The 72,089-nt window shown below is 40.8% G+C and overlaps 2 protein-coding genes across 2 annotated transcripts; one reads left to right on the top strand and one right to left on the bottom strand.

Moving 5' to 3' along the window:
- Positions 1-14,142: 14,142 nt before the first annotated feature.
- On the bottom strand, positions 14,143-14,874 carry LOC138903381 (uncharacterized). The gene is made up of 2 exons (XM_070191353.1): positions 14,866-14,874; positions 14,143-14,781 (listed from the first exon to the last, which is right to left on the bottom strand). The coding sequence occupies exons 1-2, from the start codon at positions 14,872-14,874 to the stop codon at positions 14,143-14,145; spliced, it is 648 nt and encodes a 215-aa protein (XP_070047454.1).
- A 36,580-nt stretch (positions 14,875-51,454) lies between these two features.
- Positions 51,455-55,429, top strand: LOC138903380 (uncharacterized). Its single transcript, XM_070191352.1, has 5 exons — positions 51,455-51,549; positions 51,658-51,837; positions 53,212-53,515; positions 53,798-54,029; positions 55,422-55,429. Exons 1-5 carry the CDS (start codon positions 51,455-51,457, stop codon positions 55,427-55,429), a joined length of 819 nt encoding a protein of 272 aa, XP_070047453.1.
- The last annotated feature ends 16,660 nt before the right edge of the window (positions 55,430-72,089 follow it).

Here is a 72,089-nt window from a genome sequence, read left to right as displayed (position 1 = left end):
TTTGGATCCCCGAAGGCTCGGGTGAGTTTCGGATAGGCCACGGGATGTTTTGGTAAGTGATTCTAAACCATTTTCTTATAATTACCCATTGCATTTTATGAATTATCAACCTAAAATCTAGAGTTTTCATGGTAGAATTAGGGGTTAGGGTAGAAACTAGGGATTTCAGAAAAATTGGGGATTTAGACCTCAATTTGAGGTCGGATTCCAAAACCAATTATATATCGGGGCTCGGAGAAATGGGTAAATGGATTTTGATTTGAACCTCAGGTTTTGACCAAGCGGGACCGGGGTCGGTTTTTAACTTTTTAGAGGAAAATTTGGGAAATTTAATTTATGCAATGTAATTAGTTCCTATAGCAATATTTGATATTATTGAGTCGTTTTTGAATAGATACAAGTGATTTGGAGGTTAATTCTAGAGGAAACGCTGTGATTGAGTATTAAGTGACTTCAGAGCGAGGTAAGTATTGTGTCTAACCCTGACTTGAGGGAATTAGGAACCTCAGATTATTTGCTATGTGAAACTCATGTGAGCGGTGTATATGTGAGGTGATGAGTACTCATGCTCCGCCAATTTACCTATTTTCTCCCTTTTTCTTATATTGTATCTTTCCTATTCCTAATTGTTACGTGTTTAGACTAGTGTTGTTAAATTTATTGTTCTTATCATGCTTACGGATTCTCTGGTGATAATTGAATATTTATTTCAAAGTTGAGATTGATATTGTGGAACTAAATGTTGAAGTAAGGCTTGTACTTATTATTCTATCTCCCTGTTGTTGTTTATGCATTGCATTATGGTAAGGGAGAGTGTTAATGCACGAAGGGTAATGTCGTGCCATATTGTGAGTGTTAATGCACGAAGGGTTAAGGGTGATGTCGTGGCATATTGTGAGTGTTAATGCACGAAGGGTGATGCCTTGCCATGAGATGAGAGTTAATGCACGAAGGGTGATGCCTTGCCATAAGATGAGAGTTAATGCACGAAGGGTGATGCCATGCCGTTTCTATTGTTTTATGGTGAGATTGAGAGTAAAAGCACGAAGGGTGATGCCGTGAATGTTTCCTTTACTGCATTCGTTGTTTCTGTTGATTCATAGTATATTGGTTGTTTCAGTTATCATTCTGCTGTAGTTCTATATCTCGTATTTCCCCCAGAATGTTTCCCCCTCCCGATATGTCCTATTTAACTCTTCATCACTGTTATTTGTATATATACTGTTAAATTATACAGGTTGATTTGTAGGTGTCTTGCCTTAGCCTCGTCACTACTTCGTCGAGGTTAGGCTCGACACTTACTAGTACATGGGGTCGATTGTACTGATACTGCACTCTGTACTTTTTGTGCATATTTTGATACCGGCTCGGGTTGATCATGATTTTAGCTATTGGACCCACTCTCTGGAGACTCAAGGTAGATCTGTCCGCGTTCATAGATCTTGAAGTCCCCGTCTATCCTTTCTATTTTACTATTTCTTTTATCCAAACAATTGTATTTCCTTTCAGACTATTTCTTATAGTGAATTCTAGAATGCTCGTGAATTGTGACTCCAGATCCGGGTGGTAGTAATTAATGCAGTTTCATTATATTATTCCGCACTCACTATAATTTATATTAGCTAATTAATGTTATTTACTGAATGGAATAAGAATTGGTTTAAATCATTCTCTAATGTTGGATTGCCTAGTAAGTGAAATGCTAGGCGCCATCATGGTCCCGACATTGGGAATTCCGTATCGTGACAAGTTGGTATCAGAGCACAAGATTGCCTAGGTCTCACGATTCACGATCAAGCTTAGTAGAGTCTGGAGGATCGGTACGGAGACATCTGTGCTTATCTTCCAGAGGCTATGACGTTTTGGAACAAATTTCACTTCTATTCTTCTCTGTCATGCGATGTTGTTTTTTCAATACTAATTGAACTCTTCTACTATTGTTCTCTCACAGATAGCGAGAACACATATCGCTTCCTCAGTTGAGCAGCAGCCAGAGCCTCCAATGGAAGCTCCTACGAGGGGCAGAGGCCGAGGTAGGGGCAGGGCTCAGCCCAGAGCCCGAGCAGCAGCCCCAGCAGTGGAGCCTCAGATGGATCTTGACGAGAAGGTTCCAGCCTAGACTGTTCCTGCCGGACCAGCTCAGGTTCCGGAGGGGTTAATTGCCACCCTAGTACTTCAGGATGCTTTGGTCTGTTTGGTGGGCCTTATGGCGAGTGTGGCCCAGACTGGTGCATTTCCCATGGCACCAGTAGTCTCTCAGGCTGGAGGAGGAGCCCAGACTCCCACTACTCCTGCTCTGGAGCAGATAGCTCCCTAGTATCAGGCTCCAGTAGCTCAGCCAGTAGGAGTAGTTCAGTCGGTTGTTGCGATACAGGTCGGAGATGGGCCAGCTATGTATTCTGAGACTTTGTGGAGGTTGGACAGGTTTACCAAGCTCTTCCCAATTCACTTCAGTGGTGCTCCTTCAGAGGATCCCCATGAGTATGTTTACAACTGTCACGAGGTTCTACGGAACATGGGTATAGTGGAGACCAATGGGGTTGATTTTGCTGCATTTATGATGATTGGTTCCACCAAAGAATGGTGGAGAGATTATTTGTTGACCAGACCAGCTGGGTCACCTGCTCTTACTTGGGACCAATTCTCTCAGCTCTTCATAGAGAAGTTTCTACTTATCACATTGAGAGAGGAGCATCGCCGTCAGTTGGAGCGTCTCCAGTAGGGCAGTATGACTGTTACTCAGTATGAGACCCGTTTTGTGGATTTGGCCCGTCATGCTATTCTTATGCTTCCCACCGAGAGAGAGAGGGTGAGGAGTTTTATTGATGGACTTGCTCAGCCTCTAAGATTGCATATGGCTAAGGAGACTGGGAGTGAGATTTCTTTTCAGGCAGCTGCTAATGTCGCCATACGAGTCGAGATGGTTCTTACTTAGGGAGGTCAGGGGTCTGACAAGAGACCTCATTATTTCGGTGAGTTCAGCGGTGCCTCATCTAGAGGAAGAAGTACTTTTGGTAGAGCCCATCCTCCTAGGCCGTTTCATTCAGCACACCAGGCATCCCACGGTGCCTCAGGTGGTCATGGCCCTTAGATGCATTATTCCGACCAGCTAGACTACAGTGCACCACCAGCTCCTATTAGTGCATCTCCACTCCAAAGTTATCAAGGTGGTTACTCAGGTCGACAGGGTCAGTTTCAGGGTTAGCAGTCATAGCAGCCGAGATTATGTTATACTTGTGGTGATCCGAGGCACATTGCTAGATTTTTCCCTCGGGCAACGGGCAGCTCACAGCATTAGAGTTCTCGTGCCATGGTTCTGGCACCAGTTGCTGCACCACCTACTCAGCCAGCCAGAGGTAGAGGCCAGACTTTTAGAGGTGGAGGTCAGGCTGTTAAAGGTGGAGACCAGCCGGTTAAAGGGCGTCCCAGGGACGTAGTTCAGGGTGGTGGGGCCCAACCCCGGTGTTATGCTTTTCCAGCCAGGCCTGAGGCTGAGTCATCTGACGCTTCTATCATAGGTATTGTTTCAGTTTGCAGTAGAGATGCTTCAGTTCTATTTGATCCGGGATCTACTTACTCCTACGTGTCATCCTATTTTGCTTCATATTTGGTTGTTCCTCGTGATTCTTTGAGTGCTCATGTGTATGTGTCCACACCTGTGGGAGATGCTATTATTGTAGATCGTGTTTATCATTCGCGTGTGGTCACCATTGGGAGTCTTGAGACTCGTGTAGATCTTCTACTTCTCTATATGGTTGATTTTGATGTCATACTAGGTATGGATTGGCTGTCACCTTATCATGCTATATTAGACTCTCACGCCAAAACGGTGACCTTAGCCTTGCAGGGTTTGCCTCGATTAGAGTGGAAAGGGACTCTTGGCCATTCTAACAGCAGGGTTATCTCTTATGTGAAGGCTCGGCATATGGTCGAGAAGGGGTGTCTAGCTAATTTGGCTTATGTCCGCGATTCTAGTGCGGAGGTTCCTTCCATGGATTCAGTGCCAGTTGTTCGTGAGTTTTTAGAGGTGTTTCCTGCAGACCTGCCGGGGATGCCACCCGACAGGGATATTGATTTCTGCATTGATTTGGCTCCGGGCTCTCAGCCCATTTCCATTTTGCCATACCGCATGGCCCCGCCAGAGTTAAAATAATTAAAGGAACAGTTGCAAGATTTGCTTGATAAGGGCTTCATTAGACCTAGTGTCTCTCCCTGGGGTGCACCAGTGTTGTTTGTGAAGAAGAAAGATGGATAGATAAGGATGCGTATAGATTATCGGCAGTTGAACAAAGTCACCATCAAGAACAAGTATCCATTGTCGAGGATTGATGATTTATTTGATCAGCTTCAAGGTACCAAGGTGTTTTCAAAGGTTGATTTGAGATCTGGCTACCATCAGTTGAGGATTAGGGAATCCGATGTCCCTGAGACAACTTTTCGGACTCGGTATGGGCATTATGAGTTTCTAGTTATGTCATTTGGGCTGACAAATGCCCCAACAACATTCATGTATTTGATGAATCGGGTGTTCAATCCCTACTTGGATTCCTTTGTGATTGTGTTTATTGATGGCATCTTGGTCTACTCCCATAGCCGAGAGGAGCATGAGCAGCACCTTCGGATCGTTCTTCAGACTCTGAGAGACAGCCAATTATATGCTAAGTTCTAAAAATGTGAGTTTTGGTTGAGTTCAGTTGCCTTCTTGTGTCACGTTGTATCGGCAGAGGGTATTCAGGTAGATCCTAAGAAGATTGAGGCAGTCCAGAACTGGCCTAGACCCATATCAGCTACAGAGATCCGTAGTTTCTTAGGTTTGGCGGACTACTACCGTCAGTTTGTGGAGGGGTTTTCATCTATAGTAGCCCCGTTGACCAGATTGACCCAGAAGGGTGCTCCGTTCAGGTGATCAGATGAGTGTGAGGCGAGCTTCTAGAAGCTCAAGTTAGCTTTGACTACGACACCGATATTGGTATTACCCACGGGTTCAGGATCTTATACAGTATATTCTGACGCATCTCGTATTGGTCTAGGTGCGGTATTGATGCAGAATGGAAAGGTTATTGCATATGCTTCGTGGCAGCTGAAGGTTCACGAGAAGAATTACCCTGTTCATGATCTAGAATTGGCGTCCATTGTTCACGCGCTGAAGATTTGGAGGCACTATCTTTACGGCATGCCATGTGAGGTATTCATGGATCATCGAAGCTTGCAGTATTTGTTCAAGTAGAAGGAACTCAATTTGAGGTAGAGGAGGTGGTTGGAGCTATTGAAAGACTATGATATCACCATATTGTATCATCCCGGGAAGGCCAATGTGGTGGCCGATGCCTTGAGTAGAAAGTCAGCTAGTATAGGTAGCCTTGATTATATTCCAGTTGGTGAGAGACCGCTTGCATTGGATGTTCAGGCCCTTGCCAATCAATTCGTGAGGTTGGATGTTTCTGAGCCCAGCCGTGTTCTAGCTTGTACAGTTGCTCGGTCTTCTTTGTTTGAGCACATCAGAGATCGGCAGGATAACGATCATCATTTACTTATCCTTAGAGACACAGTGCGGCACAGTGGTGCCAAGAAGGTTACTATTGGAGATGACAGAGTTTTTAGGATGCAGGATCCTATTTATGTGCCTAATGTGGATGGACTTCGTGAGTAGATTCTTGAGAAGGCCCACAGTTCCCGGTATTCTATTCATCTGGGCGCTGCCAAGATGTATCAGGACTTGCGTCAGCATTATTGGTAGAGGAGGATGAAGAAAGACATAGTTGCATATGTAGCTCGATGCCTAAATTGCCAGAAGGTAAAGTGTGAGCATCAAAGACCTGGTGGTTTACTTCAGAGATTAGAGATTCCTGAGTAGAAGTGGGAGTGTATCACTATGGATTTTGTTGTTGGACTCCCACAGACTCAGAGGAAGTTTAATGTAGTTTGGGTCATTGTGGATAGGCTGACCAAGTCAGCGCACTTCATTCCTGTGGCAGTTACCTATTCTTCGGAGTTGTTGGCAAAAATTTACATTCGTGAGATCGTCCGTCTTCACAATGTGCCTGTGTCTATCATTTTTGATTGAGGTACGCAGTTCACCTCACACTTCTGGAAGGCAGTACAGCGTGAGTTAGGTACGCGGATTGAGTTGAGCACAATATTCCATCCTCAGACGGACGGGTAGTCCGAGCGTACTATTCAGATATTAGAGAATATGCTCCATGCATATGTTATAGACTTCGGAGGATCATGGGATCAGTTCTTGCCCCTTGCAGAGTTCACCTACAATAACAGCTACCAGTCGAGCATTCAGATGGCTCCCTATGAGGCATTATATGGTAGGCAGTGCCGGTCTCCAATTGGGTGGTTCGAGCCGGGGGAGGCTCGGTTGTTGGGCACAGACTTAGTAAATGATGCTTTGGATAAAGTCAAGACTATTCAGGATAGACTCCACACAGCTCAGTCCAGGCAGAAGAGTTATGCCGAACGTAGGGTTCGTGATGTTTCATTCATGGTCGGGGAGAGAGTATTGCTTCGGGTATCACCCATGAAGGGTGTGATGAGGTTCGAAAAGAAGGGCAAGTTGAGCCCTAGGTATATCGGACCTTTTGAGATTCTAGAGAGTGTAGGAGAGGTGGCTTACATGCTTGCGTTGCCACCTAGTTTAGCAGTTGTTTATCCGGTATTCCATGTGTCCATGCTTCGAAAGTATAAGGGCAATCTGTCCCATATGACTATTCTAGCCCGACAAGTTCGCCAGTTGAAATCAAAGAGTTACCCTTCAATTCGAGTGTAGTGGAGGGGTCAGCCTGTTGAGGCAGCTACTTGGGAGTCCGAGTCCGATATGCGGAGTAGATATCCCCACCTTTTCACCAGCTCAGGTACTTTTCTATGTTCGTTCGAGGACGAACGTTTGTTTTAGAGGTGGAGAACGTGATGACTCAAAAGGTCATCTTATATTTTATAACTCGAATATGCGCTCTTAAGACTTAAAAATCTCATTTTTACCCTCCTCAATTTGCGTGCATAGTTTGGGCGTGTTTCTGAATAACGTTTATGTTGAAAATTGATGAAAATAAAATTTTTAGTTGATCTTAGTTGACTTCGGTCAATATTTTTGGTAAACAGGAGCGGATCCGTGTTTTGACGGTCCCGGTGGGTCCGTATCAAATTATGGGACCTGGGCGTATGTCTGAAATCGAATTCGGAGGTCCTTAGCTCGAGTTATGAATTTTTGATGAAACTTAAAAGTCTGAAAATTATTTATTTTTAAGAATTAATTGATGTTTGGCATTGTTAGTACCGGGTCCGTATTTTGGTTCCGGAGTCCGATACAGGTTCATTATAATATTTAAGACTTGTCTGTGAAATTTGGTGAGAAACGAAGTTTATTTTACGTGATTCGGGCGTCCAGTTGAGAAAATAGGAATTTTAAAGTCTTCTTGAGAATTTCATTTGATTTGGTGCTAAATTCATAGTTCTAGGTGTTATTTTGGCGATTTGATCGCGCGAGCAAGTTCGTATGATGTTTTTAGACTTATGTGCATGTTTGGCTTGGAGCCCGAGAGCTCAGGTGAGTTTCGGATAGGCCACGGGATGTTTTGGACTTGGGAAAATCTGGTATTTTGCTGCAGTAGATGTTCTGGCATGTCCTTCTTCGTGTTCGGGAAGGTACTCCCGCGAACGCGAAGAGTAAACTGATGAGGCCGAAATTTTCTTCTTCGCGAACGCGAAGGCTTGGTCGCAAACGCGAAGTGATGGTGGTGTTACCCTTAACGAACACGACAAGCTCATCGCGAACGCGTAGTGTTAGGCACTGAGGGGAGGGGGGAGTTAGTCTTTCCTTCATCATGAACGCTAGTGATGTCTTGCGAATGCGAAGGCCAGGGGGTAGCCTACGCAAACGCAAACAATGTCTCGCAAACGTGTAGGCTTGGCAGCCTATACCCTTCGCGAACGCGATGAACACACTCGCCCAGCACTTAATAGAATCCAAAAATGGGAATTGGCCATTTATTTCATTTTCTCAAAAACCAAACGGACTAGAGGCGATTTTCAAGAGTTTTTTTCTTCCCCAAAGTGTTGGTAAGTGATACTAAACCATTTTATTTCAATTACCCATTATATTTTATGAATTATCAACCTAAAATCTAGAGTTTTCATGGTAGAATTAGGAGTTAGGGTAGAAACTAGGGATTTAGACCTCAATTTGAGGACGGATTCCAAAACCAATTATATATCTGGGCTCGGGGGTGAATGGCTAAATAAATTTTGGTTCGAACCTCGGGTTTTGATCAAGCGGGCCCGGGGTTGATTTTTAACTTTTTGGAGGAAAATTTGAGAAATTTAATTTATGCAATGTAATTAATTCCTTTTGTAATATTTGATATTATTGAGTCATTTTTGAATAGATACGAGTGGTTTGGAGGTGAATTCTAGAGGAAAAGCTGTGATTGAGTATTAAGTGGCCTTCGGAGCGAGGTAAGTGTTGTGTCTAACCTTGACTTGAGGGAATTAGGAACCTCAGATTATTTGCTATGTGAAACTCATGTGAGCGACGTATATGTAAACTGACGAGTACTTATGCTCCGCCAATTTACCTGTTTTCCCTGTTTTCTCCCGTTTTTCTTATATTGTATCTTTCCTATGCCTAATTGTTACGTGTTTAGACTAGTGTTGTTAAATTGATCGTTCTTATCATGATTACAGATTCTATGATAATAATTGAATATTTATTTCAAAGTTGAGATTGATATTATGGAACCAAATATTGAAGTAAGGCTTGTACTTGTTATTCTATCTCCATGTTGTTATTTATGCATTGCATTATGGTAAGGGAGAGTGTTAATGTACGAAGGGTGATGTCGTGCGATATTGTGAGTGTTAATGCACGAAGGGCGATGTCGTGCCATATTGTGAGTGTTAATGCACGAAGGGTGATGTCGTGCCATGACATGAGAGTTAATGCACGAAGGGTGATGCCGTGCCGTTTCTATTATTTTATGGTGAGATTGAGAGTACAAGCACGAAGGGTGATGTCGTGCATTTTTCCTTTACTGCATTCGTTGTTTCTGTTGATTCATAATATATTGGTTGTTTTAGTTGTAATTCTGCTGTAGTTCTTTATCTCGCATTTCCCCCAGCATGTTTTCCCCTCCCGATATGTCATGCTTAGCTCTTCAACACTGTTATTTGTATATATACTGTTAAATTGTACAAGTTAATTTGTAGGTGCCTTGCCTTAGCCTCGTCACTACTTCGTCGAGGTTAGGCTCGACACTTACCAATACATGGGGTCGGTTGTACTGATACTACACTCTGCACTTTCAGTGCAAATTTTCTACCGGCTCGGGTTGATTGGGATTTAGCTGTTGGACCCGCTATCCAGAGACTCAAGGTAGATCTGTCCGCATTCACAGACCTTAAAGTCCCCGTCTATCCTTTCTGTTTTACTGTTTCTTTTCATCCAAACAGTTGTATTTCTTTCAGACTATTTCTTGTAGTGAATTCTAGAATGCTCGTGAATTGTGATTCCTGATCCAGGTGGTAGTAATTAATGTAGTTTCATTATATTATTCCGCACTCGCTATAATTCATCTTAGCTAATTATTGTTATTTACTGAATGGAATAAGAATTGGTTTAAATGATTCTCTAACGTTGGCTTGCCTAGCAAGTAAAATGTTAGGCGCCATCACGGTCCCGACGGTAGGAATTCCGGGTCGTGACACCACTCCCGGTCAAACTTTTCAAAAATCATTCCATTTTCTAACTTTCGCCAATTGACGCTAAAATGACCTACAGACCTCTAATTCAACAACCGAACACACTCCTAAGACCAAAATAACCCTACAGAGCTATAGGAATCGTCAAAAATTCATCCCGGAGTCGTCTTCATATAGTTCGAACTATGATCGATTCCTACGACTTAAACTTCTATTTTAAGGACTATATGTCCCATTTTACTCCGAAACCAAAGACAAATCCTCCTGGCAAGTCACAAAATCTAAAAATAAAATAGAAGTTGCAATAAATAGGGGTTCAGGGCTAATACTCTTAAAACGGCCGGTCGGGTCGTTACAGGTTCCTAGCGGTTGTTCATTATTGTAGTCACATGATTATTATCATTTTATCTTGTAATTTATACTTCATATGGAAATTGGTAAAGAGGATCACAGGTTTGACCGAGTACTAGATTTTTACTTTATCTATTTAATGGGATTTATGATTTCAAAAATATTAAAATGAGTAATTAAGTTGAAAATTTACCGTTGGCTTGCCTGACGGCGACGTTAGGCGCCATCACAGTATTTTGGGTCGTGACACACACACATATAATATATATATATATATATATATATATATATATATATATATATATATATATATATATATATTAGTTTCTATGTCACATGCCTCTGCACGTGTGACCGCCAAAGCTATTGCAAAAATTAGATGGGGAAAAAATACTATAAGAAACATTTTTTGTAAGAGGCTGCAGCTAAAGCAGATACCTATTTTCAAGACAAGATATTTCATTCATTTTCCTATAAAACTACTACATTGTTGATTGTACTGACATTTTTTTACGTGTATATCAATTATGTTTATATAAACTGTCAGAATAGTTTCTCAAATTAATTATAGTTAAGTGAATTGTAGTTATGTCGTAAACTACATTAATACACGTGAGTATACATTGATAATAATCTCATTGCTTGAGTAATTTGTCGATTGTAGGTGTTGGGATTCTAAAGACAACTCAAGGTCACGTCCATTTCGTACGCATCACTTTTCTCAGAAATATCCTCTCATGCAAAAGAGTTAGTCCTTTTTTATTTTCTAATTTAGCTTTTATGTAGTTTGCACAAATAGTGCATCCTCACAACTTACGTTGCTGATAAGTGCGGGTAAATTGTAAAGTCAATATTTTGTAATTATTTTTGGCAGGGCTTCTCCCCATTCTTTGTATGGTTATCCGTTCTTGAATGTGTTATTACGTCATTTAAAACAAAGTGGCATCAATAAAATTCAACAGATCTTCTACTTTTCCTTGACATTAAAACTATTCATTCTTGACGCTTTAATAGTTTATGTAAAATATCAATAATTATGAAACACAAAGAGTAGAATGTGAATAACAACTCATAAAATATAATGTGAGGACAAATAACCGAGAGATTAGATTTTGATCTTATATTAGTAATATTTTATTAACATAGCCATCCATATCCTAAACGAAAATTTTCTCCCAAAAAAATCAGTATCAACACAAGAGTACGTACGAAGAACCAATACTTTGTGTACTAAAATAACACAATGTAACATCTAGAACAGATAATTAAAGTTCCATAATTTTTATCTCGGAGTACCCTAAATCACACGCTCTAAGTTGACCTTTCAACATCAATTAAGAAGCCGGGACAAGAAAAATTGTTATTCTCACGTCAAATATTTCAAGAAGATAATGTCCTTACAATTTGGAATTTCACAATATGGCCAGGATATAAAAGTACCAGCAAATATGCATTAAAGATATTACTTTATTTTCTTAGGATTTAAAGTATCTATTGTGCATTTTCTTACTAAGTTATATTTACACATGTCGGTTCATGTGTTGATACATACTAATGTCGAGTATAATTATACTAATAGAACCGAATCAAATTATCTATTATACTAATGTCGGTTCAAATTATCTAGTATCTATATACATACTAATAGAACAGACATTAGTCATCTATTATCTATTAAATTATCTATAGTATGTAAGAAAATGTCGATTCTATTACTAAGTTATCTATTTTTGTAGGTGTCCACTTTATGTAGGTTCATAGATATTTTTTATATATTATTATAAAAGTATGAATATAATGTCGGTTTACAAAAATAACCTTATAGTATTAAGCATAATAATAATAACAACAACAACAATTCAGTAAAATCTCACTAGTGGGGTCTGGAGAGGGTAGTGTATACGTAGACCTTACCCCTACCCCGAAGTAGTAGTGAGGTTATTTCCGAAAGACCCTCGGCTCAAGAAGACAAAAGGAGACAATGTCAGTACCACCACAGAGATCATAGGAAAAATAACAACATGAAAACCAGAAGGTAGATGCAAAGTAAAAGCGATAGCCAATAAATAGACCCGGTACTATGAGAAACGAAAGAGTAGCAAGACACAACATTGTTACTAGCTAACTTAGACAAAATTTCTACGAGACTAGTCTTACAAAAGTACGTAGTAAGGCAAGACTGAACAATCTCCTAACCTACAACCCTAATACTCGACCTCCACAACTTCCTATCATGGGCCATGTCCTCGAAAATCTGAAGCCTAGCCATGTCCTGCCTGATCACCTATCCCCAATACTTCTTAGGCCGTCTTCTACCTCTTCTCGTGCCCTCCACAGCCAGCTGCTCACACCTCCTTACCGGAGCATCTGGGCTTCTTCTCTGGACATGCCTGGACCATCTGAGCCTAGCTTCCCGCATCTTGTCATCAATTGGGGCCACGCCCACCTTCTCCCGAATATCATCATTCCTAATCTTATCCATCCTAGTGTGCCCGTACATCCACATTAACATCCTCATTTCTGCTACTTTCATCTTCTAGATATGTGAGCTCTTAACAGGCCAACACTCAGCCCCATACATCATGGCCAATCTAACCACTGCTTTATAGAACTTACCTTTGAGTATCTGTGGCACTCTCTTGTCACAAAGGATTCCAGATGCTAACCTCAACTTCATCCATCCCACCCCAATACGGTGTGTGACATCCTGGCCAATCTCCCCCCTCCTCGAAAAACCGACCCGAGGTACTTGAAACTGCCTTTACTAGGGATGACCTGTGATTCGATGCTCACATCCACGCCCACTTCCCTCGACTCAGCACTGAACTTACACTCCAGGTATTCTGTCTTTGTCCTGCTCAGCTTAAAATCCTTAGACTCAAGAGTGTGTCTCCAAACCTCCTGCCTCTCATTAACACCGCCTCGGGACTCGTCAATTAGAACTATGTCATCAGCGAATAGCATACACCATGGCACCTCCCCTTGAATAAGGTGTGTTAATGCGTCTATAACCAGGGAAAATAAGAACGGACTGAGCGCAGAACCTTGGTGTAACCCTATAACAATCGGAAAATGCTCAGAGTCGCCTCCTACTGTCCTAACCCGAGTCTTAGTCCTATCATACATGTCCTTAATCACCCTAACGTAGGCAACCGACACACTTTTTGCCTCCAAGCATCTCTAGAGAACTTCTCTAGGAACCTTGTCATACGCTTTCTCAAGGTCAATAAACACCATGTGCAGATCCTTCTTCCTCTCCCTGTACTATTCCACCAATCTCCTAACAAGGTGAATAGCTTCCGTAGTAGAATGACCCGGCATAAACCTGAACTGGTTGTCGGATATAGACACCGTCATCCTTACCCTTGCTTTAATCACCCTCTCCCAAACTTTCATTGTATGACTCAGTAATTTGATACCCATATAATTGTTACAACTCTAAATATCACCTTTGTTCTTATACAACAGAACCACCGTACTCTATCTCCATTCATCCGGCATCCTCTTCTCCCTAAAAATAATATTAAATAACCCAGTCAGTCACTCCAAACCCGCTCTACCCACACACTTCCAAAATTCAACCGGAATTGCGTCTGGCCCGGTCGCTCTGCCCTTACTCATCTTATGCATATCTCCCATGACCTCCTCAACCTTGATGCGCCTGTAGTACCCAAAGTCACTGTGACTATCAGAATGCTCCAATTCACCTAGCACAATATCATGATCCCCTTCTTCATTCAGAAGTTTATGAACGTAAATCTGTCATCTCCTCTTAATATGGGCATCTTCCATCAATACTCTAACATCGTCGTCCCTTATGTGTCTCACTTGATCAAAATCTCGAGCCCTCCTCTCTCTCGTCTTGGTCAACCTAAAAAACTTCTTCTCCCCGCCTTTTTCCCCCAGCTCCTCATACATACGACCATAAGTCGTAGTCTTAGCCTCCATGACCGCCAGATTAGCTTCCTTCCTAGCTACCTTATACCTCTCCATGCACACTCGCCTCTCCTCCTCACCTGTGCTTCCTGCTAACTTTAGGTACGCCATCTTCTTCGTTTCCACTTTGCTTTGGACCATCTCATTCCACCACTAGTCTTCTTTGTGCCCGCCAGAGACGCCTGTCGAGACCCCTAACACATTTCTCGCATCCTCTCTTATATAGTCTGTTGTCGTCAACCACATAATGCTCGCGTCACCACTTCTCCTCCAGACTCCCATATCCGACAACCGCCCCTCCAACTCTTGGGCTTTATCCTTAGTCAAGGCTCCCCACCTGATTCTCGGTCTCCCTCGGGCAGACCTTTTCCTCCTCTTTAACATAATATCAACATCCATCACCAAGAGCCTATACTGTGTCGCGAGAATCTCACCTGGAATAACCTTGCAGTCTTTGCACAACACTCTGTCACCCCTCCTGAGGAGGAGATAGTCAATTTGAGTCTTCGCCACCGCATTTTGAAAACTAACCAAATGCTCCTCCCTCTTCAAAAAGCTAGAGTTCGCAATCACCAAACCAAAAGCCTTAGTGAAGTCCAACAGTGAGGTACCTCCTCCGTTCCTCTCCCCAAAACCAAAGCCTCCATGCACCTTGCTATAACCACCTAAAATTGACCCAATATGACCATTGAAATCCCCTCCTATGAATAGCCTCTCAGCAGATGGAACTTGACGCACAATCTCATCTAACCCCTCCCAGAAGCACCATTTAACCTCCTCATCGAGGCCCAACTACCAACTTAATAGTCATCAATCTATCATCCACTCGTCTAACCTCAACCACGGACTCTCTGAGTTCCCTCTCCACCAAGATACCCACTCCATTCTTATCCTTCCGGACTCCGGAGTACCAAGTTTATACCCGTCTGCATCTCTCGCCCTCGACCCTACCCACCTTGTCTCCTGGACACATGCAATATTGACCCTCCTCTTCTGAAGGATCTTCGCCAACTCTATAGACTTACCCATCAATGAACCTACGTTCCATGACCCAATTCTCAAGCTATAGGCACCCTTGTTCCCCTTGCCTCCTTTGCCTCTCGACCACCCCCTAACCCCTTCCCCACCTCCCGCCCCACCCCTCGCTCCCCCCGAGGACATGACCTCACTTGACCATCCCAGACCACAGCTACTATACCTACAGTAGACTAAGGACAATCACTAACACACACTAGGCGACAGACAAAACTAGATGAAGAAAAGTTGCAACTACAAGCACACTACTAAGGTGAATAAACTAATACGAACTAAGATGGCAACAATTTAACTAACACAAAGAAGGGAAACAGGAAAAAGGGAGGTACCAATTTAACCCGGGAATTATCTTGCTATACATGACGGTGTTGCGGCCACCATGCAGATTCACGTCCAACTCCCGCCACCCCTTGTTGACACTTGCCCGGGCAGCAGATGTTCTTTACTATTTGCGCACGCACGTCCCGCTCACTACCAATAGCCACCGACCCTAACCTGAAATACAAACAAAACACCACGAAGCTAAACAAATGGGGGAGGGGTTGTCACCGCTACCACTAGTGAAGCCCCACCCATAGCAAAGAAGCGCAAAGAAAAAGGAACGAAGGGATAGAGGGAACAAAAGGGAAAGGAGCAAAGGGAAAAGGGTGTTGGCAGTGCTGCTGCTCAAGCTTGGGAGTGGGGAAGGGGGAAAGAAGAAAGAAGAGAGAGAGAGAGGGGAAGGGGGGAAATAAGAAAGAATAGAGAGAAGGGAAAGGAAGGCGAGAGAAATGGGTGAAGGGGGGCTAACCTATTGGGTATGGGAGAAGGGGGTGGAGCGAAAGAGATGGGGGGATATAGGCGAGAGAGACGAAGGAGGGGAGTGCTGTCATGACCAAAATCCCACCACATGCATCGTGATGACACTTAGTCTCTAAGACTAGGTGAGCCGATTACAATTAGATTTCGATCCATATTTTTTAAAACATATAATTTAATACAAGTGTCTAAACCAAAAGTGGAAACAAATATAAAAACCTCCCAAGACTGGTAATACTGAGTCACGAATTCTAATTGAGTATATGCAATGATCCCAAGGATCGAATATACAATAATGCTCGAATAAGAGTGGACAGTGCAATAAAAATGGAAAGACTCCAAGGGACTGCGACAGCCAAGCAGCCCTACCTTGAATCCTTGCGATCAATACACTAACTTTGTCCAAGTCTGATATCTCCATTACCTGGTTATGCACAAACATGTGCAGAAGTGAAGTATGAGTACACCACAATCGGTACCCAGTAAGTATCAAGACTAACCTATATGGTGTAGTGACGAGGTACAGTTAAGACACTCACTAGTCTAATAACCTGTGCAACATAGTATACAAAAATAATAAAAAACAAATAGCAATGATAGCAACAATAATCAACTAGTGATGTAAACAGCAAGGTAGCAAGACACCAAAATTATTACTCAAACGAATAAGAAACATAAGTACACCCAATTAAACAAGTCCTTCAACATAAATCCTTCACATATAATTCTTTTGAATAAATACTCTATGAATGTATTTCTTTAAATAAATATCCTTCGAATATAAAACTCTTTCAAATAAATATCTTTCGAATATACTTCTTTCAAATAAATATCTTTCGAATATACTTCTTTCAAATAAACATCTTTCAAATATACTTCTTTCAAATAAATATCTTTTGAATATAATTCATTCGAATAAAAGTCACTATGTGACACCTCGTTTGATAATCATAAAACACGGGTCGCAGTCCACTTTTATATTTTCATAACACGGGTCTCAGCCCACTTTTATATTTTCACGACACCTCGTGCCCATATTTTTGTCAACACCGCACGGACAACTCACGTGCCAGTAATAAAAATCATTATATTTCCCCGGCACCTCGTGCTCACATTTCATATCACATCTGCACAGACAGTTCAGATGCCAATAACATAATCATTATATTTTCCTGGCACCTTGTGCCCACATTTCATATCACATCTGCACGGACAGTTCACGTGCCAATAACATAATCCGCCCGGCAATAGCCACATGCTCACAATTTTAACATGAATCAGACCATTATCAAGCTACCAAACAACAAGACAAGTTGCACAAGAGATAATAATAAACATAAAAAAAATCACAACATCACATAAAAATTACCAACACAATAACCCCACATCATCACATAAAATTTACCAACACAATAACCCCACATCATCACATATCATCTCCGACAATAGCCACCATTATCTCTCCTATAACCACCCTTATCACTCCTATAATAGCCTCCATTATCCCTCCGCCATGTCCATATCAATAGACACTCTTATCACTCATATAGCCACTCTTATCGCTCCTATAGCCACCCTTATTGCTCCTATAATAGCCACACTTATCGCTACGTTTAATAGCCTCCCTTATCGCTCCACCCAGACAATATTCCAACACACATAACAATAGTGAAATGCCACCCTTATGCTCGCATAATGTACACAATGGGATGCCACCCTTATACGCCGCATAACAGTAACCCAAATCACACAACAATTCACACACAATATTATCACAACATCACATCATTATTAACTCATATTTAAAAATTACCCGTAGGCCACAACCCTTCCAAATGTACAACCAGTGTTTTAAAAGGCGTGGGCATAAGGCGAGGCATTTTACATATGCCTCAGCGAGGCGTAAGTCCTGAGGCACGAGGCGTAAGCCCCATAGGTATTTAATTTTTAATATTTTATAAAATAATATAATTACAATAAATATTTATAAACAGGTAAAATTGCATAAAAATAGAAGAAAACTATATATATATATATATATATATATATATATATATATATATATATATATATATATATATATATGTATAGATTTGCTTCATCCCCACAAAAAACTAGTCAACACAATCTATTATACGCTACTTAGAAGCTCAAGTAACTTAAGTCGAAAAGAATAAAGTTTTCTACATGGAGGAACAAAAAGGATGACTAACCTTCAATTTGAACTTTGAACTTGCTGCTATGAAGAAGAATGGAGTTCTCTTTGTATTTGTAAAAATAAATTGAATATTCGTTGCTTTTGGGAGATATTAGCAGACTAGCGGACAAGATAAAGAATTGGGAAAGACCATGAATTGGGGCTTCAATCAATAAAAAAAAGGTCTTGACTTTTAAATTTAATACATTTCAATTCCTTTTTAAAACTTTTGAGTAATTACCAAGCTGAATTTTGAAAATTTGGGTATTATATGAAGGACTTATTCAACAAATTTTGTTTTAATTTGAAAAAATCTCTAGGGCTTACGCATTACTAAAACAACTCGCTCTGAACGCCTGGGCGTACGCCACGAATGCCCAGGCGTACGCCCCCAATTGTTGGGCGTACGCCTCTTGAGACTTTCGCCCCACACCATTGCCCCGGGGTGTCTTCGGTGCGCCTCGCCCCAGGGCTCGCCCCGAAAATGCCTTTTAAAACACTGGGTACAACAAGCTCAATTAATTTCATAATAGATAGCCCACGACTCAACACAATGTATATAAAATCTCAAAAATAACAACAAGGATGGAAAAATAACTCAGCATAGGACAATGTCTTCTTTAATCCAAAAATTTAGATAAATATATAAACGCCTCAATTTTAACTTATTTAATTAATTATTTGCAGATGGAAAATCCATAATGTAATTATTTCTAAGGAATATCAAATCAACAACCACACGGAATTCACATAAAAATCCAAGTGGCAATCATACCAAATTATCATATAAAATATAAACTCGACAAACAAGGAATGAGGCATAATAAATCAAGGATTTACTAAGTTCCAACAATTTACCAATTTAATACATAGGACGTCTATGAAATTCAACCAATGTAAATTGCACATATAAACTAAGTACGTACTCTTCACCTCGCGTACATGGTTTTCAATTACACAATTTTCACATAAGACTCAATGCCTAAGGGGTAATTCCTCCACTCAAGGTTAGGCAAGATACATACCTTTTTTAAGTTAGGAGGATATTCCAAAATAGCCGTCTTGCTTGAATTGACCTCCAAACAGCCCAAATCTATCCAAATTAATTGTATAACTTCATTAAAATTCATCGAAAATAATTTCGGATAATAAAATATCGACTTAAAACTTTTATTCTAAAAGGTTAACGCAAGGCCCACCTCTCGGAACCCGGAAATTGTTTTACGAAATCCGAACACCCATTTCGATACGAGTTCAACCATACCAATTTTATCAAATTCCGATAACGAATCAACCTCCAAATCCTCAATTTAAGGTATAGAAAATTTCTACCATTTTCAACCCATTCACTAATTTCATGATAAAATAACAATAGATTCATGTATTTTAACCAAAATCGAGTTAGGAATTCTTACCGCAATATTTTCCTTGAAAAATACTCAAAAACGCGCCTCACCCGAGCTTCCTTGGTCCAAAAATGGAAGAATGAGACGAGTTTGGACTTTATTCTGCTGCCCAGAGGTTTGTTCTTCAAGTTCGCGACCCACCCCTCGCGTTCGCGATGAACAAATTCCTCACCCGCGATTTTCAAACGCTTTCCATACAGTCTCTAGTATAATGGTCATAGCGTTTTGTACACAACTATAAATAACAAATAGTTTAATATTCTAAAAACTAGACACCAAGGGCTATAACTCTCATTTATTGTTCATTTCCCAATTCCTTATAGATTGCGAGATATAGGCTTCCAAAGTCATCCTTGTGCAGCAGAGATTTCTAAACTCTTCCCAGACAGCCTCTAGTGTATCCACCATATCCTTTTGTACACAACTCTATATGACAAATGGTTTATCTTTCGGAAAATTATACACTAAGGGCTACAACTTTGATTTTTGGATCATCTCCAATTTTCTTATAGATTGCGATATATGAGCCTCAAAAGTCAGACATGTGCAACAGAGATTTCCTTCTTCGCAAACGCGAGAGTCTCTTCGTGAACAAGATCCTTCTTCGCAAACGCGAGAGGCTCCTCTCGAACGCGAAGAACAACACCAGACATCAGAAAATCTACATCCAAAGTAGCCCAAAATGATCTGAAACACACCCGAGGGCCCCGCGACGCAAACCAAATATACCAACAAGTCCTAAAATATCATACGAACTTAGTCGAGGCCTCAAATCACATCAAACTTCACTAAAAACATGATTCACACCCCAATTCAAGCCTAATAAAACTAAGAAATTCCAACTTCTACATTCGATCCCGAAACCTAACAAATCAAGTCCGATTGACCTCAAATTTTGCACATAAGTTATAAATGGCATAACGGAACTATTCCAATTTCCAAAATTGGATTTCCATCCCGATATCAAAAAGTCAACTCCCGAGTCAAACTTCCAAACTTAACTTCCTATTTTCGTCATTTCAAGCCTAATTTAGCTACGAACCTCAAAATAAATATCCGGACACACTCCTAAATCCGAAATCACCATACGAAACTATTGGAATTATCAAAATTCCATTCTGGAGTTGTTTTCTCAAAAGTCAAACTCCGGTCAACTCTTTTCATTTAAAGCTTCAAAAATGAGAATTGTTCTTTCAATTTAAATTTCAAACCTTCCAAAAATCAAACTCAGTCACACACGCAAGTTATAATACACATTACAAAGCTGCTCAGTGCCTTGAGTCACTAAACAAAACGTTAATTCTTAAAATGACAAATCTGGTCGTTACATTCTCCCCCTCTTAATCATATGTTTGTCCTCGAACGTGCCAAGAATTATTCTGAGGATATTAAATTACTGAGTGTATTATTACACACATACTTGCAGGTGATTATACGTCACCACAAATTTAGCATGGATTCGATGACTCCATCTCAGTTGGCATTATTTCTTTCATCCATACTTATAAACTTTAAAACCAAATTTCTTCCACTCCGATAAATTTCAAAAATGCCTGATTTTCATATTAACACATCATGCTAGTCTCAATCGGCTGTAGCAATTTCGTGCCTACACACACATTATATGTATGCCCATAACCACATCTCTGGTCATAATAGTTAGTCATAATTAATTCCAGCATCCTCAATTAATCTCATATTTACCAAAACCTCGCTTCAAATATCTTTTCACAACATTGACAACAACACACGAGGCATGAAGACCTCATAATTATTTATCCGAATTAACGAGTCACATTTAACGCCACATGTGCACTCACCTCGTAGGCTAAAACTCACTATTCACATCACGAATATGGCTAAATATGCACAAAAGAATACATACAAGAATTTATCAAGTAAGCCTAACAAGCATGACTCCCTATTAATACTATAGTATAAATTTAAATTTCACAACGAAAGAATTTAAACACATAATATTTTCACCACAAAGACCTCGTCCTTATATAACTTCCACCGCGACTTGTAGTTCGGTTTAAATATTTCACATCATATAAAAATGCGAGGATCTCATCCTCATCTCTGAATCACAAGTATTTTGCACATTGTGCCAACTGAATATTTCCTATTACCTTTCTTTCTTCTTTTTAATAAATTCTGTGAAACAATTTCACAACACAAAATGAACCCCCATACCGGTAGGGCATATAATTCACACACTTTAACAAAACTATCCCGAATTTATATCAAAACCCACTGTAGTGAGTAACTGAAAGTCACTTTTGGACTTTTAGCCCTCAATAGTGTACAAAACAAAATGTAAGACACGGGCTAACCCCATCAAATCTCCCAATAGGGATAAACACGTGAGTGGTGTACAAAATCACTAACTCACCATACATGGAGCATGATAGGTGGTCTCATCTCAATAATTGGAATTGAATCAAAATAAGAACAATGCCCCTCTATTACGAATTAAATCATACCTGTAATGACACCATCTGGTGTAGCGACCTCAGCCATACCATATCAATTATATCAATGGGTCGAGCCTCCCCCTCTAGGGCGTCCTCTACCCGTCTGTCCTCCACCCCTAACTAACTGTGCATATGGGGTAGTAACTGGAATAGAGCCTGTAGCCTGAGTATTCTGATGAAATCTGCCTCTCCCAAGTTTGGGACAATCTCTCATGATGTGCCTAGTATTACCACACTGATAACAACCCCTCTGTGGGTTCGGCTGCTCATTTCGAGATCGAGAATAGTTCTGGAATATTATTTAAGACTTGCACGCAAAATTTGGTGTCATTCCGAGTAGTATAAGTACGTTTCGGCACATTGGAAGTAAATTAAAGAACTTGAAGTCCTTAAGTTTGATTCAATTGGTTTTAGGGTGTGATTCTTAGTTTTAACTAAGAGTTCGAGCGAGTTTGTTTTCTGATTTCAAACTTGCTGGTACATTTGGACGGTGCCCCGGGGGCCCCGAGTGTCAATCGGACGAGGCTCGGACCAAGTTGGAATTTGGAAGCCAAAGCTGAAGCTCCAGTTGCTGTCATAATCGCACCTGTGCTTGGTCAGCCGCAAGTGCAAGCTCACATGTGTGAGCCCCATGATCGCAGATGCGTCCCAGCATAGGTTTCCCAGACATCACAGAAGCGGACGAAAGACCACACCTGCGAAAGCACAGGTGCGAAGGCAGGCATCGCAGGAGCAGGCAGTGTCGCAGATGCGCGTCGTTTGTCGCTGATGCATGGCCGCAGGTGCGATCACCTAGGTGCAGAAGCGAGATATGGCAGCCTGGGTTTGGCCCACACCTGCGCGAGTTGTCCGCAGAAGCAGAATCGCAGGTGCGCCAATTTAACCGCAGGTGCGGAAGTCGCTGAAGGGCAGTGATGTTTTAAATCGGGGTTTGAGCACTTTTGCTCACTTCTTACTCTTCTTGGGGGTGATTTCGGAGCTGGTTAGAGAGGGAATTTCCATCAACTAGTTGAGGTATGTAATTCCTATCAAATGTGAGTTAAATACATAATTTATGGGTAGGTTATAACATGTAAATTAGTGAAAATTATGGGTTTAGATAAAAACATAGGTTTTTGTTAAAAATGAGATTTAACCATGAAATTCGTTATGGAATTTAGTAAAAATCATATATTTATGTTCCTAAGGTTATGGGTAACAACTTTCTTTAAATATTTCCAAAATCCGAGCATGTGGGCCGGGGGTGAATTTTAGGAATCTTGCAATTTAAGTTGGGTAATCACTTAAAGGATGGAATTATGAACTTTTGATCATAGATTGATTAGTTTATGTAATGTTTGACTAGCTTCGAGTCGTTTGGCATCAAATTTGGAGGTTTAAGCGTGTTCTTTAATTGGGAAGTAGGCCTTGAGCAAGTTAAGTCTCTTTTCTAACCTTGTAAGAGGGAAATTTCCCCATAGGTGAACTTAAGTAATATATGATTATTCGTGGGGGCTACGTACGCATGAGGTGACGAGAGTCCGTACGTAGCTACTATTCTTGTTATGTCCGAGTAGTTCTAGGCTTACACCATGCTTTGTGGGTACCGTTATCTGAGCATAATTGTTATTTGCATTGAATGGAACTAAGTTGAGGATTTCAAGATTTCAAAGGTTTCAAGTAAATTAATATTTTGAAAAGAATTGAGGAAAAATTATGTTATATTTATATTTTGCCGCGTCGCAAGTATATTTCGCGAGCGAGGTGACTATTTCCACTACTCTCATGGGAGCGGGCCGTTCGCCTCGACAGGTTAATAGATGCATCTATGGTTCGCTCCGTTCGACCCTCGACAGTGAAAAATTTACATTTTCATGTTGGATCGGGCCGAACGTCCTAGGTGGAATTTGTGTGTGACAATAGAAGTGGAAGCCCTTTTTATAATTGGTATAAATTTACTATTTTAGAGATCATTAATTTTAAAATGAGGGAAGTATTTTGGTTTCTTAGATATGATGGAAGAACTGTAAAGTTACTTCTTGTTCTGAGTTTATTGTTAGTTCTGTGTATCATGCTTATTTAGAATCACATATTACTATATTGTTGGCCCTAGTAAGTGTCGAAGTCGACCCCTCATCACTACTTATTCGAGGTTAGACTAGATACTTATTGGGTACATATTTTTATGTACTCATGCTACACTTCTGTACTTGATTGTACAGGATTTGAGGCAGGTGCATCTGGCCACCAGTCCGACTTCGCGGTGAGTTGCCCTTTTGAGCTGTTCTGTAGCATCTGGAGTCTCTCTTATGTTCTTTTATTTTTTGTCTATTTCCTTTCAGACAGTAGCCTAGCATTGTTTTGTATATTCTACTAGATTGCCCACATACTTGTGACACCAGATCTTGGCACACACACTAGTAGACTTATGGTTTTGGTTTGCTCATATGATTACGATTAGTACTAACTGCTTCCATTTATTTATGTTAAAATTGCAAACTCCTAAATCTATTTTTTATATTGAAAAAGCTATTGTTTATAAATTTATCTTAGCGGGAAATCACTAGTTGATCAGTGTTGGCTTACCTAACAACGTTGTTGGGCGCTATCACGGCCTATAATGGAATTGGGTCGTGATAGTAATAAAAATGGAAAGACTCCAAGGGACTGCGATGGCCAAGCAGCCCTACCTTGAGTCCTTGCGATCAATACACTAACTTTGTCCAAGTCTGATATCTCCAATACCTGGCTATGCATACAAATGTGCAGAAGTGTAGTATGAGTACACCACAGTCGGTACCCAGTAAGTATCAAGACTAACTTCGGTAGAGTAGTGACGAGGTACAGTCAAGACACTCACTAGTCTAATAACCTGTGCAACATAGTATACAAAAACAATAGAAAATATATAGCAGTGATAGCAACAATAATCAACTAGTGATGTAAACAGCAAGGCAGCAAGACACCAAAATTATTACTCAAACGAATAAGAAACACAAGTACACCCAATTAAACAAGTCTTTCAACATAAATCCTTCACATATAATTCTTTTGAATAAATACTCTCCAAATGTATTTCTTTAAATAAACATCCTTCGAATATAAAACTCTTTCAAATAAATATCTTTCGAATATACTTCTTTCAAATAAATATCTTTCGAATATACTTCTTTCAAATAAACATCTTTCGAATATACTTCTTTCAAATAAATATCTTTTGAATATAATTCCTTCGAATAAAAGTCACTCTGTGACACCTCGTTTCATAATCATAAAACATGGATCGTATCCCACTTTCATATTTTCGTAGTACGGGTCTCAACCCACTTTCATATTTTCACGACACCTCGTGCTCATATTTCTGACAGCTCACGTGCCAATAATAAAAATCATTATATTTCCCCGGCACCTCGTGCTCACATTTCATATTACATCTGCACGGACAGTTCACGTACCAATAACATAATCATTATATTTCCCTGGCACCTCGTGCCCACATTTCATATCACATCTACACGGACAGTTCATGTTCCAATAACATAATCCGCCCGGCAATAGCCACATGCTCACAATTTCAACATGAATCAGACTATTATCAAGCTACCAAACAACAAGACAAGTTACACAAGAGATAAAAATAAACATTAAAAAAAATCACAACATCACATAAAAATTACCAACGCAATAACCCCATATCATCTCATAAAACTTACCAACACAATAACCCCACCTGATCACATATCATCCCTGACAGTAGCACCCTTATCTCTCCTATAGCCACCCTTACCACTCCTATAATAGCCTCCCTTAACCCTCCACTCTGTCAATATCAATAGCCACCATTATCGCTCATATAGCCACCATTATTGTAACGACCCAACCGGTTATTTTGAGCTTTAGCACATCGTTCAACGGTTTGAGGCCTTGAGTAGCTTCACTTCGGGTATAATTACTTGTACGCATGGTCAGAATTTAATTTCGGGAAGTTCGGAGTTGATTTAGAAAGAAAATTCTAATTTTAGAAGCCTTAAGTTGAAAGAATTGACTGAAGTGTGATTTTTTTGAGTAAAGGACTTCAAAATCAGGATTTGAAGGTTCCAACAGGTTTGTATGATGACATTAGAATTGGGCGTATGTCCGGATCGGGTTTTGGATGACCCGAGAGCGTTTTGACGCCTATTGTGGAAAGTTGACATTTGGAAGAATTTCATAAAATTGGGTTGAGGTGTATTTCAATGTTATCGATGTCTGTTTGGGATTCCGAGTTTGGGAATAGATCCGTATAGTGATTCTGGTATTGGGAGCGCGTCCGGAAGAGGATTTGGAGGTTCGTAGGTCATTTCGCGGTCATTTGGCGAAAGTTAGGAATTCGAAGGTTTCTGAGAAATTTAACCGGGAGTGGACATTTTGATATCAGGGTCTGATTTCGATTCCGGAAGTGGGAGTAGGTTTGTAATGTCAATTATGACTGGTGTGCAAAATTTGAGGTCAATCGGACGTGATTTGATAGGTTTCGGCATCGATTGTAAAAGTTTGAAGTTTCAAAGTTCATTAAACTTGAATTGGGGTGTGATTCATAATTTGATGATGTTTGATGTTATTTGAGGCCTCGATCAGGTCAGTGTTATGTTATCGGACTGGTTGGTGTGATTGGTCGGGGTCCCAGGGAACTCGGGTGTGTTTCGGGGTGGTTTCGGATCAATTTGAGTTGTTTTGGAACTGTTGTTGCTGGTATCTGGTTTCCTTCTTCGCGAACGCGAAGGGAGTCCTGCGTTCGCGGAGAGGAACTTTATGGCTGCTATGATTTGGCCTTCGCGAATGCGAGGCAGTGGACGTGAATGCGAGGAAGTAGCTGGGAAGGCCTTCGCGAACGCAAAGAAGAGAGAGGGAGCGGGGGCCTTTAGTCATTTAGCCTTTGCGAACGCAAAGCTTCAACTGCGAATGTGAAGCATTAGGGCCTAAAGGCATCGCGAATGTGAGTCTTTGGTCGCGAATGCGAAAAAGGGGCGACTGTGCTGGGCAGAATATTTTAAAAAGCGGGATTTAGCCCATTTCACTCATTTCTCTCTTGGTTGGGCGATTTTTGGAGCTTTTGGAAGAGGAGATTTTCATCATCTATGTCAAGGTAAGTGATTCCCACATATTACAAGTTAAATACTTGGAGTATATATAGATTTTAACATGGAAATTCATGGATAATTAGTGAAAATTTGGGATTTGGTAGAAAACCTAGAAATTTATATTTTGGATTTTGATCACGAATTAGGGCATGTAATCGAGAACAAATCATATATTTGAGTTCATGATGTTATGGGTAGTGGTTATCTTTGAAAATTTCCAGAATCCGAGCACGTGGGCCCGGGGGTAAATTTTAGGAATTCTTCAATTTGGGTTGGAAAATCACTTTAATATCTAAGATGTGAACTCTTGAGCATCTATTGACTATTTTATATAACAGTTGACAAGCTTCGATCGTTTGGCACCGAGTTGAGGATTTAAAGCACAATTTTGGACCAGAAAGTAAGCTTTGAGACGAGATAAGTCTCTTGTCTAACTCTGTGAGGGGGAAAATACCCCTAGGTGTTGTTTGTCGATGTGTGCTACTTGTTGTGGGGTGCTACGCACGTGCGAGGTGACGACACCCCGTACGTAGCTACATTCATGTTATTGTCCGGGTAGGCTTAGGTTCACATCATGATGTAGCTACACTATTTGAGCATTTTCTCGCCTATTAAATTCCTTTGTTTTATATTTCTACTTGAGACTAGACTTGCTATTGTAGAGACTTCACGAGTTCATGATTAGTCACCGAATAACTTTACTCCTCTTATGGCGCGTTTTCGTGATATATATACTTCATTGAAAGGATTTTGTTAAAGAAATTACAACTTACACGTTTATTCGTGAGTGGGATCAAGGACCCGTAAAAGCTTCTTATTCTAATGGGATCGGGCCATTCTCCTCGGCAGGATTCGTGCCGTTCGACCCTCGATAGTGCACGGTTGAAATATTTATGTTGGATCAGGCCATTCGCCTCGGCATTTCCTAAATCATATCCTCATGGAATCGTGCGCAATATTTTGCAAGAAGCCAGTGTATCTGTGAGTTTTCCCGATTTGAGTGATGACAATCTATCTGATGAGATCCACTATATCTATATATATGCTCTGGTTAATGAGGGAATTTCTAATGGAGAGCTTGAGTTCCTTGTAAAGAGGGGGATTTGTACCACGTGATTTATACTTATTTATCTCATTTATTTACTCTGCCTCATATTTACTTACCTCTTTACTGTACCTGATGTTATTGGACCACTAGTGAGTGTCGATGTCGACCCTTCATCACTACTCCTCCGGGGTTAGGCTAGATACTTACTGGGTACACGTTGATTACGTACTCATACTACACTTGTGTCATGTCCCAAAACCAAGGAGCGCACCCGACGCTCAATCGAGTGAACCCGACCGAGCAAGCCTGTTAGATTTCATTCTACCCAAACTCATCCATGAATAGAGATAATACATATTGTCATTAATTAGATAAAAATGTGTTCATGTCTACAATACCAATTCATTTCCAATAGTTTCATCATTTTTAAAGTCTCAAATGGACAAGTAATACATCCACAACATAACATAGTTTGTCTTTCCCCAGCACCAATACATAACCCACATTATGTCTATGGAGCCTCTATAGATAAAGAAGAGTACAATGATAATGCCGGTAACAAGGCCCCAGCTATACCTCAAACCGAATACACAAAGTACAAAAGATACATGACCCCGGGATTAAGTGGGGCTCACCAAGTCAGCTGGGAAGAAAGTGCACTGCTATCACTGATCAATATTTCCTGCTGTGGAACCACCTACATTCATTGAAAGATGCAGCACCCCCGGCAAAAGGGACGTTAGTACCGTCGAATATCACTAGTATGTATAACTAAACATCCTCTCAATAGAATGACAAATAATACAAATAAGATTATCATAATGTCAATGAAAGCCTTAATCAACATCAAACCTCAATTTAGGATCAAGACAGTGTTCAAATTAATTTTCATATCTCACATTGGGAGATTTTTAGTATCAATATACCATTGTCCACAATACCAGTACCATTATTTACCATACCAATACCGCTATTCACAATACCATTATTCACAAAACCAGTACCACCGTACTCTTAGCACGGAGTCCGATCATGACCCGATCGGCTAGGCTATCTCAGTAGAGACATCAACCGCAATTTCTCTCAATATCAATACCACCGTCTTTAACACGGTGTCCGATCACAACCTGATCGGCTAGGCTATCCATTAGGGACATCGACCACAATCACAATTTCAATTACAATTTCCAGCACAATCACCAGCATGTGTGCGACATGGTGTCCGATCATGACCCGACCGGCTATGCTGTCTTATTTGAGACATCAACCTTTTTATATCAATCAACACATTTTACTTTCACATCTTTTCATTTCATTGGCACTAATGGCCATAATTATAAGGTCATTCTTGGCACGTTGGCCATATTCAGTATTTCATGCTCACCTTATCAATTTAATATCATTATCATCATCAACAACAAATACAACTCAAATCAAGGTGTGTAGTACACATGTGAGCAATTTAGAGTCTAAGGAACATGGAGATATTTCACAAAATTTGGCATAATAGACTTCATTTGAACTTGACTTAAAGTCGAAACATTATTAATGCATAGCCCTTATTTTAACACATCCTCAATTGGTAACATAACATGAATAAAACATTTAGGATGCTTGTTGAATATATATCTTTCAACCCAATCTTACTCGGAATGGCCAGTCTCATAATGAATCACTCAGGACTTACATAATTTACATGAATATCGTGGGATTCAATTCTAAGAGAAGAGTTTAGCCAACATACCTCACTTGAGATTCCTTACACTCTAAATGTTCCGAAATTCTTAGCAACTTCAATCTATTGTAGAAATATAACAAATTGAATCAAAATTAGGAAGATGATCATGGTTCGAGCTCATTTGAGCATTTTATCAAACACTAAGTGTGCATTAAGGTTCCAAGGTCCTTTTATGGAGAATTCCATCATCCCACAACCCAATCTTTACCATTTTTAGCTCAACAATCTTCCTACACCCTTTGATAACACATGCATGTAAAATAAACAACTCTTATGCCCAAAAATTATCTTGCTAGTTACCCATTTTCAGAAAAATTCGAAATTAGGGTTTAGGATGTAGAATCTTATCTCTAGGATGAAGACCTAGTGAGATTCCCTTCTTAATCTTCTAAAACTTGAGAAAGAATGGAAGAAAAAATATTGAAGAACACCTTCTCACTCTAGGGCACTCTCTCTCGCTCAAGAATATCAGATTATATCTCAAAAATGGCCCAAAGAGTGTATTTAACGAAATAGGGTCGGGTTTTTAAAAAACCCAAAAATGGAGCTCCGGAACAAGGTATGCGATCCCATAACCGATATGCGGACCGCATATCGGTCGCATAATTGGTTACAAAATAGCCAAAAGAACTGTCTGTGTATGCGGTCATTATGCGGTCCGCATAGCTGTTATGCAGTCGCATAATGCACCGTATAACAGTTATGCAGTCGCATAGTCGACCGCGTAGTTGCTTCCAACTGACCCAATTAACTGCCTCACTCTGCGGCCATTATGCGGTCCGACACAGTGGTTCTGCGGTCGCATAATGGACCGCAAAAATGCACTTTTCTGCCAAAAAGTTTTCTTTACTTTTCGGTGCATTTTTCAACCCAAAAGGTCCGAGCCGCGGCTCGCTTACAATCCTCAAACATGTAAGCCTAGTCCGGCACCATGAAACATTATTTTCTTTGCAAATTATACCGGGCTTTACACTTAAGTACTTCAAAATTTTTCGGGGTGTTACAACTTGCTGAACATTTTTGTGCATATACATATGCAACTAGTGGCCTATGCTTGTTATGATTGGGGTTTTGATATAACCATCACACATAAATTCTCACTCTGTACCTCTCGGTAGTTTGAGTGACTTTTCCCGATTTGGCTTTCTCAAGCCCAAATGGGTGTTCATACAATACAAGTGAAATTTGCTCAAGTCGGGTAGTACTATCTCTAGGTTTAACCCATTAATTGGGACTATCAATCTCTTGAGTTCACCCAAATTCTTTGTTAGCCTAATTTTCCTAGACTTAGTCCCTTTTTCTCAAGAAGAGCCTAAGTCATAAAGGCATGAATTAGTGTTTGCAACCACTAATTCTACAATTTTACCATAAATTAGGCTAAATATCACTAACCCATAAATAATTAAGCCTTAAAATTCAAGACCCATTAAATACCCACACTAGGTTTGGGTTACAACCCTAGGTATGGGGTCTAGCTACTCATAATAGCAGCAGATATCAAAGATAAAGATGAAATATAAGCCATAATATTAAAGTACAAGATGAAAATCTAAAGTTTGAAGGTAAATATACTCTAAAATTGCCCAAAAAGGGAAAAACCAGTTGTTCACGTGCTCTCTTTTACAAAACTTAACCTAAAATTAATAAAAGGATCTATTTATACTAGGCTGAAATTTTCAGACAAAAATGCCCCTGCGAAGGATTCGCAGACGCATAATTCTGACCGCGTTCGCGCTTGAGCTTTCGTCACCGCGTAATAATGAGAGCGGTCCGTGTTTCTTCAATACTGGGCTTGGATTAGGCTTAATTTTGCGGACTGCATAATTTCAACTGCGTCCGCGTGTGCTTTCATTGTGGCCGCGTAATTTGGACGCGGACAGCGTTCTTCAGTTAAGCCTGACTTGCAGGGTCTCTGAACCTCAAGATGTGCTCTCAAGGTAAATCCCTTCGCGGCCGCGCCAATGATTTCGCGGCCGCATTTTTCCAACGCGGTCAGCGGTGATTTTAGTACTCAAAGTAGCTTCTCTGAATCTACTTTCGCGGACCGCGTAATAGTGGCCGCCTTAGCGGTGATCCTTATGCAGTCGCGCTTTACTGTTACTCTCAGCGCTCCCATCTCAGCCTTGGATTCGTGCAGGTTTGACTCCTTCATGAGTTGATTATGGCTTCTTTGCCTCATTTGGACCAAACCCTGCAAGCAAGCACATTAAGTTAGTTTTCGGGAATACCTTTACACATTTTTGACCCAAAACCTAAGGAAAAGAGAGTAAATAATAGGCTAAAACCCCTAGTTATCAACTCCCCCAAACTTAAGATTTTGCTTATCCTCAAGCAAACAAGGTAATTTCTACCTCCACAAGAAAAATAAATGAAAATTTCAGCTATCCTAAGGTGACTTCATCAAACATCAATTGGGACTAACAATTACCCTCAACACAAATGCATTATCAACAACATCATGCTATGACTTCCATAGTTCTAATGTGACACAAAAGCATCAAGAGTTGACTCAATTCATCAAGGAAGTTCGCTCTCTCACGTAGGTCATTGTGGATCCCAAACTCCTCCTCCTCTACTCCCCATGAGCAAATCTCACTTTATAGAATATGACATTCAAAACAAGGATTGTAAATAAGTGCGCTGATCACTCTCAAAAGAATGCCACAAGTCCGGCTCTAAGTACCATAAGCTTGGCCCTTATGTAAATCACCACTAATGTAAGCTTACTCAACTTGAAATCATATAGGGCTTTAGCAGGATGTAATGAAGTTTTTTTGGACCAAGGTAGGATACAATGAATTGTGATGGTTTTATCTTTCCTTAAGCACTCCATTTTCTCATTTTGGTTTATACTTTCTTGACTCTTTGAATCATTTTCTTCTTCCTCAGGGGAACTAGAGAGACACATTGTCACTCTTTCTTGTTCATGATAATCATTTTTCTCCTTTTCTCGTCATTACTTGCCTTTCAACATTGTTTTCTTGAATCCTTTCAACCTTTACTTTCTTTTTGACATGCTTCTTTTTGGTTTTTTCATCATTTCTTTGCCTTTCCTTTCCATCAATTCTTTTTGTTCTTTGAACCTTTCATCAATTTGTAATTCCTCATTTCTCCCCCAAACTTATGATTTTTGCAAATGTTCATCATGAATGCTAAGGAAAGATTGGGTGCCAAGAGAGAGTCATTATAAAATGCATGAGGGCTTGTAATAAGGTTATTGAATGAAAATGGCTTAGGATCAAAGGGGTTGACTAAGGATATCATAATGGTAGGTTATAGAAGTTTTCAAATGTTCAAATGGGACCAAGGAGAGCCTATAATCACTTCTCAAGTCGAGCTACACTTAGCATTTCGCCTAGACAAACATTCAGGGCAAGTTCTAGACTTATTGGCACGGGACTTGGACTTGCAATTAAATACCTCACCTCCCTCTCAAGCTAATGGATTGTTAAAGAGAAAAGAGTCGAGGGCCCACAACAACCCTAGCTAAGATTGAATATCACAAATGGCTCAAGGAAACCACTTGATGATAGTTTTAGTCAACTCAAGAGTCTAAAGGTCACAACTAGAGCTAATCTCGCCAACAAACTTGTATCTAACCATGAGGTTGAAGGTAAGTGTGTTAGTGCCAAGTGAAGCCTGCTTGAGACACTTTAATTCATTACTACTATATATCAAAATAGAAAGGAAAACAGACTCAATCCCTTAAGAAGGTTATCACGTCATCCATCGTTGGGAAGAGCCACCCGGTTCACACAACATCCACCTTTGGAAAGAACCGTGGCATTAAGAAAACCAAAGGCTTATTGATCACGCAGAAATGTAAAAAGAGGCTACAAACTCAAAAAGAAACTACTAAAGGAAATAAGAAGCTAAGCTATTAAGGAAAATTACAAAAAGAAGTTATAAAGTAAAATACGGAAAGTAAAATGAATATGTACAATAAAGGAGTGAAACGAATATACACAAAATGGGGATGAATATATACATGGAATGGTAAAGTTATATACATACCAAAAGTGAAAAATAACGAAAATAAAAATAACGATAAGTAAAAATAAAGAAAAATAGTATCGTAATTATTACATGCCAGTCATCAAAGTCATCAAATCAAAATAAGACCACCCCCCCCCCAAAATATAAGTTAGAGTTATCTTCAATGCTAAAAGTAAAAATAAGATCAGGGGAGGGATAAAAAGTAAAGAAAACTCCCTATGTGGTATTTGTCTTAGCACCATCAGGATCCTCTAACTGGATCTCTAGGTCCTCGGTCTGGGGTATCAAAAATCTTCTCACCAGCTCTCTGTCAGCTTCCTACTTTGATGCCTGTGCTGTTTGTGCTGTCGGTGCAGTCTCCTCCATAAGGAGGTCCAGAGGAATATCGCTGATGGAAGTAAGCTTCTCTACCTCTTTCTTTAACAGCTCTTGATTCTTCTACACCTTCTTGACCTGTTTTCCCATCTCCTTGATTACCTTCGCATGAGTACCCAGAGTCTCCAGAATTTGCTTTCGGTTGTCAAGGATCTTCTTCAATGAATCCTCCACTGACGGAGGCATCTGAAGTTGTGCTAGAGCTACCTGTGTTGCGACTGCACTGGATAAGGCAGATAGCTTTGATGTAGCTACCTGCATCCAGTTGTTGATGTTGGATAAAGTCTGATTAACCCGCAGTGTAGTCTGAGGGTAAGCTGAGGAGGAAGGCACAGATAGTGGGGCAGAGACTGATGGCCCTGAGGACGGAGGTAGCATATCAGCAGATGAACCTTCGGTTATGGAAGGCTTGGACCTAGTAGCCACTACCCTTGGCTCTTTAGACTGACCAGCGGAGGTAGTGGCTTTGCCTTTGGACTTAGGATTGTCTGCTCCCTGAAGGTTGTACCAAGAGAAGGGCCTTTTAGTCTTCACCTTCATGTCAAAGTGTCTCCCCTCAGCCCCTTGGTCCTCTAGGTACATAGTGATGAAATTGGGGTAAGGGTAGGACATTTCTTCCTTCCCGGTTGCCTTACATATGTTCTGGGCCATGAGGTTCACCATATTTATTGGGTACCCCGCCATGATGGATGCTATGAGGATCACCCGGGAGAGTGGAATGTCACTGTCATGCAGGCACGGATCAAGGCGACTGCAGACGAAAGTGCTCCATCCTTTTGCTTCAAAGCTCAAAGTGTTTCTAGCAATATGGACCCCAGGTGTAAGCCAAGCCGGTGCTGACCCAGGGATGGCTATCACCTCTGCAAGCCATAGACGGGCAGCCTCATCTAATGCCAACTTCTCCAAGTACAAGGATTCGTTCACATCATCGAACCCGACATATGTGTTCAGTGTCTTGCCATCAAATCTGATCTTCCGGTTCCGTACCTTAGTCACATAGGTGCCCTTTTTGATGTGGGCGACATTGGTGTAGAATTCTTTGACTAAGTACTCATTGGCCTCCGGTAGCTTGCTAGTGAAGAATTTCCACTCCACTCTTTCATCAAATTGCTTCTTCACATTGGGATTGTGGGGTAGAAGATCTCTTTCTATGAAAATGTCGCTCAAGGGTGAGCGACCTTTGTGGCCACCATTCCCGGAATTTGTGGTAGGCTTTCTCACTCATAAACCTATCTTGCCACACTGCCAGCTTCCTTGATCTAATCAAACCTCCAACCCGGGTATCACCACCTCTCCCGCCATCCGGGACATCCTCTTCATCATCAATATTAATTGGAGTCGCTGTTGAGGCCGGAGTTGCAGCAGGTGGGGCAAGTGGTGTGGATGTCGCACTACCTCCTCTTGAGCCATCAGACGACCAAGACAGGGAGGTAGATTCATCGACGAGGCGGTAGGGCTGTGATTGAGCCTCTTGTTGGGGTCGTGCAACTTCCCCTTCAGAAATCTCCCGGGAGGGGACATACTCACTAGTCTCAGAAGAGTCGGGAGTGGGTCTTCGGATGGTTTGTTTCTTGCCAATGACCTTCTTAGGTGCTAAGGATGCAGTCTCTTTCCCTCTGCCCCAGCCTCGGGAGGATTCTCCCCTCCCTTGTGATTTCTCAGGACCGCTACGAGATCGCACCATTATCTGCATACACAATCAGTGAAAGCTTATTAGTATTGTGGTTCAATGAATCAGCAAAGGAAAGCATATGATATGATCACATTGTTTCTCAAAGCAGGGATCCGCTGACAGCGTAAAAAGGAGCGCGTCCGCGGAATGGTCAGCGCGGTCCGCGTAAAAAGGAGCGCGGCCGCGAAAGAGGTTGGACTCAGACTACCAACTCTCTGATCATGGTCTTCCACGGACCGTGTAATTTTGGACGTGGCCTATAAAGATAAAGCGCAGACCGCGTAAAAATGAACGCGGCCGCGAAATCAATTTGTCAAACTCTCTGAAACTCATGAGCGTGGACCGCGTATTTTGGACGCGACCGCATAAGTTCAAACATGGACTGCGGAAGAATCATCACATCCATGAACATGCAACCATACTCAGCTCTCACAAATTAAAGAACGCGGATCGCATAAAATGGACCGCGGTCTGCGGAATTCAAACAAAAACTTGGACTGATACATTTGAAACTTAGGGTTTTCACTAAGTGCAAATATTAATGTAATTAACATGCATAGTTAATAACCTTATCCCCCATTAGGCAAGTAAAGCGATTACCCACATGAATATAAGCATCAATTAAGCATGATTTTGAGATTGTGGCATGTATTTAACCCTAACTAAAAAGATAAATTAAAACTAGAAGAAAAGAAAATCAAAAGATGAAATTAATGTAAAGATTTGAGCATACCAGATATGGATTTGTAGTAGGAAATTACTTCTTGATTAATGAGATATGAAATTGAAAGTGTAAGAAGGGAAAGATGAAAAGTGGTCTATTTCGGTGAGAGTGTGGGGTTCAAAAAGTGTAAAAGTCCTAAAGACTTCCTATTTATACCAACCTAAGAGGTTCCACCGACTTACCTGAGCGTGGTCCGCTGAATTCCACCGCAGTCCGCACTTTTTACCTTTCGAAGAGGCTTTTTCAGAAACAGGCCTGCTGAGAGCGGATTAACGGGCGCGGACGCGTAAGATCAACGCGGACCGTGAAATTACGAATGTGGACGCGAATACAACTTTAGAGAGTTGATATTCTATATTTTTCAAGTCCGCGTCCGCTGACAAATTGCGTCCCCGCGAAAAAATCTCGCTGACCATAAAATTTTGAGCGCGGTCCGTGTAATTCCTCACACTTAGGCAAATGGTTCCAGCAAAAATCCTATACTGCACAAGAAATTCCAACATAAAGCTCACAACCAGTTAGTTCAAAGTAAAGCTTGATCTAAGAAGAAAAGGAAAATCAAAAGAGAAAGAAAAATACATGGGTTGCCTCCCAAGAAGCGTCTGATTTAACGTCGCGGCACGACACATGTTACCAACATCATTGTAATTTGATCAATGCCACCACATGGCTGTCATCAAACTTGCCGAGGTAATGCTTCACTTAATGCCCATTAACTCTGAAGATTTCACCATTTTTGTTTTTCAGGCCAAGAGCACCAAACGAAGTCACGTGCACCACCTCAAAAGGGCCACTCCATTTTGACTTGAGCTTTCCCGGAAACAATCGTAACCGAGAGTTGAATAGAAGAACCAAGTCACCTCCTTGAATTCTTTATTCCGGGCATATTTGTCATGAAAGTACTTCATCTTGTCCTTATACAAGGACGAGCTGGAATAGGCATGAAACCGGAATTCATCAAGTTCATTGAGTTGCTCTACCCGGAGATTGGCTGCTACATCCCATTCAAGGTTTAACTTCTTGATCGCCCACATGGCCTTGTGCTCTAATTCAACCGGAAGATGGCATGCTTTCCCAAATACTAACCGGTACGGAGACATACCAATTGGAGTCTTGTACGCAGTTCTATAAGCCCACAACGCATCGTCAAGTTTCCTTGACCAATCAGTCCGGTTTGCATTGACAGTTTTTGATAATATGCTCTTTATTTCCCTGGGGATGATAAGGCGTTGACACCTTATGATTGACACCATAGTTGTAAAGTAAAGTGTTGAAGTCCTTGTTGTAGAAATGAGAACCCCCATCACTGATGATCGCCCTAGGAGTGCCAAACCTTGTGAAGATAATTTTCTTTAAGAAAGTCACCACACTCTGTGCCTCATTGTTGGGCAAAGCTACAACTTCAACCCACTTGGAAACATAATCAACAACAACTAGAATATAAGTGTTACCACACGAACTCACAAAAGTCCCCATGAAGTCTATGCCCCACACGTCAAAAATATCGATCTCCGGAATAGTGGTGAGAGGAATTTCATCCTTCTTGGAAATTCCACCAGCTTTTTGTCATTCATCACACCTCTTAACAAGCTCACTTACATATTTATACAGGGTAGGCCAATAAATTCCACAGCTAAAAACCTTTGAAGCAGTTCTCGCCCCACCATGATGACCACCGTAGGGCGAGGAATGGCAAGCATCAAGAATATTTATTTTCTCTTCTACCGGAACACATCTCCAGATCACACCATCATTGAAAATCTTGAAAAGATAGGGCTCATCCCAATAATAATCCAAGTTGTCTTGTTTGAGTTTCTTCCTTTGGTTTGAAGAGAGCTCACTCGGGACAATACCGGTCATAAGAAAGTTAGCCACATCGGCGAACCAAGGCATACCATTCAAAGACACACAGAGGAGTTGTTCATCCGGGAATGAATCATTAATTTCAAGGCCATCGTGGGGCCTCCCCTCCTCTTCTAAGCGGGACAAGTGGTTCGCCACTTGATTATCACTTCCTTTTCCATCAGTGATTTCAAGGTCAAACTCTTAAAGCAGAAGAACCCATCTCATCAACCTAGCCTTCGAGTCCTTTTTTGTCATCAAGTAACGGAGTGCCGCATGGTCGGTGTGCACAATCACTTTGGCGCCCATGAGATATGGCCTGAACTTTTCCATGGCAAAGACAATGGCTAGTAACTCTTTCTCGGTCACCATATAATTTACTTGGGCGTCATTCATCATTTTGCTTGCATAATAGACCGGATAAAATATCTTGTTGACCCTTTTCCCCAAAACCGCTCCTACCGCAACGTCACTAGCATCGCACATGAGCTCAAATGGTAAGCTATAATTGGGAGTGGTAATGATGGGAGTGGTTGTCAATTTATACTTGAGAAGCTCAAAAGCTTTCATGCAATCTTCATTGAACACAAACTTTGCATCCTTTTCTAGCAGCTTGCACAAGGGGTTCACCACTTTTGAGAAATCCTTGATGAACCTTCGGTAGAACCCCGCGTGCCCAAGAAAGCTCTTAACTCCCTTGACGGAAGTAGGAGGAGGGAGATTTGAAATAACATCAATTTTCTCATTGCCACTTCAATACCGTTCTTTGAGATCTTATGGCCGAGGACAATGCCCTCCTCGACCATAAAGTGGCATTTTTCCCAATTAAGCACTAGGTTGGTCTCTTCACATCGGGCCAACACTTTTGTCAAGATTATCCAAGAATTCTTCAAATGAGTCCCCCACAACACTAAAATAATCCATGAACACTTCGAGGAAGTCCTCCACCATATCCATAAAATTGCCATCATACACTACTGAAAGGTAGCCGGTGCATTACACAAACCAAATGACATCCATGAGAATGCAAATGTGCCATACGGACATGTGAAGGTGGTTTTCTCTTGGTCTTCCGGTGCAATGAGAATCTGGTTGTACCCTGAGTACCCATCCAAAAAATAATAGTAGGCACGCCCAGTAAGTCTGTCCAACATTTGATCAAGAAAGGGCAATGGAAAGTGGTCTTTGCGGGTCACTTTGTTCAGCTTTCTGTAGTCCATACATACCCTCCATCCGGTGACAGTACGAGTGGGGATCAACTCAATTTTCTCATTTGTGACCACAGTCATACCCCCCCTTCTTCGATACACATTGTAGCGGTGAAGTCCATGAACTATCAGAGATAGGGTACACAACCCCTGCATCTAGCCACTTGATAATTTCCTTCTTGACGACCTCTTGCATAGTCTCGTTCAACCTCCTTTGATGTTCCATGGAGGGTTTGGCATCATCCTCTAGTATAATTTTGTGCATACAAATGGCGGGGCTTATACCCTGAATGTCAGCCAAAGTCCATCCAATTGCCTTTTTCCTTCTTTGAAGCACTGTAAGGGTGGAGTCTATCTGCACGTTAGTTAGGCAAGCAGAAAGAATAACAGGTAATGTGGAAGAAGGGCCAAAGAATTCATATCTGAGATGTGAAGGCAAAGGCTTCAAATCCAATGTTGGTGGCTCCTCGATTGAGGGCTTTGTTGGTGGAGTCTTCCGATTTTTCAAGTCCAAGGAAAGTTTACGGGGCCCATATGAGTAGGATCCCATTCCTTGCAATGCATTTTCACATTCAACCAAGCATTCCTTGTCATTATCCTCATGGTTTAACAACACAGCTTCCAAAGGGTCTTCCACATTGATCATGGCACTCATGTCATCAACTATCACTTCAGCCACAAGATCCACAAAAGAACAAACTTCATTGCTATTTGGTTGCCTCATTGATTTGCACATGTGGAATATAACTTTTTCATCGCTCACTCGGAAGGTGAGCTCCCCTGCTTCCACATAAACCAATGCCTTCCATGTTGATAGGAAAGGTCTCCCCAGTATTATAGGCACCTCATAGTCGACTTCGCAGTCGAGAATCACAAAATCAGCAGGCAAAATAAACTTGTCGATCCGGACTAGAACATCATCAATAATACCAAGCAGCCTTTTCATTGTCCGATCCGCCATTTGTAATCTCATGGAAGTAGCTCTTGGTGGCCCAATACTTAGTGTCTTGAACACAGAATATGGCATCAAATTAATACTTGCTCCCAAATCACACAAGGCTTTTGCAAAATCGACGCTACCAATGGTGCATGGAATTGTAAAGGCATCGGGGTCTTCAAGCTTTGGAATCATTGAGTGCACAATGGCACTCACTTGATGAGTCATTTTGATGGTCTCACAATTGATAGACCTCTTCTTAGTTACCAAGTCCTTCATGAACTTGCCATATCCCGACATTTGTTCGAGAGCTTCCACCAAGGGCACATTGATTGACAAACTTTTCATCATCTCAATAAATTTCTTGAATTGGTTTTCATTATTTTGCTTTGCAAGACTTTGAGGATACGGTGGAGGAGGCCTTTGCAAAGGGGCCTTGGCTTTAGGCACTACCGCTTCCTGTATGTCTATCACGTGTTCCCTAGACGACTTCACATCATTTTGAGTCACCTCCATGTTGTCATGAATATCGATCCTCACTTCATTATTCACATTATCATCATTGGCTTGAATCTCATCATCTTCTTGCAACACAAAATCATCACTCACAATCTTCTTTGGATTAGAGGTACTTGCATCTCCACCTCTACCGCTTCTTGTGGTTACCGCCATAGCATGGCCTGTATTGTTCCCACCTTTCGGGTTTACTACCGTATCACTTGGTAGTGCCCCTTTAGGGCGAGTATTCAATGCTTGAGAAATTTGACCCATTTGTACTTCCAAGTTACGAATAAAGTTAGTTTGGGAGGCTATTTGGGCATCGGAGTCAACATTCCTTTCCATCATTTGTTTAAACATACTCTTTATCCGTCTCATCTCATTGTTTGAGGAATTTTTCCCTTGAGACGAATATGGAGGGGGGTTGTTGGGTTGTTGATACATCGGGGGCCTTTGAAAGCCCGGCCCCCGGTTGCCTTTATTATTATTATTCCAACCCCCTTGGTTTCCATTGCTGCCCCAATTGTTATTATTGTTCCCCCAATTGTTCGAGTTGTTGTTGTTGCCATTGTTCCAATTCCCTTGGCCTTGGTTGCCCCAATTTCGATTATTCCCTTGCGGTCTCCATTTTTGAGTTAGAGCATTGCTCCGTTGACCTTGGTAGTTATTGGCATATAACACTTCCTCACTTTGATCATCATAAGAATCGTCTTGATTGTAACCACTACCACTTTACTCATATTGATCTTGATTGTTTTGCACTTGTTGACCACACTGTCTCCTCTTGTTGACCATGACATTTACCCCTTCCATGGCATTTACTTGATTTGTCCCTTGAACTTACTGAAGCTGGGCCTTCGCTAACTGATTCATAGCAGTTGTCAACTCGGCTCTGGCTTGTCCGTGATCATGAAGTTCCTTGTGAAGATGGATGACATTAGGGTCACCCTGAGGAACAATTGCCCGATTCTGCCAAGCTGAGGATGTGTTAGCCATCTCATCAAGTATGTCACAAGCATCGGCATAAGGCATTTTCATAAAATTTCCCCCAGCTAGTTGATTTACCACACACTAGTTGGTCATGTTAATGCCTCTATAGAATGTCTGCTGAATCATTGCTTCAGTCATATGATTGTTTGGGCATTCCTTGACCATTGTCCGGTATCGATCCCAGATTTCATGTAGGGGTTCATTAGGTTCTTGTTTAAAGGCTAAGATCCCATCCCTCAATGCTGCCATATGACCCGGTGAGAAAAACTTGGCTATAAATATTTCTACCAACTCATCCCACGTGTGTATGGAGTGGTTGGGTAGCCTCTCGAGCCAGTCCAAAGCTTTCCCTCTAAGTGAAAATGGGAAAAGTCTCAATCTCAGAGCGTCCTCCGACAAGTTCGTCTGCTTGCTCCCCCAGCATGTGTCTAAAAAACCCTTTAGATGCTTGTATGCATTCTGATGAGGAGCTCTAGTGAAGAATCCCCTTTGCTCCAATAGGTTCATCATGACATTTGTAATTTAAAAATTGTCCACCTGAATCCGGGGCGGGACAATTGCACTTGCGTAACCTTCATTGGGTAGCACCAGTATGCTGCCCGTGGAGGAGGTGGGGGAGGGTTTGGAATATTGTCATTAGCCTGGCGGCCTCTTCTTTGGACTTGAGGTTCTAGATTAATCTCATCACCACCATTGTCATCTACCTCCTCCCCGGAAGAACATGTCCGAGAGCATCATTATGAGCCATTTGGTACCTAAAGTGATTGATACACAAAATTTAGAAAAATAGAAGGAAAGAAAAACAAGACATACAAATAGTTAGATAGATAGCCAACACCGTCTAACTCCCCGGCAACAGAGCCAAAAAGTGATCGGGTCCAAACCTACACCACTATAGAGTAGCGAGGATGGTTGATGCAGGTTTACCCAACGAGGTCGGGATCGATTTCCACAAGGAGTTAATTTGGTTTGGAGTTGGGTATCTAACTAATCTAGATGTGCTTGTTGTTCCTAATTGAACTTCCAAATATTGTTGTGATTAATTCTATTCTAATTTTATACTATAGTATGTTGAGTGTAAGCTAAGTACAATATTTTTGGTGAGAGTTTTCAAGTGTTAAAAGGCACTAGGGAAGTGACTTTCGCCTAGGTGAGTATCTAATGGGTATCAAGAATCTAGGACAAGCTTGTTATGATTGGGGTCGTGACATAACCATCACACATAAATGCTCACTCTGTACCTCTCGGTAATTTGAGTGACTTTGCCCGATTTGGCTTTCTCAAGCCCAAATAGGTGTTCATACAATACAAGTGAAATTTGCTCAAGTCAGGTATTACTATCTCTAGGTTTAACCCTTTAATTGGGGCTATCAATCTCGTGAGTTCACCCAAATTCCTTGTTAGCCTAATTTTTCTAGACTTAGTCCCTCTTTCTCAAGAAGAGCCTAAGTCATAAAGGCATGAATTAGTGTTTGCAACCACTAAATCTACAATTTTAGCATAAATTAGGCTAAATATCACTAACCCATAAATAATTAAGCCCTAAAATTCAAGACCCATTAAATACCCACACTAGGGCTGGGTCACAACCCTAGCTATGGGGTCTAGCTACTCATAATAGCAGCAGAAATCAAAGATAAAGATGAAATATAAGCCATAATATTAAAGTACAAGATGAAAATCCAAAGTTTGAAGGTAAATATACTCTACAATTGCCCAAAAAGGGAAAACCAGTTGTTCACGTGCTCTCTTTTACAAAACTTAACCTAAAATTGATAAAGGAAGTATTTATACTAGGCTAAAATTTTCGAACAATAATGCCCCTGCGGAGGATTTGCGGACGCGTAATTCTGACCACGTTCGCGCTTGAGCTTTCGCGGCCGCGTAATAATTAGCGCGGTCCGCATTTCTTCAATACTGGGCTTGGATTGGGCTTAATTTCGTGGACCATATAATTTCAACCGCATCCGTGTGTGCTTTCATCGCAGCCGCATAATTTAGACGCGGACCGCGTTCTTCAGTTAAGCCTGACTTGCAGGGTCTCTGAACCTCAAGATGCGCTCTCAGCGGAAATCCCTTCACGGCCGCGCCAAAGATTTTGCGGCCGCGTTTTTCCAACGCAGTCAACGGTGATTTTACTACTCAAAGTAGCTTCTCTAAATCTACTTTCGCGGACCGCATAATAGTGGCGGCCTCAGCGGTGGTCCTTACGCGGCCACGCTTTACTGCCGCTCTCAGTGCTCCAGTCTCAGCCTTGGATTCGTGCAGGTTTGACTCCTTCATGAGTTGCTTATGGCTTCTTTGCCTCATTTTGACCAAACCCTACAAGCAAGCACATTAAGTTAGTTTTCGGGAATACCTTTACACATGTTTGACCCAAAACCTAAGCAAAAGAGAGTAAATAATAGGCTAAAACTCCTAGTTATGAGAGGCTTGTACCTTGGTTTCTTTCCTATTCAATCCTATGCGACGTGAAATGCTTGTTATAGATTGGGAATCGAGGAATTGTCATGGTACTACAGAGATGGTGCAGGATGTTTCTGCCTGCGTATTTGATTGGGCTATTACCGTCTCCTTGCGGAAGGCTGTAGTCGTTTCAACTCAGCATCAGTATTTCCTATGGTTTTGAGATTTGGTAGTGATTGTTATGACAATTCGTGCATTGTTATCGCACCATATTGGTGTAATGGTAGGGTGCTTGTTTATGTGTCGAGGCAGTGAATGACTTGAAATGAGGGTTTTTCTCAGCGCATGATTCAGAGGCTCTATTTTTTATTTCCAGCGGAGGAAAGGCAATCGGACTATGAGTGTTTGGGTTGATGGAGTAACGAAACTTGGTATTTTGAGCGTGGCGGAATTTTCATCTGTGATGTGGTGTCGTCGTCCTTGATTGAATGTGTTAAGTTCACTGGTGTTATGGTTTTCTTCAATTCGTCTTCAGGGTAGGGTATTGTGAATGGTGCTGGGGAAACGGCTGTCAGGGGTCGCAGTGTGTTGTGGTTCAGGATAGAATCGGTGATCCTAATGTTGATGGCTCAAGGAAGATGATCTTCGGGGAGGTTTAGAGTGTGCGACGATCTGTTAATTCAAGTGCTACAGAGATGAATTTCTATTTAAGGCAACAACTGACAGCGAAGGATGAGGAAGGACACGTGGGAGGTGTCTTGCGGTGGTTAAACTTCTAGAAGGTTAAGTGTAAGAAAACATAAGTCGAGTAGTTGCTTAAAGGAGAGGGTTTGACCAAAGTGGGAGAGTGGCAGAGTATCATATGAGTTCTGTGGTAGGATAACTACACGCTTTGGCTGCTATATTGAGGAAGGTTGGATATGACAGAAAGGAGTTGCTTGATAATAAGAGGGATGCAACATTACTTCGGATTTGATATGTATTATTGCACCTTTAGTTGATGTCAATGGGGAGTGAACAGACTTGTACGGCTGGTGAATGAGCATGGGCTCAGGATGGTTTACTGATTTCGTGGTATTGACGGAACTTCTATGAAGAATTCTACTGGATATCCAGTAAGAGGTCGAATATGTTAATGTGGCCAGTGATTCAAAATGTTCACGAAATGTTTAACGGGAGGATTTCGAGAAAATTGGCATGTTTAACCTCACAAAATATCCATGAGGAAGGAGGAATATTGGTGGGTTCTGGGGTTATGTAATTGTAGCTTCAAGCTAAGTGGGAGAGCCCCACCGTCTACGATTGGATTGCATGGTTGTCTACTTGTGAGATTTCTGGTTATCGGCATATTGGTGGGTTATTACGATTAAGGAAAGAAAACATCAATGGTAATTTGAGCAAAGGATTAGAGGAATGTGTGCTATACTTGGGCCTTATCGGTTCATGTTCAGTTTTGAGAAGACTCAAAGTTTCAGCTTCTGATGGAAGTAATGTATAAGGGAAAAGAATTCAGTTGGGTGCTTCTTTGATAGGATGTTCACGTGCTGGAAGAGCGCTAGAGTTTGGCTTATACTCAGGACCAAGACAGAGTGGGTGACTCTCAACAGCGGTCCTGGTGGGTTCAAGAATTTGAGTATAGTGCCTAAGGACTTGGAATGTTCTATGTTACCATTGGGTATGCGATGCAGTATTGGAGGAAGAGAATAAGTAGCTCCGGATTCACGGAAGGTCTTGCAGAACGGGTGTACCAGTTGGCTATGCTATTGAGTGCTTAAGGAGAATATGAGACAGTTTATGGGTATTGAGATGATGTGGTCTCGTGGATTGGGTCACTCGGGAGGAGTGTTGTTGGGTTTCGTTACGTTAATGAATGGAACTATTATTGTTCCTAAGGCAAGTTGAGAATAAATTGGAAGTTGAGGATCAAGGTTGCAGTTGATGTCGACAAGAATGTCAAGAGCTCAGATGAGCAGGGAAGAATTCAGATGTTTAGAGTAAGCTGGTATTGTCTTTAGCGTCACCTGAGATCGATGTCATATGGAAGAGGCTTTGTGTATTGACTTGCAGATTTTTAACTCACTCTACAGAATTAGAACGCCTGGTGGTATGGATGTGCAGACCTTGCTAACTGAGCGCAATGGTCGTGGGAGCATGCCCCACAGGGAGATTTGTATAAGTGTGACATGTCAGTCACTTGATTGTTAAAGATTGAGACCGAATATGGAGGTCATGGTAATATCGCAAGTGCAAGAGTTTATGCCTGAGAGGCATTCTATTCCTTAGGTAGTGGACTATGTGAGTTCGTTTCGAATTTGCCGGCTATTCTTATGTGTCGTGAATAGGTCATTGTTGGTCCTTGCAGGGTAGTAGCCCAGTGTGGTACGATCAGAATTGGCTTGAGGTCTGTGGATGGATCTAAATGTGAATGTGGGCTCAATATCAGGTCGGATGTGTTCATTTCAGCATAGCGTTGTTTTCGGAGGGGTCTTCGGACCTTGGATGATATTTCTATTGTCGGCCCTTCCGTGTAGTCTCTATTGTGCCATGTGGGTTATGTGGCGGTTTGATTATTCGCACTCGTATTGAGGTCTCGTGTAGTTTGTGGTGTTATGTGAGCAGGATGGCTCTCGAGATGCATATCATGTATCGCACCTTAGTTATTCTTAAGTTTTATAGCGCGTGACGCTACCCGTCTCCCCATGATTTGTATTATGCACTTGGCGTGCTTATCGTTGATATTCGGGCATTTCATGAGTATAAGCGTTACGGCTCGATGTGTGTTTTCTTTAGATTATTATGTGTGGATCGGGCGGCATGTCGCCACGGGTATCATGGTTGGATCGGGTTGCACGTCGCAACTGTATCATGTATGGATCAGGTTACACGCCGCAACAGTATGATATTGAGTACAGTTTCCCATATCTATTATTGTGTGTTTGCTTCTCGTTTCCTGAGAAAGGTTCATAACATCTTTTCGGTTTTTTAAATTAGTTGCATGGGTTGAGTAGATCTTTCCAGAGTTCGTTTCCTTATGTATCATATTCGAGCTTGTAGCTTGTTAGTACATTGTGGCATCATATGAGACTTTTGGCAGCGTCTGAGGTGGCTTATTGCCTGAGCATCTTGTACTGGGTGAGACGAGATTATTGGATCTGGGATCAGTGCGATCAGATTTATATGAAGCATATTAAAGAGTAAATATTGTTATTCAGTCCAAAATGAGGTAAGGGTTCTTGTCGGGAGGAGAGACTCCATAAATTATGATTCGGCAGGTGGTTATGCGTTCTACACATCTTCTTTGTCGTGGAAGTGTTGTGAGAGTGAAAGCAAGGCTTAATTGGTCATGAGGTACACTACATGCTTCGGTCAGTGGAAATTTTAGCTGTTGTGCTTTGGAAAGATTGCCTTGGGCAAACGAGTTACGCGATGCATGGTAAGAATTCAGTAAAGGTATAAAATCATGTTTGGTGCAGTGTGTAGTGATTGATATAGTGTTCGTATGTTGCAAACAGGCCGGGTGGAGAATACCGGATGTTGGAATTTGGCACTAAGACTTATTTGACTAAACAAAAGGTATATCTTCAGATTGACTCGAGCTAATATGCCCAACTGGGTTATGGTGGCACGGATAGGTGCATGAGTTGTTGAATAGTGATTTCGGACAACTCTAGAGTAGTTCTTAGCACGTTCGAGGACGAACGTATGTTTAGGTGGGAGAGAGTGTAATGAACCGACCGGTCGTTTTGCGTTTTAGCGCGTCTTTCGGCGGTTTGAGGCATTGAGTAGCTTCACTTCAGGTATAATAACTTGTACGCGTGGTCGGAATTTAATTTCGGAAAGTTTGGAGTTGATTTGGAAAGAAAATTCTAATTTTGGAAGCCATAAGTTAGAGGAATTGACTAAAGTGTGATTGTTTTTAGTAAACGACCTCGTAATTGGTATTTGAAGGTTCCAACAGGTTCGTATGATGATTTTGGACTTGGGCGTATGTTCGGATCGGGTTTTTGATGACCCGGGAGCGTTTCAGCGCCTATTGTGGAAAGTTGGCATTTGGAAGAATTTAATAAAATTGGGTTGAGGTCTATTTCAATGTTATCGATGTCCATTTGAGATTTCGAGTCTCGAAATATCTCCGTATGATAATTCTGGTATTGGGAGCACGTCCGGAAGAGGATTTGGAGGTCCGTAGGTCATTTCGGGGTCATTTGGCGAAAATTAGGAATTTGAAGGTTTCTGAGAAGTTTGACCGGGGTGGACTTTTTGATATCGGAGTCGGATTCCGATTCCGGAAGTGGGAGTAGGTCCGTGATGTCAATTATGACTGGAGTGCATAATTTGAGGTCAATCGGACGTGATTTGATAGGTTTCGGCATCAATTGTAGAAGTTTGAAGTTTCAAAGTTCATTAAGCTTGAATTGGGGTGTGATTCATGATTTGGTGATGTTTGATGTGATTTGAGGCATCGAGTAGGTCTGTGTTATGTTATGGGACTGGTTGGTGTGATTGGACGGGGTCCCGAGGACTTCGGGTGTGTTTCGGGGTGGTTTCGGATCAATTTGAGCTGTTTTGGAACAGCTGTTGCTGGTATCTGGTTTCCTTCTTTGCGAACGTGAAGGGAGTCCCGCATTATTGAAGAGGAATTTTAAGGCTGCTAGGATTTGTCCTTCGCAAATGCGAGGCAGTGGACGCGAACGCGAAGCAGTAGCTGGGAAGGCCTTCGTGAACGAGGCCAAGGCTACGCGAACACGAAGAAGAGAGAGAGAGAGAGTGGGGGCCTGGAGTCATTTAGCCTTCGCGAATGCGAAGCTTCAACCGCGAACGTGAAGCAGTAGGGCCTGAAGGCATCGCGAACGCGAAGAAGGGGCGACTGTGCTTGGCAGAATGTTTTAAAAAGCGGGATTTAGCCCATTTCACTCATTTCTCTCTTGGTTGGGCGATTTTAGGAGCTTTTGGAAGAGGAGATTTTCATCATCTATGTCAAGGTAAGTGATTCCCACCTATTGCAAGTTAAATACTTGGATTATATATAGATTTTAACATGGAAAATTAGTGAAAATTTGGGATTTTGGTAGAATACCTAGAAATTTGTATTTTGAATTTTGACCGCGAATTAGGGCATGGAATCAAGAACAAATCATATATTTGAGTTCATAAAGTTATGGGTAGTGGTTATCTTCGAAAAGTTTCGGAATCCGGGCACGTGGGCCCGGGGGTAAATTTTAGGAATTCTATCATTTGGGTTGGAAAATCATTTTAATAGCTAAGATGTGAACTCTTGAGCATGTATTGACTTTTTTATATAACATTTGTTGGCCCAAGTGAGGGTTTGTTTTGAAGATTGACAAAGGAAGCTCAGGCATGAACCAGGTCCATCCCTTATGTGCATAGACACGGGCAGATTCGAGCATGTGGGATGCACGTGAATGAGATAAGCTTAACTTGGTATAATTGATATCTCCTGATCGAAAAGGTTGAATAATTGATAAGGAGAAGGACTCCTTAATCAAAGAGAACACTATCAAAGATAAGAGAGGAGTTAGAAGTTGAGATCAACTAGAACTCTTCCACCAAGGAAGAGTAGCATTAGAACTCTAGTTATTTTCTACTCTACTAACTCTATAAATCGAAGGATGTTCTCATTCTATAGGGATGCACAAAAGCAGAAGTTAAACGTGAATTGAGAGAAAAATAGCAAGGCATTTTGCAAGCAATTCGTGTGTGATTCAAGTGTGCAAACCTGAAGCTATATGAACCAGATAGAAGAACCAGCTCCAAGTGTTTGTCTTTTATTCTAGTTCAATTGTAATAGGTGTTTTCATATTGTACCTTTCAGCTTTATCTAGAGGCAATTGTAATAGATACTCAGAGTATTCACGTTAGAGTTAACTTGAAGTTGTCGCAACAGTTAGAGGTTGTTTGCCACAACGGGATTAGAGTTAATCCTAGGTTTACAAAAGTGTTTTGTAAATGCAGTTTTTGGCTCAGTCATTTAGTGGAAGAGTTTGGGAAAATCCTACTGGAAAATAGGTCGTGGGTTTTTCACCTTTTGATCCAGGTGTTTTCCACGTAAAATACTTGTGTTCTTTATTTTCCGCATTTACTGTTTCAGCAATAGTAGGTTAAGGAACACATAGAAGAACCTGGTCCTTCTATAATCAGTTTAGGAAAAAAGTTGGGTACCACACAAATCACCCCCCCCCCCTGTGTGGTATTGAAGTTAAAAACATCAATTGGTATCAGAGCATGTTATCCTTGAAGAGGCTAACACCTTAGGAGAAGATCAAGATGAATGCACCAACTGGAAACTGGGAAGGGCAATCCACTGCTAGGCCACCACTTTTCAACGGCCAGTATTACTCTTGGTGGACAAACAGGATGAGAGATCACATAACAGGAGAAGACTATGAGCTATGGGATATTGCCACAGATGGCCCACTGGCTACCACGAAGATAAATGTCGAAGGATAAGAGGTGGCAAAGATAAGAACTGACTGCACTGCTGACGACTTGAGAAAATGGGAGAAGAATGCTAAAGCTAAGAAATGGCTTGTTTGTGGATTCGGTCCAGATGAGTACAGTAGAATCCAAAGTTGTACCACTGCTAAGGAAACTGGGACACTTTGCAAGTGGCCCATGAAGGAACACCTCAAGTGAAGGGGTCCAGAGGAACACTACTATATTCTATATATGAGAATTTCATCATGATGGAAGGGGAAACCATCCAAGAGATATATACAAGGTTCACCACACTGATAAGTGAACTTAAGTCTCTTGGAAGGATTATTTCTGAAGAAGACAGAGTTGAAAATATTTTGACAAGAGTTCTGCTAGTTAGTTGGGAGAGCAAAATCACTGCCATTCAGGAATCAAAGAACATTGCCACTCTTAAGTTGGATGAGCTAATTGGAAATCTCAATGCTTATGAACTTAGAAGGCAAACCATGAAGATGGATGTACCCAAGAAGGAAAGGATCCTGGCACTCAGAATCACTGAAGGTTCTGATCAAGAAGATGATGAAATGGCTATGATCACAAAGGACTTCAAGAAGTACCTAAAGAGAGGAAAGGGTCCTTCAAGAAGTGGAAGCTATAGCAAACTAAAGGCTCCTGAAAGGCAAACCAATGAGGGATGCTACAAGTGTGGTAAGACTGATCACCACATCAATAACAGCCCTTAATGGGAAATTGAATGAAAGAAGGAAAGAGTTGAATGAAGAAATAGGAAGAAGGAACAGGTTCAATCCAAGAAGAACAAAGGATCAACAAAGGCAATGGTTGATGCTTGGGGAGAAAGCTCAAATGACAACTCAGATGATGAAGATGGAGATGAACAAGCACTTATGGCTACTGGAGAATCTGATGAGGAATCTGAGGTCAAAGTGAAGGGGAGTAGCCAAATATGGTAAATGGATAGTGGCTGCTCAAAGCACATGACAGGAAGCAAGAACCAGTTCCTTTCACTTGAGGACCTCAAAGGATGTAATGTCTCCTTTGGAAATGGGAAGAAAGGTGAGATCATTGGGGTTGGAAAGGTATGTAAGACTGATTCTCACTCTATTGAGAATGTCTACTTGATAGATGGCTTAAAATACAGTCTAATCAGTGTATCACAACTGTGTGATAGAGGTAACTTGGTAACATTCACCTCTACTAAATGTTTTGTGATTAATCTTACCACTGATAAGATTATTTTACAGGGAAAAAGAGTGAACAATATATATATATTGTAGATCTTTTCACACTTTCAGAAAATGAACTCACTTGCTTAAGTGTGTTGGAAAATGATCCCCTCCTTTGGCACAAGAGACTTGGACATGCAAGTCTGAGTCAACTCAACAAATTAGTTTCCAAGGACCTGGTGATAGGGTTTCCTAACATCAAGTTCAAGGAAGACAAAGTTTGTGAGGCTTGTGCAATGGGGAAGTAGGTAAGATCCTCTTTTAAATGCAAGAAAGTGGTAAGCACCACCAGGATGATGGAACTGGTCCATATGGATCACTGTGGTCCAATGAAAACATTAAGCAGAGGTGGTAAAAGAAATATGATGGTGCTTGTTGATGATTACTCTAGGTTTACTTGGACATTGTTTATAACATCTAAAGATGAAGCATTTGACAAGTTGACTTCTTTTGTTAGAAAAACTCAGAAACAACTAGGTAATCAACTTGCATCAATTAGGTCTGATCATGGCACTGAATTTGAAAATGCTAAATTTGCTGAATTTTGTGATGAGCATGGCATAGATCATAATTTTTCTGCTCCTAGGACTCCACAACAAAATGGAGTAGTTGAAAGAAAGAATAGGACACTTGAAGACATGGCTAAGATTATGCTTCTTTCTAGTAAACTGCCCCATAGCTTGTGGGCAGAAGCTGTAAATACTGCATGCTACATCATAAATAGGTGCATGACTAGACATCTTGTAGAGAAGACTCCCTATGAGTTACTTAAAAGGAGAAAACCAAACATATCCCATCTTAGGGCATTTGGATGCAAGTTCTTTGTGCACAATAATGGTAAAGACTCCCTAGGTAAGTTTGATCCCAGAAGTGATAAAGGAGTATTCTTGGGATATTCTTCACATAGCAAAGCTTATAAAGTCTATAACAAAAGAACTATGTGTGTAGAAGAAAGTGTTCATGTGATTTTGATGAAACTAACATTCTTTCTGAGAGGCGAGAACATGATGATGAAGCAATTGGGCTGGTAAGAAACTCAAATGAAATGACAGCCTAGACTGAAGTTGCACTAGAGAAAGGAACAAGTGATGAAACAGGTTCTTTCACCCAGAGCAACATGACAGGGGGAATAGAACAAAGAGGAAATGTTCTCAAACCTCAAGGGAACCTGTCCATAAACCTGTTCCACAGCAACAAAGCATTGAAGGAACATCAAGGGGAAACCGGTTGGTTGTAAAATCTTACGAGTATCAAAGTTCTCATCCCATTGAGAACATAATCACTGATCCAACCTCTGGAATCAAAACCAGATCTTCATTAGAAAATCTTTGTGCTTTTGATGCCTTCTTATCTCTTATTGAACCTAAAAATGTTGTTGATGCTTTGCAGGATGCATACTGGGTAAATGCAAAGCAAGATGAACTCAACCAATTTAAAAGGAGTCAAGTTTGGCATCTAGTACCAAGACCCAAGGACAGATTAGTAATTGGCACAAAATGGTTCTTCAGAAACAAACTTGATGAAGATGGAACAGTTACAAGGAACAAGGCAAGATTGATGGTTCAAGGATATAGCCAAGAGGAGGGCATAGACTATGATGAAACCTTTGCTCCAATTGCAAGGTTGGAAACAATAAGACTCCTTATAGCCTTTGCTTCTTACATGGAATTCACCCTTCACCAGATTGATGTCAAGAGTGCCTTCCTCAATGGCTATCTAAAGGAAAAAGCGTTTGTCAAGCAACCTCCAGGGGTTGAAAGCAAGGAAAGTCCCGATCTTGTGTACAAACTTGACAAAGCACTTTATGGGCTCAAGCAAGCTCCAAGAGCATGGTATGAAAGATTATCAAAGTTTTTGCTTGATCATGACTACAAGAGAGGTAAAATTGACAATACTTTGTTCTTGAAAGAAAAAGGTATAGATCTCTTAGTAGTTCAGATATATGTTGATGATATAATCTTTGGAGGAACTACTGATAAGTTAAGTAAAGGATTTGCTAAACTAATGGGGAGTGAATTTGAAATGAGCATGATGGGTGAGCTTAATTTCTTTTTAGGCTTACAAATTAAACAAAATTCAATTGGAACTATGATCCATCAGCAGAAGTATGTAAAAGAGTTGCTTAAAAGGTTTAAAATGGAATATTCCAAAGAAATTGACACTCCTATGCAACAGCTACAAAGTTGGATTTAGATGAACCTGGTTCATCTGTTGATCAGAAGTTGTATAGGGGAATGATTGGCTCATTTTTGTATCTCACTGCTAGTAGACCTGACATTGTTTTCAGTGTAGGCCTTTGTACAAGATTTCAGGCAAATCCAAAGGAGTCTCACTTGACTACTCTCAAGAGAATTTTGAGATATCTAAAAGGCACCACTGATCTATGTCTATGGTATCCAAAAGGTAGTAATTTCAATCTAGTGGGATATGCTGATACTGATTATGCAGGTTTTCTAGTGGATAGAAAGAGCACCTCAGGTATGGCACACTTTCTTGGATCATGTCTTGTGTCTTGGGCTACCAAAAAGCAAAATTCAGTGGCCTTATCTACTGCTGAAGCTGAGTATATTGTTGCTGCTTCATGTAGTGCTCAATTGTTGTGGATCAAACATCAATTAATGAACTTTGGAATTGATGTTGGTTGTATCCCCATTTTTGTTGATAACACTAGTGCAATTAGTATGACCAAGAACCCGGTTCATCACAAGAGAACTAATCACATAGATGTTAGGCATCACTTTTTGAGGGATAACTATGAAAAGGGTTTGATAATTGTGGAGCTTTGTGCTACTGACAAGCAAATAGCTGACATCTTCACAAAAACCCTAAGTAGAGATCACTTTGAAAAGAACAAGTTAGAATTAGCGATGATTAAGATCACCTAAAAAGACCAGTTCAAAATTCACACAAAAAAAATGAAAAAGAATTTTGGTTAGAAAATCTATAAATTGTGTATATAATTAGATTAAATTTTGCTCAATCTTATACTTTCAATAGTATACTCTTGTGCCATGTGCTAAAATGACTCATTAATCTCTAATGATATTTTCTCTATTTGGGCAAATTTACACTTACACAAGAGAATTCTCAGTGAAGAACATGGGTCATCAAGATCACTCGGTATGTTTTCTACACTCTGCATAATTTGAAATAAGAATATTTGGATCATGAGCAGAGTCCTACTTAAGTCCAAACTCTTTTGGACTTATCCGTTACAAGTGAACCAGTTCCGTTCAAAATACTCCTAACCAAATTGAATTTCCTAAATTCTGGGGATAGACTCCAATGTTTGTTCAATTTTGATTAGATTTCTAAAAGTCTAAAAATTTGTCGTTACCCATTAATTACCTATTTATATTGATCAACATTATTGCTTTCTTCACTCCATTACTTTTTCAAGCCGTCAAACTCGATTCATCTTCTCTAATCTTCCAAACACAATCTACTTTTCTTTTCTTCCATAACCAAGCACAAAAATGGCCAACACTCCTAAAAACCCTTCATCCCCACCCAAGGAAATCACACCCACACCATCTACCACACCTTCAGCCACATCTCTATCTATGAAAGGAAAAACTAAGATGCTTGCTCGCAAAACTGTGATAGGGAGCGCATTATCCAAGAAATTAGATAAACAATTGAAGGATAGCCTGGTCCAGGAACCTCAAAAATCTGAAGACTCATTTAAATCTTCTACTGAGGGGGAAGAAACGGTTTCTTCTGAAACTGAACAGGTATCTTCTGGCCCTAAAATTACTCCTGAAACAATTTCTGAAGTTGATACAAATTTGGAGAATAGGTTTGCGCTAGTAGGGTCTATAGTAAGTGTTGAAACTACTGAGCCTGCAGAAGTTGGTGGTAAAAATAAAAAGGGAAAAGAAAAATAGATCAAGAGAGTTAGGAGTGATGTTAGGGGAAAGGGTAAAAGAGTGGTTGATCTTTCACCCACTCCTCTAAGTTTAACCAAAGACACAGGTACAATGGTTGTTTGGGAAGAGAAGTCTGGTGGAGTAGACAAGAGTGTACAGAAAACATGGGGAAGTGGGTCTGGCAAAGCTGCTGAAGGGCTTGTTCAACTTGGGAAAAATAGAGATGAACCTGGTTCATCTGTAGAGGAAGCCCTCGCAGACCTACTGAAGAAAGTGAGTGAGAGCTATAATGCAAAGAAGAAAGGAAGTTCAAAGGCTAAAACCCCTGGCACTGCTAGGGCAAACAAGAAAAAGAAGGCTGCCCCTTCTGTTACTGTTGAAATTCCTCCCACAAGAGGAAGAGCTACAAGAAGTCAGCTAAAGCATAATGAGACAAAACTGCAGAAAGCCTTAGAAGAAAGTAGAAGAAAAGCAATTGCTAAGGGAAAGAAGAAGATGGATGAGCATGTTAAGGCTGTTGATATTGATGAGATGGACCTGATCCTTCGAGATGAATAAGACACTGAAGAAGTGGAGGTTATGACTCCCAAAGCCAAGAAAGCCAAGACTTCCACTAAGAAGTCTGTTTCAGAGTCAAAGTCTGTTGAACCATCCACCTTGGCAAAAAGAACAAGGTTTGTTGGGAAGTCAAAACAAGTGAAAAATGTTGAAGAAAAGGAATGGAGTGGAGGGGAAGAAGATGATTCTGACACTGAGAAAGACAAGATGGACAAGTTTGGCAAGAGGACAATTTTGAAGGGTAGACTCCTCAGGGACTTGGAGGAGCAAGGAATGGTGTTGCTTTTGGAGAAGTTGGAATTGCAAGGCTGGAAGGACATGGTCCTTCAGATGGATGGCAAGTTGGCCAAGAATGAAATTGTTGAGATTATGGAAAATGGTGAGGTGAAAGATGGAAGGGTTACCAGTGTAGTGAAAGGAGTGCAAGTCTCCTTTGATGTGAAGGAGTTAGGGATTATTCTGGGTGTACCTACTGAGGAGACAATGACTATACAAAGCTTAAGTGGCCAAGCCTAGAAAATCTTCCTACTACCCTTGCCATTACTAGAAAATTCAGTGATAATGAGGAGGAAGTTGAGCCCAAGGTTGTGTACAAGAGTGAGATAAAGCCACCCCACAAAGTGTTATTTGAATTTGTCAACAAATGTGTTCTGCCAAGGCAGGAAAGGAGGCACATTGAAAACTTCATGGACTTGGTCCTCATGGAGCGTTTGGATAGTGGGAGGCAGATTAATTGGCCTAGATTTATAATCGATCTTCTTGATAGGGTTATAAATGGCACCAAGACTCATGCCATTCCCTACGGCTTCATTCTCACAAATGTGCTTGTACATTTCAATGTACCTATGAAAAAGTGGGAGGTTGGCACAAGCAAGGATCATTTTGGGGCAAATACGCTGCTTGCTTGTGACTATGAAGTCCATGCCACTCCTAAAGAACTTGGTCCATCCAAGAAGGTACCAGTGAATAGCAAGGTGCGAGCCTTAGTGCAAGAAAGTGGGGCTAAGGATGCTGAGATTGAAAGGCTGAAGAAGAGGTTGGTAGAGGTGGAGACTGAGAGAGATTCTCTCAGAACTGAGCTGGCAAGAGAAAAGGGAAAGAATGATGGCATTCTTCAGAATAAGCTGAAACTCCTCCAAGCCAAAAACCAAGCACCTAGTTCTTCCCAGCCTTAAGCCTCCTAGCCTAGTGTAGATCAACCAGTGACCCAGTTCAGGATTATTTTGTTTCTTTTGCTCATGTTTCCAATATTTTTATTTCTTCTTATGCTTGGTGGTAGAATCTTATCAATCATCAATGAAATTCACTGTCTTTTGCTCTAAGTGTTTGTTTATATTTCTTTGAAGGTTACAATTCTTAGCTTGATCTATGATGATTAACCCATGATTGCATTTGAAGTAGCCCCAGTGGCCATGAGTATGTTTTAAAATCTGGTTATCTTACTTATTTATGCAACTTTTCGATGATGCCTAAGGGGGAAAACGGTTGTGCTTTACACTTTGAACAGTGATGTTTATAACCTAATGTACCTGGTCCTTGATGATATGTGATAAAAAGGAAAAATGCTTCTAACATTGTGTTAATGTTGATCTAAGTTGAAACAGGACCTAAGCTTATAAAAAAGTACAGATTTTGTCATCATCAAAAAGGGGGAATTTGTCGGCCCAAGTGAAGGTTTGTTTTGAAGATTGACAAAGGAAGCTCAGCATAAACCAGGTCCATCCCTTGTATGCATAAACACAGGCAGATTCGATCATGTGGGATGCACGTGAAGGAGATAAGCTTAACTTGGTATAATTGATATCTCCTGATCGAAAAGGTTGCATAATTGATAAGGAGAAGGATTCCTTAAACAAAGAGAACACTATCTAAGATAAGGGAGGAGTTAGAAGTTGAGATCAACTAGAACTCTTCCACCAAGGAAGAGTAGCATTAGAACTCTAGTTATTTTCTACTCTACTAACTCTATAAATCGCAGGATGTTCTCATTCTACAGGGATGCACAAAGCAAAAGTTAAACATGAATTGAGAGCAAAATAGCAAGGCATTTTGCAAGCAATTCGTGTGTGATTCAAGTGTGCAAACCTAAAGCTACATGAACCAGATAGAAGAACCAGCTCCAAGTGTCTGTCTTTTATTCTAGTTCAATTGTAGTAGGTGTTTTCATATTGTACCTTTCAGCTTTATCTAGAGGCAATTGTAATAGGTACTCAGAGTATTCAAGTTAGAGTTAACTTGAAGTTGTCGCAACAGTTAAAGGCTGTTTGCCACAATGGGATTAAAGTTATTCCTAGGTTTACAAAAGTGTTTTGTAATTGCAGTTTTTGGCTCAGTGATTTAGTGGAAGAGTTCGGAAAAATCCTACTGGAAAGTAGGTCGTGGTTTTTTCACCTTTTGAGCGAGGTGTTTTCCACGTAAAATACTTGTGTTCTTTACTTTCCGCATTTACTATTTCAGCAATAGTAGGTTAAGGAACACATAGAAGAACCCAATCCTTCTATAATCAGTTTAGGCAAAAAATTGGGTACCACACAAATCCACACCCCCCCCCTCCCCCGTGTGTGGTATTGAATTTAACACACATCAACATTTGACTAGCTTCGATCGTTTGGCACCGAGTTGAGGATTTAAAGCACAATTTTGTACCGGAAAGTAAGCTTTGAGATGAGGTAAGTCTCTTGTCTAACTCTGTGAGGGGGAAAATACCCCTAGGTGTTGTATGTCGATGTGTTCTACTTGTTATGGGGGGCTACACAAGCGTGAGGTGACGAGAGCCCATACGTAGCTACATTCATGTTATTGTCCGGGTAGGCTTAGGTTCACATCATGATGTAGTTGCACTATTTGAGAATTTTCTCACCTATTAAATTCCTTTGTTTTACATTTCAACTTGAGACTAGACTTGCTATTGTAGAGACTTCACGAGTTCATGATTAGCCACCGAATAACTTTACTCCTCTTACGGCGTGTTTCCGTGATATATATACTTCATTGAAAGGTTTTTGTTAAAGAAATTACAACTCACACGTTTATTCGTGAATGGGGTCAAAGACCCGTCAAAGCTTCTTATTCTAATGGGATCGGGTCATTCGCCTCGGCGGGATTATGTATTTTACTCTTATGGGATCGGGCTGATCGCCTCAGCAGGATTTATGTACCACACTCTCATGGGAGTGGGTTGTTCACCTCGGCAGTTTAATAGATGTATCTATGGTTCGTGCCGTTTGACCCTCAGTAGTGCACAGTTTAAATATTTATGTTGGATCGGGACGTACGCCTCGGCATTTCCTAAATCATATCCTCATGGAATCGTGCGAAATATTGGGCAAGAAGCCAGTGTAACTGTGAGTTTTCCCGATTTGAGTGATGACAATCTATCGAATGAGATCCATTATATCTATATATATGCTTCGGTTTAGGAGGGAATTTCTAATGGAGAGCTTGAGTTCCTCGTAAAGAGGGGGATTTGTACCACATGATTTATACTATTTTATCTCATTTATTTACTCGGCCTCATATTTAGTTACCTCTTTACTGTACCTGATATTATTGGACTACTAGTGAGTGTCGATGTCGACCCCTCGTCACTACTCCTCCGGGGTTAGGCTAGATACTTACTGAGTACACGTTGATTAAGTACTCATACTACATTTGCTACACATTTTTGTGCAGGTACATATGCGACTAGTGGCCTTATGAGAGAAGAGGCGCGTATGAATGTGGGGACTTACGTGAGCTGCATTCCATATTACGACCCGCAGCCGGCAGAGTCTCCTTCAGAGTATTTATATTTCTCCTGTCCAAATTTGTATTCCGGACAGATGTTATATTTTATTTTACATTCCTAGTTGATGCTCATGCACTTGTGACACCAAGTTTTGGGGTGATTATGGGTTGATATGTATTAAAATTGTTAAGAATATTATTATTTACACTATGAATTCCATCTTTAACTACTTAATTAAAGGAAGATATGAATTCAAAAATATTAAAATGAGAACCAAATTAAGTATTTATTTTTGGCTTGCCTGACAGTGGTGTCCGGCGCCATCACGGTCGTTAATGGATTTTGGGTCGTGACACTTATCGCTCCTATAGCCACCCTTATTGCTCTGTTTAATAGCCTCCCTTATCGCTCCACCCAGACAATATCCCAACACACATAACAATAATGAAATGTCACCCTTATGTCCGCATAATATCAGCAATGGGATGCCACCTTTATATGCCGCATAGGAGTAACCCAAATCACACAACAATTCACACAGAATATTATCACAACAGCACATCATCATTAACTCATATTTACAAATTGCCCGTAGGCCACAACATTTCCAAAGGTACAACAAGTTCAATTAATTTTACAATAGATAGCCCACGGCTCAACACAATGTATATAAAATCTCAAAAATAACAACAAGGAAATAACTCAGCATAGGACAATACCTTCTTTAATCCAAAAATTTAGATGAATATATAAACGCCTCAATTTAAACTTATTTAATTAATTATTTGTAGCTGAAAAATCCATAATGTAATTATTTTTAAGGAATATCAAATCAACAAACACACGGAATTCACATAAAAATCAAAGTGGCAATCATACCAAATTTTCATACAAAATACAAACTCGACAAACAAGGAATGAAGTATAACAAATCAAGGATTTACTAAGTTCCAACAATTTTCCAATTTAATACATACGGGCGTTTACGAATTTCAACCAATGTAATTTGAACATATAAACAAAGTACGTACTCGTCACCTCGAGTACATGATTTTCAATTACACAATTTTCACATAAGACTCAATGCCTAAGGGGTAATTCCCCCAATCAAGGTTAGGCAAGATACTTACCTTTTTGAAGTTAGGCCGATATTCCAAAATAGCCTTCTTGCTAGAATTAACCTCCGGACAGCTCAAATCTATCCAAATTAATTGTATAACTTTATTAAAATTCATCAAAAATAATTCCGAATAATATAATTTCGACTTAAAATTTTATTTTAAAAAGTTAACGCTGGGCCCGCCTCTCGGAACCCAACAGAATATTTACGAAATCCGAACATCCATTCCGATATGAGTTCAACCATACCAATTTTATCAAATTCCGATAACGAATCGACCTCCAAATCCTCAATTTAAGGTATAGAAAATTTCTATCATTTTCAACCCAATTCACTAATTTCACAACAATAGATTCATGTATTTTAACCAAAATCGAGTTAGGAATTCTTACCCCCAATGTTTTCCTTGAAAAACTCTCGAACAATCGCCTCACTTGAGCTTCCTTGGTCAAAAAATGGAAGAATGAGACGAATTTGGACTTTATTCTGCTGCCCAGGGGTTTGTTCTTCGCGTTCGCGGCCCACCCCTCGCGTTCGCGATGAACTAATTCCTCAACCGCGATCTCCAAATGCTTCCCAGAAAGACTCTAGTATAATGGTCATAACGTTTTATACACAACTCCAAATAACAAATGGTTTAACATTCTGAAAACTAGACACTAAGGACTATAACTCTCATTTGTTGCTCATCTCCCAATTCCTTATAAATTGCGAGATATAAGCTTCCAAATTCAGCCATGTGCAACAGAGATTTCCAAACTCTTCCTAGATAGGATATAATTCATCCACCATAACATTTTGTACGCAACTTCAAATGACAAATGGTTTACCTTTTAGAATACTAGACACAAAGGGCTACAACTGTCATTTTTGGATCATCTCCAATTTCCTTATAGATTGCGATATACGAGACTCCAAAGTCAAACCTGTGCAACAGAGATTTCCTTCTTCGCGAACGCAAAGAACAAAATCCCAGAAGCCAAATCCTTCTTCGCGAACGTGAGAGGCTCCTCGCAAACGCGAAGAACAACACCACACATCAGAAAATCAGCAGCTAAAGTAGCCCAAAATGATCCGAAACACATCCGAAACACACCCGAGGCCCCCGGGACCCCAACCAAATATACCAACAAGTCCTAAAACATCATACAAACTTTGTCAAGGCCTCAAATCACATCAAACTTTGCTAAAAATACGATTCACACCCTAATTCAAGCCTAATGAAACTAAAAAATTCCAACTTCCACATTCGATCCCTAAACCTATCAAATCAAGTCTGATTGACCTCAAATTTTGCACATAAGTCATAAATGGAATAACAGAGTTATTCCAATTTGCAGAATCAGATTTCGATCCCGATATCAAAAAGCCAACTCCCCGGTCAAACTTCCAAACTTAACTTCCTGTTTTTGTCATTTCAAGCCTAATTTAGCTAAGGACCTCAAAATAAATATCCGGACACACTCCTAAATCTGAAATCACCATACGAAACTATTGGAATTATCAAAATTCCATTCCAGAGTCATTTTCTCAAAAGTCAAACTCCGATCAACTCTTTTCATTTAAGCTTCAAAAATGAGAATTGTTCTTTCAATTTAAATTCCTAACCTTCCAAAAATCAATCTCGATCACACACGTAAGTCATAATATACATTACAAAGCTGCTCGGGACCTGGAGTCGCTGAACGAAAAGTTAATTCTTAAAATGACAAGTCGGATCATTACATTCTCCCCCTCTTAAACATACGTTCGTCCTCGAACATGTCAAGAATTATTCTGAGGACATTAAATTACTGAGTGTATTATTACACACATACTCGGGGGTGATTCTACATCACTGCAAATTTAACATGGATCCGATGATACCATCTCAGTTGGGATTATTTCTTTCATCCATACTTATTAAACTTTAAAACCAAATTTCTTCCACTCCGATAAATTCAAAAAGGCCTGATTTTCATATTAACACATCGCTTTAGTGTCAATCGGCTGTAGAAACTTAGTGCCTACACACACATTATACGTATACCCATAACCACATTTCGTTACAGGTGCTTACCAGCTGCTGGTGGTGGTCACTGGCATGGGGAGGTCGCCGGCTGCTAGTGACCGTCGGTGTCACGACCCGAAATTTCCCAACGACGGGACCGTGATGGCGCCTAACATTTCACTTGCTAGGCAAGCCAACGTTAGAAAATCGTTAAACCAATTCCTTATTTCCATTCAGTAAATAACAATAATTAACTAAGATGAAATATAATAAGTACGAAATACTATAAAGAAATACAAGAATTTACTACAAGAAATAAACTAAAAGAAATACAATTGTCTGAATGAAAGAAACAGTAGAACAGAAAAGATAGATGGAATTTCAAGGTCTGTGAACGCCGACAAATCTACATTGAGTCACTGGACAGTGGACCAATAGCAAAATCTCGATCAACCCGAGCCGGTATCAAAATTTGCACAGAAAGTGCAGAGTGCAGTATCAGTACAATCGACCCCATGTACTGGTAAGTGTCGAGCCTAACCTCGACGAAATACTGATGAGGCTAAGGTAGGGAACCTACAATATACCATGAATCAACAGGAATAGTGAATACAGTAAGGAAAAATGCACGGCATCACCCTTCGTGCTTTTACTCTCAATCTCACCATAAAATTAATAGAAACGGCACGGCATCACTCTTCGTACATTAACTCTCATATCATGGCACGGCATCACCCTTCGTGAATTAACACTCACAATATGGCACGGCATCACCCTTCGTGCATTAATACTCACAATATGGCACGACATCATCCTTCGTGCATTAACACTCACAATATGGCACGGCATCACCCTTCGTGCATTAACACTCACAATATGGCACGGCATCACCCTTCATGCACTAACACTCTCCCTTACCATAATGCAATGCATAAATAATAACAGGGAGATAGATTAACAAGTACAAACCTTACTTCAACATTTGGTTCCATAATATCAATCTCAACTTTGAAATAAAAACTCAATTATCACCAGAAAATCACATGATAAGAACGATAAATTGAACAACACTAGTATAACACGTAGCAATTTGGCATAGGAAAGAGGCAATATAAGGAAAACAGAGAAACATGGAAAACAGGTAAATTGGCGGCGCATAAGTACTCGACACCTCACATATACGCCGCTCACATGGATTTCACTTAGCAAGTAATCTAAGGTTCCTAATTCCCTCAAGTCAGGGTTAGACACAACACTTACCTCGCTCTGAAGGCCACTTAATTCTCAATCACAGCTTTTCCTTTGGAATTCACCTCCAAACCATTCGTATCTATTCAAAAATGACTCAATAATATCAAATATTGCTAAAGGAATCAATTATATTGCATAAATTAAATTTCCCAAGTTTTCCTCCAAAAAGTCAAAAAATCGTCCCCGGGCCCGCTTGGTCAAAACCCTAGGTTCGGACCAAAATCCATTTACCCATTCATCCTCGAGCCCAAATATAAATTTGTTTTTGGAATTCGACCTCAAATTGAGGTCTAAATCCCCAAATTCCGAAAATCACTACTTTCTACCCTAACCCCTAATTCTACCATGAAAACTCTAGATTTTAGGTTGAAAATTCAAGAAATGTAATGGGTAATTGAAAGAAAATGGTTTAGAATCACTTACCAACAATTTGGAGAAGAAATGGCTCTTGAAAAATCGCCTCTCACCGTTTGGTTTTTGAGAAAAATGTGTTTTTGGCTAAAATCCCGTTTTTGGATTCTGTTAAGTGCTGGGCGACAGTGTTCATCGCGTTTGCGAGAGCACTGTCGCATTCGCGAAGGGTACTGGCTGCCAAGCCTGCGCATTCACGTGACACAGCTCGCGTTCACGATGGTTATCCCTCCCCCCCCCCCCCGACCTTCGTGTTCGCGAGGCATTGCTCGTGTTCGCGGTGAAGGAACGGCTGACTCCCCCTCCCCAATGCCTAACACTATGCGTTCGCGATGGGCTTGTCACGTTCGCGAAGGGTAACGCCCCCATCACTTCGCGTTCGCGACCAAACCTTTGCATTCGCGAAGAAGAAATCCCTTCTCATTAGTTTACTCTTCGCGTTCGCGAGAGGACCTTCGCGAACGCGAAGAAGGACATGCCAGAACACCTGCTGCAACAAAATACTAGATTTTCATAGTCCAAAACATCATGTGGCCTATCCTAAACTTACCCGAGCCCTCGGGGCTCCAAACCAAACATGCACACAAGTCTAAAAACAACATACGAACTTGCTCGCATGATCGAATTGCCAAAATAACACCTAGAACTACGAATTTAGCACCAAATCAAATGAAATTCTCAAGAACATTTTAAAATTCCTATCTTCTCAACTGGACGTCCAAATCATGTAAAATCAACTCCGTTTCTCACCAAATTTCACTGACAAGTCTTAAATATTATAATGAACCTGTACCGGGCTCAGGAACCAAAATACGTACCCGGTACTAACAATGCCAAACATCAATCAATTCTTTAAAATAATTAAATTTTCAGATTTTTAATTTTCATCAGAAATTCATAACTCGAGCTAGGGACCTCCGAATTTGATTCCAAGCATACGCCCAGGTCCCATATTTCGATACGGACCCACTGGGATCATCAAAACATGGATCCGGGCCCATTTACCAAAAATGTTGACCGAAGTCAATTCAACTGAAGTGTTTAGGCAAAAATTCTTATTTTTATCAGTTTTTAACATATAAGCCTTCCGGGGCAATACCCGAATTGCGCACTCAAATCGAGGGAGGTAGAAATGAGATTTTAAAGGCTTAAGAGTGCAGAATACTAAAATATAAGATGACCTTTTGGGTCATCACATTCTCCACCTCTAAAATAATCGTTTGTCCTCGAACGGACATAGAAAAGTACCTGAGCTGATGAAAATGTGGATATTGACTCTGCATGTCCGACTTGGATTCCCAGGTAGCTGTCTCAAATGATTGAACTCTCCATTGCACCCGAACTGAAGGATAACTCTTAGATCTCAACTGTCGGACCTGCCGGGCTAGAATAGCCACCGACTCCTCCTCGTAAGTCAAATCTTTATCCAATTGGACTGAGCTGAAATCTAACACATTAGATGGATCACCATGATATATAGACACATGGAACACCGGATGAACCGCTGATAAACTAGGTGGTAATGCAAGCCTGTAGGCTACCTCACCCACCCTTTCAAGAATTTCAAAGGGTCCGATATACCTAGGGCTCAACTTGCCCTTCTTTCGGAACCTCATTACACCTTTCATAGGTGAAACCCGGAGCAATATTCTTTCTCCAACCATGAATGCAATATCACGAGCTTTACGGTCGGCGTAACTCTTTTTCCTAGACTGAGATGTGCGAAGCCGATCTTGGATAACCTTGACCTTATCCAAGGCATCCTGTACCAAATCGGTACCCAACAACCGAGCCTCTCTCGGTTCAAACCATCCAACTGGCGAACGACATCACCTCCCGTATAATGCTTCATATGGAGCCATCTGAATACTCGACTGGTAGCTATTATTATAAGCAAACTCCGCAAATGGCGGGAATTGATCCCAAGAAGCTCCAAAGTCTATAACACAAGCACGAATCATATCTTCCAATATTTGAATGGTACGCACTAACTGTGGATGAAATGTTGTACTTAACTTAACCTGCGTGCCTAACTCACATTGTACAGCCCTCCAGAAGTGTGAGGTAAACTGCGTACCTCGATCTAAAATAATAGACACAGGCATACAGTGAAGGCGGACAATCTCACGAATGTAAATTTCAGCTAACCTCTCTGAAGAATAGGTAACTGCCACTGGAATGAAATGTGCTGACTTGGTCAACCTGTCCACAATGACCCAAACTGCGTCAAATTTTCTCTGAGTTCGTGGGAGCCCAACAACAAAATCCATAGTGATGCGCTCACATTTCCACTCAGGAATTTCTAACTTCTGAAGCCACCCACCAGGTCTCTGATGCTCCCACTTAACTTGCTGACAATTTAGACACCGAGCTACATATGCAACTATATCCTTTTTCATTCTCCTCCACCAATAATGTTGCCGCAAATCTTGATACATTTTGGCGGTACCTGGATGAATAGAATACCTGAAACTGTGTGCCTCTTCAAGGATTAATTTACGAAGCCCGTCAATATTAGGCACACAAATACGACCCTGCATTCACAGAACTCCATCTTCCCCCACAACAACATGTTTGGCATCATCGTGCCGCACCGTGTCCTTAAGGATAAGCAAATGAGGATCATCATATTGCCGCTCTCTAATACGCTCATATAAAGAAGATCGAGCGACTGTGCAAGCTAGAACCCGGCTGGGTTCCGAAACATCTAACCTCACGAACTGACTATCCAAAGTCTGAACATCTGCAGCTAACAGTCTCTCACCAACCGGAATATACGCAAGACTGCCCATACTCACAGTCTCTCTACTCAAAGCATCGGCCACCACATTGGCCTTTCTGGGGTGATACAAAATGGTGATATCATAGTCTTTCAACTACTCCAATCATCTTCTCTGCCTCATATTAATATCTTTTTGTTTTAACAGATATTGAAGGCTACGATGATCGGTAAATACCTCACACGAGACACCGTGGAGGAAATGCCTCCAAATCTTCAGCGCATGAACAATGGCTGCCAATTTTAAGTCATGAACAAAATAATTCTTCTCAGGAACTTTCAACTGCCGTGACGCATATGCAATCACCCTGCCATCTTGCGTTAATACTGCACCAAGCCCAATGTGAGATGCGTCACAATATACCGTACACGATCCTGAACCTGTGGGTAATACCGACACTGGCGCCGTAGTCAAAGTAGTCTTGAGCTTCTGAAAGTTCAACTCACACTCATCTGACCATCTGAATGGGACACCCTTTTCGGCCAAACTGGTCAATGGGCTTGCTATAGATGAAAATCCTTCCATGAACCGACGATAGTAACCTGCTAAACCCAGGAAACTCCGGATCTCTGTAACCGAAGTAGGTCTAGGCCAATTTTGAACAGCCTATATCTTCTTAGGATCCACCTTTATTCCTTCTGTCGATACAACATGCCCCATTAAGACAATTGAGTCTAACTAAAACTCACATTTTGAAAATTTGGCTTATAACTGATTATTCTTCAAAGTATGAAGCATACTCCGAAGATACTGCTCATGCTTCTCTCGACTACTGGAGTAAATCAAGATATCATCAATGAATACAACCACAAAAGAATCCAAATAGGGCTTGAACACCCGATTCATCAAATCCATAAATGCTGCTGAGGAATATGTCAACCTAAATGACATCACTAGGAATTCGTAATGCCCATATAGAGTCCGAAAATCTGTTTCAGGGACATCAGATGCCCAAATCTTCAACTGATGGTAGCCAGACCTCAAATCGATCTTCGAAAATACCTTGGCACCCTGAAGCTGATCAAATAAGTCATCAATTCTTGACAGCGAATATTTGTTCTTATTAGTTGTTCATAATCAATTACAGAATTGCCAATTAACCTTATGTTAACAAGAATCTCGTTGCAGCCCTTCACAATACTAATAACGAGATGCGAGGCATAAAGACCTCATAATTAATTACCCGAATTAACGAGTAACATTTAACGCCACCTGGGCGGACACCTACCTCATAGGTTAAAACTCAATAATTACAACATAAATTTGGCAAGTATGCACAGAGAATTTCATACAAGAATTTTGAATTAAGCCTAACAGGCATGACTTCCTATTATTGCTATAGTACAACTTTAATTTCACAAGGGAGAACTTAAACACAAGAATTTTCCTCACAAGGATCTCGTCCTTATATAACTTCCACCGCGGCTCATAGCCCGGTTTAAACATATCAATTTATATTAAAATGCGAGGATCTAGTCCTCAGTTTTGAATCACAAGTAATATGCATATCGTGCCAATCGAAAATTTCCATTTTCTCCTTTTAAATAATTTCGGTTACACAAAATCACAACACATAATGAACCCCACACCGGTAGGGCATATAATTCATAATTTGTAATTAATTATCTGTAAATTACATCAAAACTTACCAAAATGAGTAACAGAAAGCCACATTTAGCCTCACAGCTCTTATTAGTGACCAACATGGAATGATAGGCGTAGTTATCTCTATAGAATCTCCCAACAGGAGTAAACACATAAGTAGATTATGGAATTACGAAGCTCACTCATAAGTGGAGCACAATAGGAGGACTCGTCTTAATACTCAGAACCGAATCAAGTTAAGGAAATTATTCCTTTATTTTAAATCGAGGTCGTACCCATAATGACACCATCTGGTGTAACAACCTCCACCATACCATAAAATAAATATAACAACGGCTAGGTCTCCACCTCTAGGACGCCTTCTACCGGCCTGTCCTCCACCCCTAACTGGTCGTATGGGTGGTGTAGTAACTGCAATGGGGCACGTAGTCTGAGTGCTATGATGAAATATGCCTCTCCCAAGTTTGGGACAATTTTCTCATGATGTGCCTAGTATCACGACATTCATAACAACCCCTTTGCGGGTTTGTCTACTCATACTGAGTTTGTGTTAGATAACTGGAATGACCATTAAAGGAAACTCATGTCAGTGGTGCATTAAAAGGACTTATTGGAGCACCCCGAGAATCTGATGTGCGAATTGGGCTGGCCGACTGCCCGAGCTCTCGTCATAATGATTTATACTTGCAGAGTAGAATCCACTGAATCCTCCAGGAACTCGAGACGTCTTGGTCACCTTAGTTCCCTTTTTCCTCACCCCGAGCACGGTCTAATATCTTGGCAATTTCTACCACTAGCGGAAATGAAGTATCAGCCTGTAGCTCCCAAGTCGTACAATAATTTTTTAAATCATAATTGAGTCCTTTAATGAGTCTGTGGACTCGCTCTTTGGCTGGTCTGCCCTCTTCATAGGCTTGCCACGAACACCGGTGGAGAATTATCTCTCCCAAGGCCAATTTCTTCTTTTGTTATACTGACTCAACATTGCTGAGCTGACCCATTTCTTAACATACTCTTCGATTCTTATTTGGGGTAACCCTTACCCCTATTTATACACAACGATCACAAAAGTAGAGCTCCATACAGACAAATCTTGGCACAAACCACATAGTCTAGAATCTTGTCAACCACTGTACTTCCTCCGAAGCACCCCAAAATCCGCAACCGTGACGTCCACATTGAGTAGACCTTATGTAAATTTAATGTTGTTTCTCTAACTCCTTTGGTACTAAAATATAGGATTCTTAAGGAGGTAGACATACCGCAAGTCCAAACCTTATCCTCTACAAAATCTCAGGCCTTAAACATGTGTAAATTTTGGGGAACCTTTCAGTACCACATATATACATTTCAGGCCAAACCTCATATAACACATGACTCGTAATCCATTCATTGATAGTGGACTCCCCCACTCGGCGCGAAGTCATAGTTCACCACATCCGATGATCCACAAAATTAACCTTCACAACTCGTATAAATCAATGAGATGTCAAGGTTCGTTTCACCCCCCACATGATTCACTGGGTGATCTCTTAATATGTCTGTATCTTCAGTCGGAACCACATGTTGAGGCAATGTTTGAGCATCTATGGCTCCCTCGTAGTCCATTTGTGGCATCACAAACCATCGACGCACAACTGATACTGAGTGCGCAATGTCATACACGAGTGGATACAAAGGAATACAAGATATATGTTTCAAGAAAAATCAATGTCGCACGATAAGGAATGAAAGAAGTAATATTGTTCCTAAACTTCACAGCCTCTGAGAGATAAATACAGACGTCTCCGTACCGATCCTTCAGACTCTACTAAGTTTGCTCGTGACTTGTGAGACCTATGTAACCTAGGGCTCTGATACCAACTGTCACGACCCAAAATTTTCCACCGACGGGACCATGATGGCGCCTAACATTTTACTTGCTAGGCAAGCCAACGTTAGAAAATCGTTAAACCAATTCCATATTTCCATTCAGTAAATAACAATAATTAACTAAGATGAAATATAATAAGTACAGAATATTATAAAACTATATTAATTACTACCCCCGGATCTAGAGTTATAATTCATGAGCATTCTAGAATTTACTACAAGAAATAGTTTGAAAGAAATACAACTGTATGAATGAAAGAAACAGTAGAACAGAAAAGATAGATGGGACTTCAAGGTCTGTGAACGCCGACAGATCTACCTTGAGTCTCCGGACAGCAGACCAATAGCAAAATCTCGATCAACCCGAGCCGATATCAAAATCTGCACAGAAAGTGCAGAGTGCAGTATCAGTACAACCGACCCCATGTACTGGTAAGTGTCGAGCCTAACCTCGATAAAGTAGTGACGAGGCTAAGGCAAGACACCTACAAATCAACCTGTACAATTTAACAGTGTATATATGAATAACAGAGATGAAGAACTAAACAGGAAATGTCGGGAGGGGAACATACTGAGGGGAATACAAGATAAAGAACTACAACAGAATGATCACCGGAGCAGTCAATATACCATGAATCAACAGGAATAGTGAATACAGTAAGGAAAATGCACGGCATCACCCTTCGTGCTTTTACTCTCAATCTCACTATTAAATTAATAGAAACGGCACGGCATCACCCTTCGTGCATTAACTCTCATATCATGGCACGGCATCACCCTTCGTGCATTAAC

Source organism: Nicotiana tomentosiformis, chromosome 12 (genome assembly GCF_000390325.3).
Source record: "Nicotiana tomentosiformis chromosome 12, ASM39032v3, whole genome shotgun sequence".
Taxonomy (NCBI): Eukaryota; Viridiplantae; Streptophyta; class Magnoliopsida; order Solanales; family Solanaceae; genus Nicotiana; species Nicotiana tomentosiformis.
Note: the sequence above shows the minus strand (reverse complement) of the source record. Positions and strands in the feature narration are given on the sequence as shown.

What these genes read in the sequence shown, in the direction of transcription:
- LOC138903380 (XM_070191352.1), top strand. Translation starts at nt 51,455, where the DNA reads ATGGCTATGATCACAAAGGACTTCAAGAAGTACCTAAAGAGAGGAAAG. An exon ending in AAGGGGAGTAGCCAAATATG is followed by an intron (nt 51,838 to 53,211) that starts GTAAATGGATAG and finishes GTGATGAAACAG; the next exon opens with GTTCTTTCACCCAGAGCAAC. An exon ending in CTTTGCAGGATGCATACTGG is followed by an intron (nt 53,516 to 53,797) that starts GTAAATGCAAAG and finishes ACCCTTCACCAG; the next exon opens with ATTGATGTCAAGAGTGCCTT.